General features: G+C 47.5%; 3 protein-coding genes across 3 annotated transcripts; all 3 read right to left on the reverse strand.

Moving 5' to 3' along the window:
• Positions 1-13,073: 13,073 nt before the first annotated feature.
• Positions 13,074-26,994, reverse strand: SERPINA11 (serpin family A member 11). Its single transcript, XM_014832150.3, has 5 exons — positions 26,853-26,994; positions 22,928-23,573; positions 18,391-18,664; positions 15,173-15,320; positions 13,074-13,428 (listed from the first exon to the last, which is right to left on the reverse strand). Exons 2-5 carry the CDS (start codon positions 23,568-23,570, stop codon positions 13,225-13,227), a joined length of 1,269 nt encoding a protein of 422 aa, XP_014687636.3. The 5' UTR covers positions 23,571-23,573; positions 26,853-26,994; the 3' UTR covers positions 13,074-13,224.
• A 3,935-nt stretch (positions 26,995-30,929) lies between these two features.
• LOC106825412 (uteroferrin-associated basic protein 2-like) lies at positions 30,930-38,803 on the reverse strand. Its single transcript, XM_014832149.3, has 4 exons — positions 38,158-38,803; positions 35,021-35,288; positions 33,261-33,408; positions 30,930-31,247 (listed from the first exon to the last, which is right to left on the reverse strand). The coding sequence occupies exons 1-4, from the start codon at positions 38,801-38,803 to the stop codon at positions 31,044-31,046; spliced, it is 1,266 nt and encodes a 421-aa protein (XP_014687635.3). The 3' UTR covers positions 30,930-31,043.
• An 11,606-nt stretch (positions 38,804-50,409) lies between these two features.
• Positions 50,410-58,707, reverse strand: SERPINA9 (serpin family A member 9). Its single transcript, XM_070514546.1, is given in 5 exon segments — positions 50,410-50,613; positions 51,990-52,137; positions 54,166-54,289; positions 54,292-54,429; positions 58,250-58,707. Coding segments are annotated over 5 exon segments (1,020 nt in total). The 5' UTR covers positions 58,656-58,707.
• Positions 58,708-71,076: the final 12,369 nt, after the last annotated feature.

Below are 71,076 nucleotides of genomic sequence, written 5' to 3' on the forward strand. Positions count from 1 at the left end.
AGCTGAGATTTAAGACTATATATATAGATTTTTTTCTTGTGCTATCACTTGACGTTGCCTCTTGTTCTTTGGAGCTAATTGGTGTACTTTTGATAGAAGTTTTGGTTAGAATACAAAGTTTTGAAGGAAGTTAAGAAGGGCAGGTACAAACCTGCCTTTGAGGCTTATGAAAAAATGTGTGACATCAGCTTCAAAGAGGTGGAAGGAGGAGCCAGGCGCACGAAAGATCCACCATAAAGCCTTCTACGGGACTCAAACGGAGGAACAATAAAGCGCTGGAGTTGAAAACACCCCACACCATTGTTTGGGATTGCCATTCGTAACCGGAAACGGAAAAGGTGAAGCAATGTACTTCTTAGAAACGTTAATGGTTTTCAGAATTATTTTTAACTATTTGCCAAATTCTTAGAACTGGAGGAAAAGGCCATTAGAGTTTTTGTTGTTTACACAATTTGCACGATCCACAGGGGTTTTCTCTTTTTCCATTCCAGGATAATGGAAATAATAATTCTCTTTGCAAAGGATTCTCCTGAGCACCTCTGGTCGAGAGTAGAAGGAACATAAAATGAAAAGCAAAATGAATAAGAAGGCTTTGCTATACCATTGAGAACCAACAGGAAACAGCCGATGCAGAGACAATATTTAAAGCATCAGTGGTGCCAGCTCTCCACATCCACCCCTCTGGGCCTTGTTGTCCCCAAGACACTTATTGTGGGCTGAAATCTCACCACTGGTCTTGGGCAGAGCAAGATCTCAGAGGGAGTCATCGAAAGCCTCCTGGTCTTTTCTCTCTGCCCGCTCTGTCTGACACCCCCAGAGCCCACTAAATGAAAGCACATGATGGAGCACACGGGTGGGAACATAGTTAGCTGCCCTGAAACACTCCCTAGGAGAGGCTGGGCAGCACAGTGGGGCACAGATGAGCCTTCCCCATCTGGAGGAGAAGGCGCTTCTCCCAGGCTGAGTCAAGGGGGCGCAGAGGCTGCCAGACTTCATGTGATGGAGAGTAAAAGGGGACTTCTAACCAGGAGCTGTTTTGTGCACAGAGTCCCACCTGTGTACAGATGCAGAGAAGCACGTCCTCTACAGCTGGAGAACTGGAGGCTTTGGGCCAGGAGAGTAAAAATCCAGTTTTAGAACTCCCCTCCCCCCAACCAAGGTTATCTTTTGCTGAGAATAACTGCTAAACTGTGCCCCATCCTGCCTGCACATCCAGATTTCAAGATTCTCCCTTCCATCTCTGGTCCTGAGTGGATTAAATCATTGCAAGGAAACAAAATAATCATTACATAGGGAGGACCTGTGTATGGTGCTGGAAAAGTCAAGGGAAAAAACTTGAAAAGTTATTAGACACAGGTAACGTGTTCAAAATGTTCGTTAAGGTGTCAGTAAAGACGTGAGTCATTAGTTTTCCTGTATATAGTACAAAAGACAGCCAGAAAGTGGAAGAAAAGATCTCATGCATAAGAGCAACAAAACATATCATACTCCCATGAATGAAATTAGCAAGAAAGGTGCAGGAGCTTTAGGAGAAAAAGAAAAAAACTTGGTTAAGGACACATCAGGATGAGAGTAAGAGAAGAGATTTGTTTCGTTCTTAGATGGGAAGACTCCACATTTTATAAGATGTATGTTTCCTCTGAGTTGGTTTATATTCAGTGTAATTCCTACCAACATCCCAACAGAACATTTTTTGGACTCTGACAAAAGGATTCTAAAATTCACCTAAAATAATTATTTTATTTAAAAAAAACCTGGAAAATCTTTTAAAAATAAGAATATGAGGGACTTGTTCCATATATAAAAACTACAGCATTAATATATAAGGTACCACCCACAAAAACACAGAGCATTCACTCTAGCTGAGAGAGAATCAAGAAATAGATCCATTTACTTGACAAAAGATCACAGTTCAAATCAACTCTGGCTACCCAGTTGATTTGATACAAATTTTGGGGAAGACAATCTGGGAAAAAAAGCTTCAATATCCTATAATCTGTATGTCCTTTGAGTGAGCAATTTTAATTCCACAGATACATTCAAAGGATATGCATCTTGGTGTTTTTAAAAATTGGAAACAACTGGAAAGTTCATTAACAGAGAATTTTAAAACTAAAACTTATGGCACAGATAAAATATGGAACATTATACAGTCATTAAAACAATATGTTATTATGTCCAAAAAACATTTAGAAATCAGTACGTATAGTAGGATCTCATTTTGGTAAGTGTGTGTTTGTGTGTGTGTGTATGTGTGTATGTCTCTATTTACGTTAGCAATGTATGTATTCATAAAAGAAAATATGTAACAAAAAGCTGATAGGACTCCCTCTGGATGGTGGGTTTTGGGGGTAACTAAATTTTATTTTTCTTATTGCTTTTTTGGATTTTATGAAGTGTGTATAGTGTCATGTGTGACTCACTTAATGAAACATTAACAAAGGCAGCTCTTGTAAGCAGACTAGAAAGCCCTCAGTGGTGGAGCAGATCTGCCGCATTTGCTAACCCATACAATTGATGAGATCATCCAGCGTCTGACTCATCTAGCCAGGGGACACATTTATCAGAAGGGAGAGCTCCCTCAGGGAGCAGAGGTGTCTTGGCAGACAGTGAAAGAGCTGAACCTCCATTAGTTTCCTAACCTGTCTCGCTTACCTGGAACGTGAGCTTCAAAGTCAGAGCCTAATTGTTCAGGGCGTCGCGTCTAGTTCGTCTAAGTCAAACTTCCATGGTGTAGCCTTGACCTTCTCAGAGCTACTGCAGGCATCAATCATTTGAACAAAACTTCTGTGCCTTTTAAAATCAGAGCAGGAAGAATTGTGCTAATATTAAGACCAACTGGAGCTGGATTCCAGGAAGAAACAAACAAACCATTTTCATGCCCACGAACATCCATGCACTCTCTTGTCAATAACAGCTCCGTAGCTTATATCTTTCCTTTTGTTTCAAAAGCCAAGAACTTATAACTGAATTCAGTGCACAGGTATGGACAATATAAGTGATTGACAACATCTATTTCTGCCTTCTCTCATACTTTAAAAAAAATGGCCTTCTTGTATTTTTTAATCTTGAGTTATATTCTTTCATATTATTTTGTTCTGTCAATAGCCTCAAAACCTTCTGGAAGAAAGTTAGATTGGAACCCCATTCCGGGGATGCTGAGATGACGAAGGAGCTGTGACCTTCAGAGAGATGCGTAGTCAGCTGGCTTTGTAAGCAAGCACAGTGGCAGTTACAAAGCCAGTGCCGGTTACAGAGTCTAGACTCAGCCCCGCAGGAGCAGAGGGCTGCCCTCCCAGCGGCGACCCTGGCAGGTGAAGTGGGTCTGTCTGGTTTTCTCTCACTCACGAGGCCGGAGGGAGCATTCCTGTGCAATCCCAGCTCTGGATATTCAAGTCCCGCCTCCAGGGGGGTTGAACCCGGAGACGGGGAGCCTGTGGTGGATGGGGGCACCTGAGCCAAGTATGGCGTCTCCTCCAGCACCTGGAGGGCCCAGTGGTGGCGGCTGAGGTCCCAGGGGGGGCATTCACCTCCATCGCTCAGTGACAGTGACTCTGTGACTGCAGTCCTGTCCTTCACTCCCAGGCCTCTGGCACCAGGGCCTCCAACCCATCCTCAAGGCCCCAGACACTCATGGCCCATCTGCCAATTCATTCCACCTGTTCTGAGTCCAGAGCCCCTCCTGGCCCTGAGGGGCCAGCCTCCCTCTCCCAGGTGGAGAAGTTCCAGAGGAATGTGCCCAGGGGTCCAGGTGCAGAGGCAAACAGCTGAGTACTTCTGCCCCCGGGGAACTTTCTCTCACTTTTTCATGTTACTTCTCCGTCCACCCACAGGGTATCTCTCACCAGCCTCTCAGCCACCATAACATCTCACCCCAGTGCCCGGCACGTAACGCTTAGCAGTGATGGCTGCTGCTCTGATTTTCTTTCTAACATCGCACAATGCTCTATCCTGGAAGGGCACTTGGTCTCAGGCCAGGTTTGCCCCTAAGGGACTGGGTGAGCTCGGGAAGGACAACTACCTCTTTAGGCCTCAGGTGCTTCTTTAAAAAAAGGGAAAAAAAGAAAAACAGGGGTCAGCCAGGTGGTGCAGTGGTTAAGTTCACAGGTTCTGCTTCAGCGGCCCGGAGTTCACCAGTTCAGATCCCGGGTGTGGACTTGGCACTGCTTGTCAAGCCATGCTGTGGCAGGTGTCCCACATATAAAGTAGAGGAAGATAGGCATAGATGTGAGCTCAGGGCCAGTCTTCCTCAGCAAAAAGAGGAGGATTGGCAGCAGATGTTAGCTCAGGGCTAATCTTCCTCAAAAAAAAAAAAAAAAGAAAGAAAAGAAAAACAAAGAAAGAAGAAAGGACACTACACAACATAATGCTCATAATGCCACAGAGCACTGTTCCTTAAAGTGCGTCACAGAGAACGTGAAATCATAGAATATTAAGAAGTGTTATGAGAAAACAATATTTCTGTGATCAAATGACCTTCATAAATACTGAATTAAATAAAGCAAAGCACATTTCTTCACTACAGGACTTTTCAGTGCCTTCAACATGATTGTGCATTTAAAATCTCCGAGAGGGAAGTATGTCATGCTGTGGCCCCCAAAGTTACTGAAATACTGCATTTTTCATAGGGCCCCTCGAGACTCATGTGTCACACAGTCGCTTTCAGAAACATGACAATGGTGGCCCTGTCTGTTTTGTTCTCCCCACAACCTTGGTGTTCTGAGCACTACTTGGTGTATGGCGGGTGCTCAATGAGCAGTTTTTGAATAAATGAATGAACAAATGAATGAAAACAGTGTCTTGTGCACATTAGGAGCTCAAAACATAGTTTCTAAGTTAAGTTCAATTGATTTGCAGAAGTCCTTCCAAATGTGCAATTCTACTATTAAGGATTTTACAGGGCATCTCCTCGACTACACTCAATCCATAAACCTGATGTCTATTAGGCAGTTTCGCAGGCAGGGCCCCAGGCTTGGTCAGGTAGGTATCCCCGTGGGAAAGTGGGGTTACTGCAGGTGGGGGGAGTCAATCAAGGCACATAAAACAATGGGAAGGATGTCCGGCATCGAGACAGGGCCCAAAGGGGAGAGAAGAGAGAGAGAGGTCACCCTGACTGACGACCCGCCAGTTTCCACTTCTGCAGAAACATTTGTATGGCTTGCAGCGGGTTCTTTGAGATAGCCCTACATCCTTACAATAAAGACCTTCTTCTTGGGCCAGGCTGAGCATTTCTCAGCTCCCTAGATCCAGGTGATCATCAACAAACTCCTAGGCCAGCGCTGAGAATGAGCAGAGCCATTCCTCACCCATCTCTGTCCGAGGGCCGCTCTGCGTCCTTCTGGCATCGGCTCTGTTGACTTCCAAACAACGTCCTCTGCTTCTCCATTTCACCTGTGGCCTCAATAACTGACCCATGTCCTTTCAGCTCTGGTCCCATAGCCCTCTGACCACATTCGCAGCTCCCCAGTTCTGAATTGCCAGGAAAGGCCTTGATTGGCCCAGCTCATCTTTTTGAGCCAGACCACACAACGCATGGGTGGTCGACCAATGGCTGGGTTACCCTTGAATCAAGTTCCATCTCTTGTTCAATTGGCCCTGTTCAAGGGCCTTCAGGGCTGGCAGATTCCCTGGGATGGGGGGACAGAAGCAGATACCTCAAAACCTGGTGCTTCAGCCCTTGGGGAGAGGAGTGGCGGAGGACCTGAGAGGCCTTGGGCACTCAGACACCACACTTTGTCATGCTGTCTTCTCAGTCTGGAATTCCCAAGGTCCATCCCCACACACCCTCTCCTCTTTGTAGCAGTTGCCTATTGCCGTGTAACAAACCGCTTCAGAAGTTAGCTCATGAATCTGCAGGTCAGCTGAGCAGCTCTGCTCTGGGCCAGGGGTGGCTGAGCTTGGCTGGCCTTGCTCAGCATCTGCGGTCAGCTGACAGGTCAGCTGGGCTACTGGCCTAGGATGGCCTCACTCATAGTTTTGCAAGAGCCTGGAGGTCAACCATGGTGATGGGGGCACCTGGGCCATGCATCTCTCATCCTTCAGCAGGCTGCCTGGATTTCCTCACACAGTAGACGTGAGTGTCCAGAGCTGGCTTCCCCTCATAACTCTCTCCTTTGAATCCTCTTTTAACCAAACTCACTGCTCCTTCTACCCTGATGCCTAGGCCAGCCTGCCCTTCAGCTCGATCTAACTTTTTTTTCTGCTAATCCCTTCATGAGTGTTGACCGTATACATCCCTTGCTGGGTTGCCAGATTTAGCAAGTAAAAATACAGGACACCTTGTTAATTTGAATATTATATAAACAACAACCAATTTTTTTCTTAGTATAAGTATGTCCTAAATACTGCATGAGATATGCTTATACCAAAAGATTATTTGTTGAAATTCAAGTTTAACTGGGCATCCTGTATTTTTCTTTTTCTTTTTTTTTTTTGGTGAGGAAGATTGTCCCTGAGCTAACATCCTTTGCCAATCTTTTTTCTGCTTGAGGAAGATGGTCACTGAGCTAACATCTGGGCCAATCTTCCTCTATTTTGTATGTGGGATGCCTGCACAGTATGGCCTCCTGAGCAGTGTATAGGTCCGTGCCTAGGATCTGAACCTGCAAACCCTGGGCTGCTGAAGCAGAGCATATGAACTTAACCACTACACCACCAGGCTGGTCCTAAGGACATCTTGTATTTTATCTGGCAACCCCTCCTCAGCCCAGCCTAAAGGGAGAAGAGGGGTCCTGACCTGCTCCTAGGATGCATCGACGATCCTTTGTAACCAGCAGGGGGCAGGGCTAGCCTTTGCTGATGGGACAGTGGGTGCGGGATCAACATCTTCCTATCACTGCCTCTCTCCATGTAAATGGTGGGTGATAAAATGTAGGCTGAGGGTACCTGTTATTTGAAGCATCCCAATTACTTTGAGAAACATTTCCCCCTCACACATGAAGCCGATCAAGGCATCACCATGCACTCATGTTATTCAGTGCTGCCTCAGTAATCTCGCTCTATTCGGTGCTGAAGGTAACGGACTTGTTGGCCCAGGCTGTGCCGACATCGCTTAAACATTCAATATCCTGAATGTTTTATAGGTAGCTGAGAGATAAGCTAGTATCAGACTAACCCTTCCTCTGGAAAACTATAAATGCCGAATAAAATCAAAATGCAGATGGTTGAAGGTACTGGAGCACAATGAAGGACGCATGGAGAGAAGATTCCAGAGAGAAGGGAAACGCATTGAAGTGAAACTTATACTTGCTGCTGCCTGTTCCTTCTGGGTCTTTTGCTGCTTTACAATCTGGGGCATAGAGATGGACAGAACCCAGTGGCCTGGAGCCGGTAACAGTACCCCCGGGCTGGGGAAACAAAAGTTGGAGTTCAGAACCAACAAGAAATTAGGACTTGAGGGACCAGACCCTGGAGAATATAGAACCCCAAGGAAGTGAACCCAGTGTGGATGGATCCAACCCAACGATGGCCATGCAAGTTCCCTCCAAGGAGTTTTCTGACTCCTAAGTGGTGCGTGTGTGAGGTGCGATCCTGAATAATCATGCAAAAGTCACCTGCTAAAGGAGCAGAGATTTTAGCATCCTCACAGTACTCAGGAGACAAAAATGAGTGTGGGAACATGTGAAGGGGGCGGGGCTCTGGAAAACAGCCCGGGCTTTCAGTTGAGACCTCCTAATGGTCACATTATAGGGGCAAGGCCAAACAAACCAGACCTCAAAAAGATGGGAACCCAGCCTTGACTGGTGAAGGGTATCTTTCTGTACTCTATCTGCCTGAGAGAAGAAAATCAAATCTCCTCTCAGGGGAAGCAAACAGCCAAAGCTACATATTTTTGATACACAATATCCGTCATTCAATAAAAAATGATCAGGTACAACAGATAACAGGAAAAATAGCTGAAAACTAAGAGAAAAAAATAGATAATGTGTACTCACAGGTATCTAGATATTGGAGTTATCAAACACAGACTTTAAAATAGCCATGCTTATTCTGTAAATGAAACAGATGAAAAAATAGAAAATTTCACAGAGAAGTGGAAACCATAAAAACAATCAAATTAAAATTATAGTACCAGAAGTTAAAATAACTGAAATTAATAATTCAATAGTTCATTAACAGTAGGTCAAATATAGCAAAAGGGAGTAGAAGTGGGAGAGAAGCATATAGAAAATGTCCCAATTAAGCCCAGAGGGAAAAAGGAATAGAAAATCCAGAAAAGAGCCTAAGAGACATATGGGACATGATGGAAGCAACTAATATAATTAGAAAAAGAAGAGAGAATTGAACTAGAAGCACTTTTTAAAGAGACAGTGTGTAAGAATTTTCCATAACAGACATCCAATCACATATTCAAGAAGCTATAGGAACCCTAAGCTGAATTAATATACGGAAAACTGCGCTTAGGGACGTCATTTTAAAATGGTTGAAAGACAATACAAAGAGAAAATTTTAAAGCTACCAGAGGGAAAAAATTCATTACTTGCAAATGACAATGTTAAGAATTACAGACAACTTTTCAACCCAAATTGTGAAAGTCAAAATATAAGGGAATAAGATCTTTACAGCACTGAAGGAAACATCGACTTACCTAATATTCTCTACTCAGTAAAAATATCCTTCAAGAATGAAGGAAGAACAAAGATGTTTTCAGATGAATCAGTTTGTTTTCTTATCATGAAAACAGAGGTGCTGCAAGTATTTTCTGTAATAAAGTGTTCTTAGGAACTTCATATAGGAATTGGGGCTTCCGTGAGCATGGGAGGGTTGGTGCCATGAAGATCTGGAAGGCGGGAGCTGGAGGAACAGAGAAAGAGTTGTCAACTATTTTAGCCTGAACTACTGGAGTGAGCAGAATAACAAACAGACATTGAAGGTAAAACGAAGCAAAACAAGCAAATACCTCTAAAAAACGAAGCTGGAGGATTTGACCTCTTATCAAGACTTATTATAAAGAATTAGTTAAAATGGTGTGGTATTGACACAAGAAAAGACATATAGTTCAATAGAACAGTAAATAATCTAGAAACAGACCCACTCATACATGGACAGCTTTCAAGCTCTCAGCTCTGTTCCTGGCTGGAATGAAGGGAGTGGAAATTTTACGCCACTTTTCATGGGCTCTGTGAGACACACGGAAGCTTGAGGTGGGGGGACAGACAAGAGTGGCCCCGATGATCCACAGGGTTCAGTGTGTTCATATAGGCTGTACCTGGCCAGAGGTTTAGTCCAACATCCAAAGCCTACTTTCCTGCAATCCAGGGAGAAAACGAGTGTCCCTGGGACTCTGGGGCGTTGCAGAGATGGTTCCGTATCCACCATAGAGAGCGCCAGAAGATATTTGAAAATGTAAATTTTGGGTAGCTGCTGACTTTCCTCGAAAATGGTCAGGTTCTTCCAGGTGGTTAAAAGGTTGGTTTGCAGTGTGCGCACATCTAGAATTTCCACTGGGGGAGGCTCTTACTTAATGCACAGATGAATGAAAGAGACACCTTAAGAAAGCATGTGCCTCCCGTTTCAGCCCTGGGCCGCTGGCTCCCCCTTAGTGCCACGTTGCCATAGACAGTGCCCCTGCAGCAAGAATGGTCTCACTCGCCAGATGAAGCCTGTAATGCCCAGGCGAAGTCCTCAAAGCTTCTCCATCCACACCCTTGGGTTTTGGAGAAGCGCTACCCCCACGATTTCACTAGGAGAGGTCACATCTGACACCTGGACCAGTGGCCACTTGGGGGAATTTGGACATTCCCCAGAGCTGAGCTATGCTCTACAAGAATAAAGGGCAGCCTTGAAGGCTGGGGCACCCAAAGGGTGAGGTGGAAGAAATAAATGTTCAATGAGCACCTACCGTATACCAAGTGCTTAATGCTCACATTCATGAACTCGTTTGATTTTCACCACAATTCTCTACACTTCATCTCAGCCAAAAGGCTGAGAAGCGATACAACAATTCTCTAAATTGGGTTTATACTTTCTGTTTTGCAGAAAAGACTAAGGTACAGAGAGATGAGTGACATGTCCAGGATTGCCCAACTAGTGGGAGGCTGTAAGAATTCACTAGCGTCCAAAATCTGCCTCAACTGGCCTCCCAAGGAGAGGGGAAGAGAGAAGACCTGAGAGAAAGCGTGCTGTCTGCATGGCTCAGAATGGAGCAGAATTCCTTTCACCAAACCCTCACACAAAACTCTGTGCATGTTTATATCGTGTCCTTCATCAAGCTGTGTTCTTCTCTACCTCTGAGTCTTTGCCTCAAATTTCCACCATGTGTCATAACTGCCCCCTCACAGCGCTGAGCTAGTAAAGGTGTCCAGCTGCCTATTCTGTGCGGTCCCTGTCTCTGGTAATGGCAATAAACAGACGAATGGGCACAGCCCTGTCCTCCAGCCATGCTTCTGGGTCTTTTCCTACAAAGTTTCCCCAAATGCTCCTGCCCATAGGGTTTCTTCCCTCTCTTCCCTCCTCTGACTCTGAGAATCGGGTCTTTGCAGCCAAGGAGGTGTGGCCGGATGACTTTTGAGATGTGCTCATGAAAGGAGCTGTGGCATCGAGGTTAAGCAAGGGCCACGGAGCCGAATGGCCTGGTTCAAATCCCAGCTCTGCCACTGGCTCGCAAATCGTGCCTCAGTTTTCCCACCTGTAGGAAGGAGACACAGCAGAACCACTTCTCATGATTTGGGGGAGAACTAAGTTGGTTGACATCTGTCAACTGCCTATACTGGCGTCTAGTTCATTGTAAGTGCACAGTGAACGCAGGCATGTCTCCTGCCCTCCAGCACAGTGTGTCCTCAATGGGACACTGGACATGGGAGAGTTGAGGGGCTGGTCAATGGTTCTATGGTCACCAGGCCTGGGTCAGAGCAGAGAGTTAATAAATACCTTTAGACCACTGACTACCCTGGTCTCCGTAGAGTCCTCTCTTCCAGAAGTGACGACAGGGATCCAGGTGTAGTTTCCCTTCATAGGAAGGATGAAGGGAGCATATTATAGCCTTTGACTTAAATCCTGTCACCACTGAGTGCTCCACCTGGTCACCATCAGAGGGTCCAGCTGCCCCTTCACGTGCATCATGGGGACTTTGCTGGGTGTATTCTTGTCCAAGGAGAACTTGTCCTCACTGCTCTCTCTATATAGCATGTAATTTCCTTACTTGTTTTGTATAGCGTGTACTTTACTTACTTTGTTTTGTTTTGTCTGTTTCCCCATCTAGAGTGGAATCCCCACGAGGGCCGGGCTTACTGTCTGCTTTGCTCACTGCTCTATTCCAACTGCCTAACTAGCAGGGAATGCACATAGCAGGTGTTGATAAACCTGTGTTGAAGCAGTGAATGCGTGGGTCCCAAAGCCTTGCATGCAGGCCATGTGATGGCTGTCCACCCACTTTAACACAGGTACTTGTTCAACGTCCATCTGCCCTGCAAGTCTTTGAGCCCCAGGAGGATGGGACCCTTGACTCTCAGGTTCCCCACTCCAGGGTCAGAATCTTCCAGAATGCCTGATCCAGTGTAAGATTGCTCAATTCAGGAACCTCTTCCTTTAATATCTCTGTCTTGCATATCCCTGGAAAATCCGTCACTTATTTCTGCAGGAGCGAACGCCACTGTTGGAGAGGATTTGGGCAGATCATCAAGCATTTGAATACAGCTATTACTCACTTTTTAGTTCAAAGCAACAGAAAAGTATCACGCATGACATGGGGCTGCCCAGGACATGGGGTGGACCTTCTGGGGTTCATTCCTTTCTAAGAGAAGTGGTGTCCACTGCCAGGGGGAAGGCAGGGCCAGGTGGGGAGGAGGCGCCAAGGGCCACAGGGTCTGGCTGGGACTTGGGATCGTGTGTGCTAGTGTCTGATAGAGGAGGGATGTAAGACGGGCCAGGACAGGGCACGTGGTGGGGGTGGACCTCACAGTACCTTCCTGACTGGCCCCATCCCTGGCTTCACCCCACTTGGGCCTATCCATGCCCAGTTATCGGATGACTTTCCCAATCACCACTTTGTCCACATCCACATCTGCTCCCAGGCCTACAGCTGCTCCCCACCGTCTATAGGACAAAGTCCACACTCCTTTCCCTGGCATCTAAGGCCTCCAACCTTTTCCTCCAAACACCTCTCCAGCTGTGATCCTGTATGAGCTGATTATTGCTGCAAACCTGGTTTTCTCAGAACGTACCTTTTTCTTTCTTTCCCAGCTGCCCTTGCCCGCAGCGTGTCTCCTCTATCCTCCCCTGACTGTCTTGTCCTTTTCCCCTTTATTTAGGGCTTGCCTGTTTTCAAGATCCAACTTAAGTCTCACCTCCTTAGGATGGCGGTGAGGGTGGGGTCCTACGACTTGCGCTTTTGGGGATGGCTCCTTCCTAGACATGCACCACCTGAAGCCACCCCTGGGTCTTGGCACGGGCTTCATAGTGTGGATGGGCATTGTCACACGCACGGTACAGACAGGGAGCTAGGTTGGCATCCCTCTGTGTTGCTTCCCCACCAGCTTCAGATGAGTGCCTCTTTAAGCCTGGAGGGTCACACTTGTGGGAATGGGACTTCTGACCTCCAAAGATGCCCCATTGCAATCAAATACTGCCCCCAGATCCTTCCACTAACCAAGTTTGTGCCCTATACTCACTGTCCCACAGGCCATGTTGACCCTCCCACTTTCTTTCTTGGGGCTGCCCTTGGGCATTTGACCTCCCTTGCTGGATTGGCCCATCCTTGCACCATCTTCTCCTCATGGAGCGTGGTCGGAGCCCCTGCCTTGGCTCCAATCTCCCCTCAAGGTGAACTGACCCCTGACGTCTGGGCGATGACCGTGCAGGACGACCTCACTTCACTGTATAGCCAAGATCAGCCACTGCGAAGGGAGAAACTTGCTTATTCCTCCTGATGTCCTTGGTGCCTTTCCTGGGACCCTACCCCAAAGGACATCTAGGAAAGATCTGCAGTGGTGGCGGCAGTGGTGGACATCTCCCAGGAGGCCATAGCATGAGGCTGTTCTCATTCTCAGCTTTCTGACCATAGTGGACGCCAGATTTGAGGAGACTGTGGAGTGAACGGCTAACAGTTGGTCTACGCATTGACCCTCCCCTGTGAGCATCGCTCCTCAGCGTTCACAAAACCCAAGGTCAACTTTATTAGCATCTTTGCACACTGGTCCTCACAGCAGCCCGTGATACAGGCTGGTGCTGGCCGTCCTGTTTGTTTGAGGGGGGAGAGACAAGACACCCCCCGGCCTCCCACTGTGGTCACCCTGCGGCCGGGTTGACGACTTTTCCCAGGAAGAGTAAACTCTGAGTGGTCACCTCCCAAAGGAGCACCAGGAAAGGCCTGTTGAAATGGGCGTGTGGGGCCGAGGTTGCATTGAGAGACTGGGGCTGGGCGAGGAGGCCGGAGGCAGCCCCTGCCTCGGTTCCCCGCTCTCTCATGTCAACGGCTGCCTTGTGCGACACCTAGAAGGAGAGAAGAGGAGCAGAGTCAGCATCAGCTCAGGGCGCTTTGAGGGGACAGAGTCCACCTTGTGGGACACTGAGGAGACGGAGGCAAACAGCAACACCCTTCAGGTCGCACAGGCTCCCCCTCCCAAAGAAGCGACTCTAGACTTTATTTCCCTCCTCTCCTCATTTTCTCCCCCTCCGTCAGATCCTGGGGTTCACCCTGACGGTGCTATTGGCTCTTTGATGGGGAGGCAAATGGGCCTGAGCAGGGCCGAGGGCTGTCCGAGCAGGAGCCAGGCTGCAAAGCCCAGCAGCAGCTTCGAGGAGCATTCTCAAGCTCCTAGTGCACACGGCACACATCATTTTCTGCTCCGAGCTGCGCTTCCCTTCTCTACGCCCCAGTTTTCTCATCTGTAAAATGGCTCGCTTAGCCTAAGTCAACAGTTTTCAAAAGGAGCTCAGTGGAACCACTTGCCTAATGTGCCAAGCTCTCTATTGGTCTCTGGGAGAAGAATTCCTTTTTCTTAAACCTCATTTTTCACACAACTCCTTAAGAAGAAAAGATTCCGAGGCTTTAAAAAAAGTTGGAAAACTTTGGGCTTGACAATCTTGTTCAAGTCTAAAAAGCACTATGAAGAGATATACCTAGCATTTAAGGTCACCGTGAAAGGAATTCTTTAAAAGGCTAAATATTTTCTTTTCCTTCTTGTTCACGCTCTTCACTGTGGGCACGTGCACACACAGGCACACACACACACAGGCACACACAGGCACACAAGCATGCATGTGCACACACACGAGACCATGGCCCTATTGCCTTGGTTTCACCTTCCAAATCTCAGCTGGTCTGTTCCAAATAAAAGACAAAACTTTCCTTATGAAGTTCCTAGCAAAGACTGAAATGATAATTAACAACTATTGTAAAACAGAAAGGATAACAGAAAGGCAAACAAGGGACTTTGCGCCTTCTCTCCTGCGGAAAATTGCATTATTATCCTCAAATATTAACTCTCCCTTCCTATTAGAGGGTTCTCGATCCTCACCCATGCCCTGTGACTAGCAATGCCTTCTGCAGTTGGAGAACACAGACCCACCCCATTGATGGTGGTCTTGACTGTGGGACTTGCTTTAGTCAGTGAGACGTGAGTGGCCGTGACCTAGGCCACATGTGAGGAGAAGTGATAAGAGCCATTGCACATTTTATCTTGCTTTTTTCCTTCTGTTGGAGAATGGCATGTCCCAAGGAGGGGCTTCACCTTTAACCTACATCCTGAAAGGAAGAAGACATGTGAAGGAGGTCTGCAGCCAGGCGGTGGTGACACACCTCTGACATGGAACAGGAGCAGGAACTAAACCCCTGTTATGAGAAGGCACTGAGAGTTGGGGTTGCTTGTTACTGCAGCAAGGCTGACGGATACACCTCCTGACCATGCCCACCACTCTCTAGCTGTGACAAAGACAGACAGAGTTTCACTGCTGGCCCCAGGAGGAAGCGTGAGGAATAAAAACAAAGCTGGTCTCACACTGGGGGAAATTCTGGCTCTGTGGATGACCCTAATGTGTGTTACTCTATTCAGGACCCTGTGTCCCTGGTCTGAAGAATAGAGGGTACATGGAAAGGAAGCTGCCCACAAAAAGTCTCCTTAAAGACTGTGGTATTAAAGAACCAGAGCAGGGAGAAGAAAGGGCACCCTGAGTTGCAAATGCACTTTACGTCAAAGGAAAAAAGACTCCCCCACACGTACATGTGACACCTTACCCTGGAGATGGTTTTGTTGAGTTGCCCGGTGATTCCTGATAAGTCAGCTTCTAAGTTGAAAATGTTGGTGAGACCAATGTGGGGAAGTATCTCTTCCAGGTTATATGATCCAGAAATGGAAAACCTTGGCAAATGCAAGTCCAACAGGCTGGAGAGGGAATCAGAGAAGTGGGGCGGTCTCATTATTGAGGTCGCCACTGCCCTGTCTGTGGCAGCCTGAGCTTTGGGAGGGAGAAGTGTTTCCCAGAGTGAGGGGGAATGCGTCTTTCTAAGACACCACCTGCTACGCCAGAACGTTCCATGATCCAGAGCCTCCCTCTCTCCCACTGCACAGAGTATGTCGCGTGTGTGTCTGAGAAGACTCCTAGCACAGCCATATGTCTCCATCTTTACCACGTTCACGGAGGGCTTTCCAGGTGCCAGACACTGGGCTAGATTTTACAAGGCTTAACTGACTGAACCCACATAACGACCACATAATGTAAATATTGTTAACATTTTCCCACCTCCATATTTGATTTATCAGCAAGTTCTGCTGGCTCAACTTAGGGACTATATTCTAAATCCTTCTACTGGCAACCCCCTCATACAAACATGTCATCTGTCACCTGTCTGAGGCTCAACGGCCGTCGTGAGATCTGATGAGACATGGCGTATGTACGGGGTGAGGCACAAGTCAGTGGACTAACGCTCCCTCCTGTTGCTGGCACGCCTTCCGCATCGGATTGCCACATTCCCGGGTTAAGTTCACAAGTTTCTTTGACCCAGAGCAAATCTGTCCTTTTCTCCCTGGGATACTTCTTGATTGTTACTTGACATTTGCCAGGACTGGTAACGGCCAGCTTGGAAACTTCTGCCTCTAATGGATTCGGGTTAGAGACCCTAATTCAGGGCCACAGGTCATCGCCGGTTTAACTCCTGGGCCGGTACAAGGGACCAGCTGCCTCACTGACGTGGGAGGCACTTGGAAGTCAGGGGTTGAACAGTGAAAAGCAGAAAACAGACGCAGAGAACAGAAAACAGGCCCATCTTGGCCTGCTTGACAAAGTTTCCACAGGCAGCGCTGGGGGCAGGCCCCAGCCAGGGAGAGGGGTCGAGTAGAGTCTGGCAGAGGGGTGTCCCGTAGACAGCCCAACACATAGTAGGCCCTCAGGCAATGTTAATAAAGAAATGAACAGTGACCAGGAAGCATGAGGCCCCTGGGCAAGCTAGCCTTCCTCACTGCGGAGTGGAGGGAGACCTGGCAGTCTGAAGTTTGCGTGTCTGAAAGCCCATCACAATGCCCGCTAGGATATTGTCTCTCTGGTGCTAGAAACAGTCATCGGGGACATCTGAGATTTAGAAATGCAACTTGTGTTGGTTTTGATTTTTTTTTTTTTTTTGAGGAAGATTAGCCCTGAGCTAAGATCTGCCACCAATCCTCCTCTTTTTGCCGAGGAAGACTGGCCCTGAGCTAACATCTGTGCCCATCTTCCTCTACTTTATATGTGGGACGCCTGCCACAGCATGGCTTGATGAGCGGTATGTAGGTCTGCACCCAAGATCCGAACTGGCGAAACCCGGGCCGTTGAAGCAGAACGTGCGAACTTAACCACTGCCCCACCAGGGCAGCCCCTGGTTTTGATTTTTGAAGTCAAAGTGAGAACAAGGCGAGAAAGTCAAAATAGACCCTTCCTGAGGGAAAGTCTACTTATCTAGGAGATTCTACGCTACTTCCTCCTGTGATGAGGGAAGGGGCAGGCTGGCCCCAAGGAAGCTTGAGAATATGCAGCTGGAATCAGAAATTGACTAGAGCTCTGTAGCTTCACAGAAAACAGGGACATGCCCTTAAATCCTGGCCTCTGTCCTTGACCTGTTTCTCTTTTATTTACTATGTGAAATTCTGTTCAAAAACACCAGTTCTCTGTCCCTGGTTCCTCGGTGTGGTTGGGGTGCTGAGAAAAGCCTCCTTGGGCATGAGGGTGACCGGTGGTGGGCTAAAGGTGGCCATCAGGAGGTTTGCTCTATGCCCCCCACCCCGAATCTGGGTGGGTTCTGTGACTGCTTTGACCAATTGATTTTGGCAAAGTGACATTGTGCTAATTTCCGAGCCCAAGCCTTAAGAGAGGGGGAGCTTTCACTTCCGGTCTTTTGGAACACTCCTCCTGGAACCCTGAGCTGCCATTGAACACTATCAACTACCGGGAGCTGCTGTGCAGAAGCCAAGCTCGCCTGCATGGAGAGAGAGATGCCTGCCCAGCCCTCGGCTGAGCCAGCCATCCAGCCCAGACACCAAACTTGCAAGTGGAGGAGATTTCATTGCTTCAGCCCCAGCTACCCTCTGATTCCAACGCAAGAGGCTCCCCACAGAGAACCGCTCAGCCCGCCCACAGGAGCAAGAGAGAGAATAGACGGGTTTTTTCAAGCCATTCCATTTTGGGGTGGTTTATCATATAGTAGGAGAGAATTAGAACTCAAGGCCAGATTTCATCCCAGAGTACCCCATAAAGGAAGATATACCCCAAGAAGAGGTTAGATAGTGAACAGAATCTAGGAAAACAGAAAAGGTTGAAACTCCTGTGAAGAAACCACTGGCTAGAAAGGAGTGTGACAGAAGCGGGTAGGAGAGAGATCTCATCAAACTGGCACTTTGATTTTACACGGCTCTTCTTGATATTTAATTTAAGAAATGTTTTAATTAAAAAAAAAAGAGGCACTTTTAAGACATATACACTGTTCTGTGAGAGCCACAATTATTTATTTTATTTATTTATTTTTAATTTACACCCCCTTCACCCATTATGGGAGTCATAATTATGCTTAATAATTGTCCTTGATCTGATTTTTTGCCTATGCTTGACTACCTTCTGGTAGTAAATTATTATTTGGAGAAAAGGAGAAGCAAGAGGAAAGGAAGTTGGCCGGGAAGATGCTGAGAAGGATAAGAATAATTAACGCCTAGTGAGCACTTACCATGCACCAGGGGCCACTTGCCACGCTCTGTACATGTTAACTCGATTAATCCCCCACACAACCCAACCTGGTGGTTGTTATGGCCTGATTTTACATTTGGGGAAATGGGAGGCCCCAAAGGTAAGGAAATCACCCAAGATCACACTTGGTTGAAGGGCAGAGTGGTGAGCCAAAACTAGGAGTTGGGCTCTTGCGACCGGAGTTGATCCAGCCCTGCTGGGGTTCTTGAGCAAGGTCTGCTGGAGTCCTTCTGCTCTGATGCTTACCTGGGCAGGAGCAATTGGCCCCATTTTCTCAGGGTCTCTGGCTGCAGAGCCACCTCCACCTGCTCCATTTTCCCAGGGTCAGGGAGGATCAGCAGTGCCTGGGCGTTTCCACTGTATTCTATCTGGAGGACGGTGCAAGCCACGTCCTGGTCATAGAGGAACCGGTGCATTTCCTTCTGGTGCATCATGGGGATGCGGAGAGAGGTCCTCTCGTCCACAGAGAAGCTCTCTTGCTTCTGGGTCTGGTAGCGATTGAAAGGATGCTTCCACTTAGCTTGGGACAAAAAACCCACAAAACCATGAGAACACACTCTAAGAGAGCAAATCTGGGCAGACATACACCAAGCCACATGGGATTGGTGACTTCCTCTTGGACATCTAAGTATGAGGCAGAGAAGTGGCATGGATACAGAATCAGGGGTGCCATAATTTAGGCCCGGTTCAGCCACTAGAGCAAGTCGCCAGAGTTTGAGCTCTAACGGCCTATGATTTTGTTCCATTTCCGAACAACTGAGCTTTCAAGAGGCCAAAAGGTATTTCTACCAACTCAGCACCTTCCATGTGTGAGGCATCATCTCTTTAAATCTTCATCAAAATTAATATTAAACAAATATTATGATCTCCATGTGAGAGATGAGAAACTGAGTCTCTGTGAATTTATGTGAAATTCTCACTTTGAAGAGCCATCGAGGGGTAGAGCAGGGATTGGGGCCTGCCTCTGGCTCCCCAGCTCAGGTTCTTTGCAAACACTGAGTTGACCCCTCTCTGCCAAGCTGCTCTAGACAGCAGCAACCTTCTACAGAGTAGCCCAAGAGCCACCCTCTACCTCCAAACTCCTGAATATTCAACCAGACAAGGAGAAAGATGTCTGTTAATAAAATGTTAATGCAAAACTCATTAAGACATAGTTAGAAACGCAGAATCTGGTGGTCACAGTCTTGTCCACGTGTGTGGTATCTTTTCTCTTTCTGCTTATAGTCTCCACCCAGGAACCATCTCCTGACTTGGCCTCCTGAAAGCACTGGTCCTGGAGACAGGGAAAGGGCTGGCTCATCCCGTCCCTCATCCCACACCCTGTCAGTGACCGAGTATTACTGATTCTATCTCCAAAGCCATAACTCTATTCGGGTCACCACGATACTAACTTTGGACCACTTCCATGATCTCCTAACTTGGCTCTGCTCTCCCACCCTTCCTCCTCTCCAAACCATTTTCCACACTGCAGCCAGACTTTCTAAAATAGATGTGATCATATCACTCCACTGCTTCAGACTTTTTGGTATTTCTGGGGTCCTCTAGATAAAGTCAACATGCACCTGCTTACCTTTCCATTGCGGCTCCCCCTAGGCGTTCCCCTGTTGTGTTCTGTGTTCTATATTCCATCAAACTAAATTTGTTCCAGTTGCTTGAAAATGCAATGGTATCTCTCTTCCTTGGCCCTTTGCACATGCTGTTCTTTCAACCGGAACCCTCTTCTCTCCACCTCTCCCGCAGCCTCTTTCAGAAGTAAACCCAACTCATTCTTCATGTCTCATCTTAGATGCCTCCTCTTTCTGGAGAGGTGTCTCTTTTAAGAGCTCCATGGCACCCACACCTACTCAAGCAGAGTATCACTTTCCACTGAGTTGTAATTGACCTTTTACTTATTTACAACTCACATGGGAAGGTGAGCCACCCAAGGGCAGGAAAACTCTATCTTCTTCATAAATTTCCCCAAGAGGCTAGATAGCTCCTGTGATGTAGTCAGTACTTAATATATGTTCTTGAATGAATGAATGAATGAATGAAGAGCGTTCCTCAAGGCCTCAAGCACGAGGCAAGTTTAACTCAAAATCACTCATTCAGCAAACATTTAAAACATGCTTGGCCATGTCAAACTGTGGAGAATCAAAGATGATCGAGACTCAGGCCCTTGAGACTTCTGGTCAGCATCACAGACTGAACTAAAGCAGGAAAACCTACTTTTTCTGCTTAAACACTTAGAAAAGATGGATAAAATAGTGAATAACTAAATAAATACCTGAGGTAAAAAATAAGTAGCAAAGCTTTCAGAAACAAGCCAGAAATGCTTATGTCTGATTTGGATCTGAAGTCATCTGGCTGGTGGGTTATCAAATCAGATACAGCTCCTGAGGGTGGTGTTTAATGTCTTCTCAGGGGAAATAAATGAAACCTGGGTCTACACTTGAAGTGAACTCTCTGTACGTAGTCAGGAGCTATGAAAGGCAATCCCTCCTCCATCTGGGAAGCCTGAATGGAAAAACTCTTCCCAGGGTGCAGAGACCAGATAGGACAGGTCATCACATCTCTAGGGACAGAGGAGAAAGAGTCACCTACTCTGTATTCTTTGTTCTCATTACTGATTCAGTGCAGGAACTCCCCAATCTAGAATAGCTCCATGTTCTCATTATTCATTCAGTGTAGAAACTTACTAACCTGGAAATTAATACAAAACCAGTGAAACCAACAGGACTGGACCAAAGGCGAATGGGAAGTTGTCCCCTAGAGACACTTCCACAAGAGGCCATAAGAAACTCATACATACAGAAAATCTCCACTGAAGATGAGCTCAAAGCTGAAAATTTCAATCCTCTGTTGAGAAGGACTCAGCAGGGGTAAGAAAACCAAGAATTCACTGTTCAAGATCTCTAGAGAATAGAATAATCTAAAAGATATTTTTTAAGTGTGTTAAAAAAAAGGGAAGGAATAAAATTCATAAGGAAAGAATAAATCATTATGAGAAAATAACGGGTAGATTTGAGAAAAAATAGGAATTGTTAAAATGAAAATGACAGTGAAATTGAAGACTTGATGGATGGGTTAAACGATTAGACCTGACTTAAGAGAGAATTAGTAAAATGGAAGCTAACACGGAAGAAATCACCCATATGGCAGCACAGAGAGAAAAAGAGACATTTTCCTGGAGGGAGAAAATGTAAAAGATGAGCCTAGTACCCTTGTAGCATGAGAAAGTAAGGAAGTGCTCCTCCTCCCAAAAAGTCAGCAAAGGTGGAGTCATATCAAAGGGACACAGAAACCAACTGGAAGAGCTCCCAATGGCCAACACTGAAACATTATGAGTGAGTGAGAAAATGAAGTAGTATTGGATTATAACCCAAAGTATAAAATAAATATCCGTTAGACCATACTTATATAAATCAGTGATTGAATAAATAAGTGTGGGAGAAGAGGCGAATGTCTCGTGCAGAAGAATTCCGAATAATTTATGTAGACTCTCCTACTCAAAGAGATGGAGCATAACTCCCCACTCCGTAAGTGTGCGGTGTACATATTGGTTTCCTCCCAAAGAGCACAGTATGGAAAGGGGAAAAAGGGGACCTTTACAGGGGAGAAGTCTGGCAAGCATCACCTCAGCCAGGAGATCAAGGTCAACATCAAGAGTGATGTCACGTTGATACTTTGTGTCCTTGACAGGATGTGATGAGAATAGCGCTTTACCTCTGGGTTCTTCCTCCCCAAGTTCCATACTCTCAGTCTTAATCATGGGGAAAATATTAGACAAATCTCTATTGAGGAACATTCTACAAAATGCCCAGCCAATATTCCTCAAAACTGCCAAGGTCATTAAAAGCAGGGAAAGTCTGAGAAACTGTCACAGCCAACAGGAACCTAAATTGGCATGATAACTAAATGTAATATGGATGCTGAATGGGATCCTGGAATAGAAAAAAACGTTAGGTAAAAACTAAGGAAATCTGACTAAAGCATGGACTTGAGTTAAAAAAAAAACATGGAGGAGCGCATTTTCCTAGTAGCACATATAGAAATAAATGAAGCAAATTCAGGAAATAAAGGAAGCAAAAAGAAATGGACCCTAAAAGTGTGAAATGCTCAATGCATTCAAAATAAGCTATCTGTATAAATTAAGACGTGTAATGACACTCAGACACAAGTGCAAAGTAATATATACATTATGATGCCATTTGGGTAAAATTTTAAAACACGTAAACTGTATTCCATACAATTATGGTTACACACTCAATGTGCTAATGGCCTGAACAAATGGATTAGGAGGATCCACGCCAATCTTAGGATAGCAGTTGCCTCTGGGGAGGGGTGGAAGGAGGGAAATGGATCGGGGAGGGATCAAAAAGGAATTGAACTGCAAAAGGATTTGATATCTGCAAAATCATATTTAAAATAAAAATCTGAAGCAAATGGTAAAATGTTAATATTTGTTCAATCTTGGTGGGGGAGTTTACGGTGGTTTTACATTATTCTCTGTATATTTCTGTCTGTTTGAGATAGATAATACAATATTTTTTCTAAAAATAAATTATTAATAGAAAAATGAGATTGACTGCATAACCAAAAAAAATAGAATAAAAAAGAATCAAAAAAACTTGATAAGAGAAACCAAAAATTGATAAATCAACAAGTAGCAGTGTAAGAACACTATATAAGTACACAGCAGTGACCCCAAGAAGGAAGAGCTCTGAGCCTTCCCGGGCGGCGCCTTTTGGGCGGGACTGGAGAGCGAGGAGGGGGCGACAATTCTGCCGGAGCCGGCGCTCACCTTTGAGGAAGACGTAGTTCACAAGAACCATGAGCGTGTCTCGCGTGAACTCCTGGAGGCAGTCCACCACCTGCCCATACGTTTGCTTTCTCACGTAGTCGTTAATCTGCCTCCCGGTTGTGGCAGAATCTGTGAAGTTGGCGGAAAAAGCGAAAGCCCCATATCGCTCCCTGATGGCATCCAGAAAGTGCTGCCGAGGCTTTAGCTGCCTGTCCAGGAACAGGGAGTTGCCTACTTTGAGTTCATGTTTGGGGCTGGGCCGGTTAAGGGTGTGGATGAGGCTCTGGAAACCTCGGTGGATGTCAGCTTCCGGGGTTTCCGTGAGGTTGAAGCCGAGGCCCTCCAGGATCTGAGTCGGAGTGTCCCCTTGGGCCCCAAGAGAGAGCAGGGCCAGGGTGCTAGAGATGCTCACGGGCGAGAAGAAGATGTTTCCCGGGGTTTCTGCTGCCAGCTGCTTATACAATCGCAGAGCAAAGTGGGTGATGGCGGGTGTGACTTTGTGGTAGGCGGGGGCTGGCTCTGAGAGCTGGTCCCTGGGGGCTTGAGGCACCCCGAGACTCTTATCTCCATGGGCGGGAAAGGGCTGACAACAGACAGAGGCCAGGATCCCTGTTTCCAGCAGCCACAGCCACGGCGGCCCCATCCTCTGAAAACAGATGTTGAATGTGTCACTCTTCTCATAAAGAGCTCCATGGTTCCCCATTGCTTACACGACAAACCTCACATCCAAACTGAATACCAGGGAGGAGTCAGGAGGGGCACTGCGGAGGACGAGGTGGTGGCTGAGCAAGCAGGGCTCCAGACTTGTCCCCTGAAAGCTCCAGTCAGAGCTGCAGCCCCTCAGATGAGCTTTACATATTGATACGGCTGTAGAGTCTGTTCAGAAGAGACTCCGGGCTGTAAAACCCTTCCATGGTCTATTCTCCCCGCATCCTTCCCTCCTTTCTTCCTTCCATCTTTCCTGCCCTCCACTCATCCTCCCTCCCTCTCTCTCTCTGCCCTCCCTCCCTCTACTTCTCCTCCCTCCACCTTCCTTTCTTCCTTCCTTCCTTTTCCTTTCCTCTTTCCAGTGATTCCTTCAGTCATTCATTAACTTTGACGGGTTGGATTGACACTCAATACTATGGAGCAAATGTTCAGGACACCGCGACAACAAGTAGTGCTGGGCCTCCCTGGTACCTAGGCAGGGCCACTAACTATCATCTTGCCCATTGGAGGGGATAGGATGACGTGTGCTGCTCCTGGGTCAGGCCCCCATAGAAAGGGGGTGCCCTCTATTCTCTCGGTCTTTCATTATCCGGAGTGTGCATGTGATGATCAGCCATGGAGACCTTATGGATGAGGGCAGCCCCCGAGGGGTGGGAAAGCCACAGGATGGATGCAGCCTAGCAGGGGAGACGAGAGAGAGATCAACTCGGCCTCCATCAAACCTGTTATTTCAAGTACCTCTTGACACAGGCAGCAGCTGAAACCTGTATCTTAATTGATGCAGAGGTTTAGGAAAGATATCTGCAATGGGTTGAATTGTGTCCCCTCCAAATTCATATGCTGACATCCTAACCTCTATGAGTGACTTCATAAGATGAAGTCACTGGTGTGGGCCCCCAATCTAACGTGACCAGTGTCCTTATGGAAAAGGGGAAATTTGGACACACACACACAGGCAGAATGTCACATGAACGTGAAGGCGGAGAGCAGGGTGATGCTTCCACAAGACAAGGAACACCAGGCAAAGAACGCCACCCTCGGGACCCCGGGATTGCCAGCAAACCCCCAGAAACTGGGGCAGCAGCCTGAGGGAGCAGACCCTCCCTCGCAGCCTCGGAGGGAAGCAGCCCTGCCAACAGACACCTTATCTCAGGCCTGCGGGCTCCTGAACTGGGAGACAATACATTTCTGTGGTTTAAGCCATCCAGTCTATGGCACTTTATTACAGCTGCCCTGGGAAACTAATGCCATGTATCTTGTGCTTTAAGTTATAAAATGCACCAGAAGACCCTTCGAGCCACCTCGGGGAGGTCAAAGGGAGGCAGGAGCAGGAGACCCCTTGCTTCAGGGCCAGGAAGGCAGCTCCAACGCGATGTGAGACTGCAGTGTAGACAACGCTCGTCTCTGCTCGCTCTGCCCTGTCTAGTGCCCTCCTTTCCCTTTCCCTTTTCCCTCCACACACACGTCCCCTCGTCCCTGCAGAGTGCACCCCACCATGTAGCCACTCGGACTCCCGGTCTTGATGTCTTCAGGAAGAATATCGTCCCCCTGCTCCCTTCAAAAGTGACCCCTCCATTGTCCCATTCCACAGCGGCTGCCCACTGCTGACCGCCCTGATCCTCGTTGTTTGTCTGTCCTGATAACGCTGTGTTTTAAGCAGCACTTTCAGTACCTTTTGCCCAAACCAGTGGCCTCTGGATCAATTACAGATGCTGTGACAGTGTGGCACAGAGCACATTTCTGGAGATGGTTTACAGCACCTGGTGCCTTAAATGCCTCCCAAACCCCAAAGGCCAGTTGTGGGGGGACAAATGCAGCCTCATTATCGGGTATGTTGAAACACGTTTGCTGGTCAAAGTCCTGCGGGCACTGTCCCCAGGCCGCATCCTCCCTCCCTCCCTCCACCACAGCTCCCTGTAGCTGGCTTCATGACTTTCTCCACTCAGGCTGGATTTTCTTTTGAGGGGAGGTTTGGAAGAAGCAGAACAATTTAAATATTGGTCTACCCTGGGAAAATAAGAGTTACAACTATGACGAAACCATTTCCAGTTTATTCTTTTCACCCAGTGGAACTCACCGCTGTTTTCTACCCTACAGCATCCGAAAGATTCCCAGACTCACAGAAGGATCTATTTCCTGAAAAGGAGTGACTTGTAAGGCGGGGGGCTTGGGTTTGAATCAAGATTCAGCAGCAACTCACTGTGTGACACCACGCAAAAGAAACTCTCTGAATAGGTGGTGTTATTTGCAAAATGCAAATGACCATGCCTGCCTCCTGGGGGTGGGGTCTCTTAAGGAAGACAAGACATACAATGTATAAAGCATCTGACATGTAGCAAGTAAGCAATGTCAATTTTCACCCCTTCTACCAAGGCTGGGTGTAATTACACCCAATTTATTTCTTTCTTCCTTTTCCAGAAGGATCCCAGAGGAAAATTAAGAACCCCTTTAATTAGCTACAATATTTCATTTACTGTGTTTATTTTATGGTGAGGATATTAGATACTTTGTATCATTGGTTCCCAACCAGAGGTGTTTGCTCATGTAGGGGGAGGAACATGTGTGGAGGGGGTGGGGCGGTATTTGGGGTCATCTCAGAGACTGGGGGAGGGGTGCCACTGGCATTTAGGGGGACAGAGTGAGGCGTGAGAAAGCTCTTCAAATGCCAGAATAGTCACACGTGATGATGAGTGGTTCTGCCCGAATGCCCCAGTGCCCCTGTTGAGAAACGCTTGCTTTACTTCATTTAATTGAATCCTTGTGAGAACCTGAACACATAGGTGGTGTTATCTCTGTTGTACATACAGGGAAACTGAGACTCAGGGCCCAGACCAAAACCTGTTAAGTGGAAGGGGCCAGACTCAAATTCCAGGCCAGGGCTCTTAGCACACACCAGTTTCTAGCAAATATGCTACAGCATTGTCATTTTGCTTTGGGGTGTATTGTTCTGATCTCTTATCCAGCTGCTGGGAATACTGGGAGCTCCTCTCTCAACATATTTGAAGGTCAAGTTTTTACGAAAGGTTATTTAAATCCTGACATTCCTACTTCAAGCCTCAGAAGCCGCACATGATTGCGTTGTTCCTTTAAGGGACTCACTTCTCCCATTCCGGCTGCCAAAGCGAGGAGGGGAGAGAGAGAGAGAAAGAGAGAGAGAGGGAAAGAGAGACAAGCAGCTGCCGCCCTGCCTGCATTTCGGTGGGCGCATGGTACTCACAGCAAGGTCCCTGGGCTGGGGCCGTGGGTCTTCAGCACTGCATCGCCTCGTGCCCGCAGGAAAATGGTGTCTGACGATCAGAGCAGCCTGGTCAATATTTGTCAGGTCGATTCCTGGAACTGGTATGAAGACAACAGAAGGGACTTTTTTTCAAAGTATCTGTCCTAGCTTTTTACAAACAAACGAGTGGATTGTGAGTCTGACCTGGCTCGGGTTAAGGCTGTTCTGATAGTGGTCACGACAGCAAGGGGGGTGGTGTGATTGCTGCTGATCCGTTCTTGGTGTCTGGGGTGTTCCAGGCAGTCTTCTTTACGGACCCCTCACAATACAAATGCCAGACAGGCAGGATCATCCCAGCTTTACACACGGCAAACCGAGGCTCTGAGAGGTTAGACAACTTGCTGGCTAAGTGGGTGGTGGGTCCCTAATCAGACGATTACTCCGCAGCTCACGACCACAACCTACCATCCCAGTATTTTCTTGATACTTATTTTGTATTAAATAAACATAATCCATGTAGAGAGAAAAAAAGACTGGAAGGAAATTCAGAAAATATAGCAAAATCTTCTCTCCGTCTATTCTGAAAGCCCCATAAAGTGGGATCATTGACTCCTGTTCATCCAGGTTATCACCTGAGATCTCAAATGAAGCCAGGAGCTAAAGGAGTGTTTGTTTATGAATGAATCTCTCAGTGTTGGAATTGAGGTGACTTTCACACTCTTCTTTTCGTATTCTCCTAATTTCTCACTAAGAGCATGTATCTTATTTACAATAAGAAACAATAAAATGTGTGAAAAAGTAGGATTATTTTACTTTTCATAAAGCAAAACAAAACCTCGTCCAGGTTGGCACAATGGTTTCCAATCGAGAGACACTTTTAAAATGTAAAGGCTCCCGGGAGAGTGAATCTGATTCTCCAGTGGGATGGGGCTGCAGGTGCCCCTGGCCTGGCTGGTGTGTGAGGCAGGAGAAGGCCCCAGGGGGAGAGCCGCAGGTCTCACAGCAGGACTCCATCAGCGCGTGCTGGGAAGGTGGAGGCCGAAGACATTAGGGCCGGGCACCGATGGGGTCTGCTACACCCGCCAGCAGTGAAAGTGTACCCTTGGGTCTAGAGCAGTGCTGAGAAACCTCTGGGTGTTTCCTAAAGACACATTTGTAGTTTGAATAAACAAGAGAATTGAAGTGTATGGCCAGAGTTCTTTGTCACCTAAGAGGAATCCGGTTCACTCTTGGCTTGTACACAGAATCTGTGAATCTTTATAGGAACCTGTCACATGCTAGGGGAAGAGGAAATGACACTGGGAGGCCTGCATTTGGGATCCCATCCCAGACCCTGTCATAGTAGAGCCCACTTCGCAGAGCTGCGGTGGGAACGAAATGTGGTTGGATGTGGTTGGTGTCTACACGGTGCCTGGCCAGGAGCAAGCACCCAGAAATGGTGACCATTAACACTACACTGTCATCACAAGGGCCATCTCATCACCCGCAGTCCACTGCCCACCCTTCAGCAGAAGAGAAAAAGGAGAGTTATAGACAATGAGACGATGTGAGTTCCATGCAACCCAGATTCACCCTCGTGACTGCAACCTGTTGCATTCTTGTGTTAATCAGGGTTCTCCAGAGAAACAGAACCAATAGGATACCACACACACACACACACATTTACATATAGAGAGAGAATTGGTTCATGTGATTATGGAGAATGGCAAGTCCAAAATTTGCAGAGTGGGCCGTCAGACTGGAGACCCAGGAAAAGCGGGTGATGCAATTCGAGTCCTGAGGCTGTCTTCCCATAGAATTCCTTCTTGCTCAGGAGGGGTGAGTCTCTGCTCTACGAAGACCTTCAACTGATTGGATGAGGCCCACCCACATTACAGAGGACAATCTGCTTTACCCAAGGTCCACCAATTTAAATGTTAATTTCATCCAAAAAACACCTTCACAGCAACATCCGGAATAATGTTTGACCACATATCTGGGCACCATGGCCCAGTCAAGTTGACACATCAAATTAACCATCACACATGCCATGTGGGGGTAGGAAAAAGGATGCGCACCACCTCTTTGGGGTGCTTAGCTCTGTCCTTGGAGTGAGCATCTTTGACCTTGACACACAGACACATTTCCTGTACATTCAATCTCGGAGTCAAAGGGCATGCAAATGTGCCCTGACACTTCTAGTGAATAGAAGCCCCTCTCACCTTTAACTCCACCTTGGAATCATGCCAGCTCGTCGCTACAGTCAGGAAGCAGCCTGCCCAGGCCTCCCGTGAAGGCACCGCATGCTATGGCACCGAGCTGGTGAGATGGTGTGGCTCACCGTAACTGCTTGGGCCAATGGGCTTTGCCAAGTCTACAGAGTTGACCTGGGTCCCCGCTGCTTCTCAGCCTTTTTCTTGCACGTGCTGATCATCTTCTTGTTGTGTGTATCACTGCCCACCTCCTTTTAGCCTGTGGGACCCCGGGCCCTAACGTCCTCTGTGTGTACCCTTCAGCATATGAGACATTAGAACTGAACATTATCTGTGAGTGCCCTTTAGCATGAGGGACACCAGACCCTCCTTCTCCTCCGTGATCAGGAGGAGACACGAGGCCCTCAACGTCTTCCATGAGCACCTTCCCTCTCAGCCTTCTCCATCGTCTGCTTGGATAGGAAACACCCGCAAGCATGGATCTCTAGGCCTTCCTCCATGTGGTTATGCTGCTGACACCACGTCCTCCACATTTTCTGGAACAATCCACCTTACTGTTCTTCTCTCAAGTAAGCTCCTTCCTTGAGCTCCTTCTCCAAGCTGCTCGTGTGGCCCATTCTCAGGCCTCACCTCTCTTGGAAGCTGGGTTGTAAGTGGCGATGTAAATGGTTAGCTCTTTTCTTGGGTGTTTGAACATAGTTGTTAAATGAATGAAAGTTCAGGCCTTGAAGTGACTCCTCGGGTAACAAATGAGATTCCTTCAGGGTCACATTCATTCCCAGAAAACACTTGTGTCTTCTCCTAAACCCCACCACAGCTAGACAGTTGGTGGATTCCTTGGGCCCTGTCCTCTCTCATCCAGCCCCTGGCTCCTAGATCTGATGGAGCTTTCTCCAGGTGGCTCCAGCTTGGTCATGTCACTACATGGCTCAGCAGTCTCTCGTGCCCCGTCTTGGGCCTCCAGTCTCAGTCCCAGCCTTGTGTTTTCTGCATTGAGCCTTGGCTCTCCATCAGAGTAGTTCTGTTTCACCTCTGGCCTAGTCTGCCACAGCTTGCTGCACTGAGCTAGCCTACCCAGGCAAGGTCTTGTATCTCAGGTTTCACTCTTGGGTCAGTGTGTTTGGCCAATGTCTTCGCCAGCTATGCCCATGGCCTCTGGGTCTGACCTCCCTTGTCAAATGACTGGCTGCCATCAGACCCCATGATCCCATATGATCCCATATGATCCCATATGTCTAAGGCAAGTCATGGCTAGCCAGGGGGTACCCAAGTCCCAGCCTCCCCTACGCACACACACATACACACACAAACCCCTTCCATGCATGACCATCCTCCTGTCTCTTCCCTTTCATCAGTGTCACTTCCTATCCAGTTGGGGGCAATAATAATTCCCTCATCAGGGGTTGTTGTAAGGATGAAAAGAGGCCAGGGTCTGGGACAGAGGAGGTGCTGCCAACATATTTGGGGCCCCTGCCCTCCTAGGCACCCCACTTCCCCTTGGGGCTGGGTGACCACAGGGAAGCTCACTGAGGGTGCTGACACTTCTTCTTTCCACCCTCCTCTCTGTGGCGGGACTCTGCCTCCTCCTGGGGCTGCCGGGGGAGGTGGTATGGCTCCTGTTGTATAGATGAGGGGACAGGCTCGGGCTCCGACTGCCAGCTGGGCGGGGAGAAAGACTCGTGGGAGAGCCACAGACTGAAGTGGGCCTCCCACACCCTGTTCACAGAATTGCTTCCCTGCATATGGCGAGGCTGTTCTAGGACAGAAGACACCCTAGCCCAATGTCCCTAGCAGGCCGCCCAACCCCTTCTCACCCTGATTCTGGACAGAAGACCAGCAATGAGCCGCCCCAACTCCGTTCTCAGACCACACATCTTAGTATCTTCATTAGCAGTAAATTTTATTCACTTTATTCATGAGCAGCTCAGTTTCAGTTTGGCACCCAGCAGGAACTGGCAGACAGCCCCCCAGCCCTGACCCGTTGACTCAGGCCACATCTCTACTGGAGCGGGTTGAAGACTTGGCCCACAAAGAGCTGTCTTTGATTCAGCTCATCCTCCACGAACAGTAAGAAGGGTCTGTCGAATTTCACGACCGTGGCATCCGCGTGTGGGGCGTGATGGGCCCTCTTCGCGTGCACGTCCTCGGCCGCGGCCTTTATCACGCCCTTCTCGTTCACCTCCAGCCTGGCTTCGTGAATGGCCTGGGGAGAAACGGATCCTGTCGCAGCTCTGCGTGTGAAACTCACCTGGCTGGCCTGAGAACGAGCCAGGGCAGTGTGCCCAGCCCGCCCGACCCGGCCAAGGTCAGAGAGGCAGGCTCCATCCATGACTGCTGACAGCTGGTGCCCCTCCTCAGAAGCCACCCCAAGCTCTCAGCAGTGGGACCCACCACGGAGGGCCAGATGCCTCTGGGAGGAGCTGATGCTACATTTGGTAATTGCTGAGTTCAGACTCTCCCAGCACAGGGCACACGGCTCAAACAGTTTGGGTTTTCAAAAGAGAGGAAAGGGTAATAGAACTCAGAGAAATTCTGGGCAGTCTGAAGGCTCAGAAAAAAAGCCCATCCAATTACTGAGGGATGGTCCTTTCAAAGACTTTCAAGAAGCATGTGGTGAAAAGCAAGATGAGGAAAGAGGAGGCTAGTTTTTCTGGTCTCCAACCAAGCGAGGACAATTCTTCCTCTGTGTGGAAGCCCGAAGATCTGCGTCTGCCCCTGTGATCTGCAGGAGGCCCTGTGGGGGACCATGGTGACACTGCTCGTGTGACTGTGAGGGGCTCAGCATCTCTCAAACCCAGCCTAACGCCCAGCTCTCAGTGTACACTTGCCGAGTGGATTCTGCTGGAAGTGAACACACTGAGGAGGGCCTTCACCCACTGGGCCCCCGAAAGAAAAGTGCATCCCAGCAGGGTCCTGACCCTGGAAGCTCTGTCTGATGTCTGGGAGCTCCCTCATCTCTCAGTTAGAGAACAGATCCTGCCTCCTCCCCCAAGGTCATCCGGAGAATCAGGTCAGAGAAGGCATGGAACAGTGCTTCGTCATCTGTCAGGTGCTGCACCGTGGTGAGGGGGTATGATCGCTACCTGGGCAAAGTGTTACGGGGTGGTAGTCAGCCAGTTAGTGACCTTGGTGGAGGAGGCAGACCCAGGTGCCCACTGGGATAGGTGAAATTATCTCATAAATGCTCTGGATGTCTAACAGGCACCTTGAGCTTGGCAGAGCCGCTCCCTGCCTTCCCACCCAGACCACTCCTCCTCCATCCTTCCTTCTCAGGCCTTGGCGCCATCACTTACCGAGCTCCAGCTACACACCTGGCCTCCTCTCTGACTCTTCCTTCCCTGCACCCCAGGCCCGTCTTCAAAACTCTCGCAGAGCCTCCTCCCCACCACTAACATGCCCTCTAACGCCTATCAAAGCTTGTCACCTCTCAGCTGCGTTATCCACTGATCTTCCTAACTGCTCCGCCCTCTCACTCCAGTGCCTTTGGCCTATCCTCCAGGCCGCAAAAAGCAGTCTTTGTAAAACAGACCTCAACTCATGTCAGCCTCGGCGGTCTCCTGTATCAGTCAGAACAGACCCCAGTTGTATCCAGGACCTGCGAGACCCACGTGACCTGGCCTTGCCTGCTTTCTTTCCTCGCCTCCCACCACTCTCTGTCTCACTCACCCCTCTAGCTGCAGGGGCCTTCTCCGGGTTCCTCAGGATTGTCAAGTTCACAGCCCATCAGGATGCACTTGCCATTCCCTCTGCCTGGAACACGAGTCCCGACATATTTGCTTCCTTGCTCTCTCCTTCCCTTCATTCAGGCCTCTGCATAACGGCCAATCCAGCTTAAGGCCTTTCCTGGCCGGCCCATCTCAAGTCCGCCCACTCCACCCCAGCGTGCTATTCACAATTTCTCTGCTTTCCTTTCCACGCGGATGTATCACCGGTTGAAATAATGCGTATCTATTTGTTAGTGCGTTCATTGTCTGCTTTGTCAAGAGAATGGAAATGGCTACGAGAGTAAGAATTTGTCTGGCTTGCTCACGGCTGTCTCCCCAGGACCTCCAAAAGTGCTTCATGCAATTCCTTTTGAAGGAACGAATGACTCAAGAACCCCAAAAGCCGAAGGGCCAAGGCAGATGAGAGTTATAACGGCTGTTTTTAGAAAATAAATAGTTTTTCAATCAGGACTGTTGTGGATAAAACAGACTCTAGAAATTGCCAGACTCACCTCAAAAATTGTTGGGAAAGTCTCATCTGTGATGCCTGAGAAGTTTGCTCTTCTAGAAAATATATCTTCGATGCCCACCTTGGGAAGCAGCCGGTTTAAATCTATCCTGGAAGAGATCTTGAACTTGGGCAGAATTAAGTGCACCAATCTGTTAAGAATGAAAACCACAAGGAAGCTGTACTATGTCCCTTCGTTAGGCTCCAGGGGACCGTCTTGCTTAGGTTTAATGGCCTCTTCCAAGTGGAAGGAAAAGAAAAGCATTTGCCTCTGGTGCTTGCTGGGAAGAGATGAAAGGGGCTGGAGGATGAGCAGCAATTGTGAATTTTCAAACAAACCATTTGCTCAAAATGCACGTTCCTATTCAAATTATTCCCTTCACAGGCTCTCTATCCAAGAGAAGATGAGGGTCAGACCAGGGGATCCAGCCCTGACTTCCACCAACCCTCCGTTTATAAGGAGGGGTTTAAAATGCCAAATGCCCTCCCTCCCACCCACCATTTGTGATTGCTCACAAACCAATACATTTTAGCCTGTGTCAGTGTGGTGGTAAGCCTCTGACTGGACAGCAACCCATTCAGGTGGGTTCCCCCACTGTTGTGTCCCCTCTGTCCTAGGAACATTGTGGGAGGCATGACCATAGCAGAAGATGGCAGTTCCACTCTGCTGTGGCCCTCAACCATAGCAGATGTTGACTGGCAAGTAGTCTGTGCCACTACAAGGCAGGTGGTAAACATTATTTGGAGATTTCTTCCCAATCTACACATTTACTGTCTGGTGATACACACCCCGAACCCTCACCTCCCGCCCCGCCCAGCACAAGCACAGTGGGCCATTAGAAGCCATGTTTCTGCTATGTAATTTGTCCACATTTGATTGGATCTTCGTGGATACCATACCTAAGCTGGATTGATCCAATTCTCTCTTCCAGGAATATGTAATTAGAACTGAAAGATGTTAGATTTAATCTGGAGTGGAATGGAAGAGAGCCATGTCTGTCTATAGTGGTCTCAGCTTGAAATTTACCTCCTTAGGATTCTTCCCTGACCCTCACATCTAATTAAGATCCCCCTGATTAAGATCCCTAATTAATAAGCCACCACTGAATTCTCTATCACCCTATGTATTCTCTCCATAGCTTTTACTGAATTTGAAACTATATATTTGTTAGTTGACTTTCTGCCTCTCCCACCAGACTGAAAATTCCATGATGGCGGAGATATGTTTGGCTAACAATTATATTCCCAGCACCAAACAGTGTCTGGCATAGAACAGATGCTCAGAAAACATTTGGGTGAGTGAGTCATGTACTGAAGTGGTGAAAGTTGGTTTGCTGAGCTGCAGAGGTTGGGAGCAAGGACTAGTGATATTAAGAGAGATGGAGTTTCTGATGAGGTTGCCGTCCCTTGTTCCAGTCCGTCATGAGAACTGGCTGTGTTTATTCCCTTGGGTTCCATGAAATACCCACGTATCTTTCCAATAAATTCCTTTCTTTACCCCCTTGAGCACATATGAAGTGGATTTCTGATACTGTACGTGTGACCGAAAGAGCCATAATTAAGACAGTTTAAGGGGATTCCAGCTGATAATGGAATCCAGGCCACATTCTTCCTGTTCAGTTTGTTTCGTTTTCTACAAATATGCTAGGAAATAACCAGATGCTCAATTCCCCCCAAATAAGACCTTTGCATAGAGAAAATGAGGTCTGAGAAAAAATTCAACGTGAATGCAGAATGTCCCTCCAGAATAGCATGGCAGCATACCTCGTGTCCCTGGATTGCAGCGGTCTAGCTCGCCTGGCAGCCAACTCTTTTGCAACAAAGTCGAATCGTCCTGCGTCTGGGAGCACGAGGACTAAGGACACGTTTCCAGTGTAAGGCAGTTTGACTATTGTAGCAAACAGGTGCTCCGCTCGGCTATAAATCATTCGCTCTGTCTTCCTCATCATGTGCACCTGCACCGAGGTGTTGTCCTCAAGAAAGAAGTTCTCCTTCTGCGTGAACCTGGCTTGAAAAGCTACTTCCCAAACGCCTAGGAGAATCAGGAAGGAAAAAGCCCAAGAGTGACCTGGTGGAAAAGGCATCTCCATTCACACCTTCGGGGACCCCAGAGGTGATCGACTTGGGAAGGAAACAGTCTCTTTATAGCAATACCTTGACCTTCTAGAACGTTTAAAATTCTAGAGTGATGCAAAGAAAAGAAAGGCAAATGCATGATTTTCAAAAATATTCACCATAGGATTTCTTTAAATCTGTATTTCTCAGATGTCACTAAAAATAGTTGCCTCTGGAACTATAAAACCAAGAAAGGGTTTTGTTGTCAAATAATTTGGGGAACACTGACCCCAATATCCCTTCTTTGAAAATTCTCACTGAGTTTTAGTGTATTAGAGTTCCGTATAGAGTTCTATACATATATCTATATAGAGAGTTCTATATAGAGTCCGATGGCAAAGAAATCTATTTAAAATTGTTTAACTTATTCAAGGAGAGAAACTTTTCATCAGAAGCATACACCCCTGCACACATGTACACACACACACACGCAAACCTGAGTAGAATCCTACTTTAAATCATGTCCTTCCCCAGTGGATTTAAAAGAAGATTCAATGTACACATCAGTTTAAAAAGTGCATCTGTCACCAGAGTGAGGGCCATCTGGTGTGGTCTGGAAAATTCCTACGAATGTTTTCAGGTCTTCGCTTCTGATTCTATAGCCAGGCTCACAGTCCTCTCCGTTCTGTTCTCTTTACTCCTCGCCGTTGAAAGAACGATGTGGACAAAGCTTGTGGAAAGGTTTCAGAGGGAATCACGTGGGACAGTTCCCTGGAGCTTCCAGAGAAATCATTCCTCCCAGATCATTTGTGGAGCACTTTCTACATCCCAGGCACCTAGTTTGGAACTGTGGACCCAAATATGAATAACAGATGGTCCCAGTAGCTTGAGAAAGCATCCTGTGCTGGGAAGCATTGCTTTATGGGAATTTCCCTCCCCTATCAGGCAAAGGACAGCCAATCTTCACGTCCTGGTAGAAACCCTGTCTAAGTCATGATCGGATATCCATTCATTTACTCAATTAACACTTAAAATTTCTTGAGCACTTAAAATATGCCAGGTACTGTACTAAGTACTAAAGTTACAGCAGTGAACAAACAGAGGGAGTCTGTGTTCTCACGGAGTTTATTTTCAAGGGGGCATACAGAGAGAAAAGCTACCCATCAACGTAAACGACTACAAAGTATGATGAGCTTATGCTTTCGTAATGCTCCAGACCTAAGTAAGGAGCTGAGCGCCAGCTGGAAAGGACTTCCTTTGGATGGCCAGGGAGGGCCTCTTTGAGGAGAGGGAGGGGGCATTTAGTCTGAGGCTTAACAGAAGAGGATGCTCCATCTGGCAGAGAATGGGAGGAAGAACATTCCAAAGGAAGGAACACCTTGGGTCGAGACAGAGAAGAACAAGATGCATTTAAGGAAGAAGAGAAAGTCACTGTGCGTGAGGCATGAGGAGCAAGAGGAATAGAGATGGGGTAACACCGGAGGGATGAGTGGGGCTCCAAGTACACACGGCCAGGTAGGACGGGATTGTATTCTGAGTGCAATGGGAAACACGGGAGGGCTTCAGACAGGGGCGTGATGTGACGGGCTTAATGTTTTAAGCAGATTGCTCTGGGCTTTTATTGGAGATGGGACTAGAAGGAGGCGTGGATAGAAACAGAGCAATTAGACAGCTGGGGCAAGTCCTCGAGGCAAGGGAGAGTGGTGGCCCGGTCTAGGAAGGTGGCAGAAGAGATGGTGAGAAGCAAATGCGTTCAAGAGAAACTTTGCAGGCAGCATCCATAGGACTTGCTGTGGGATTGGATATGGAAGCTGAGGGAGAGGTTTGATCTGGAGCAGGGGGGTGGACCACATCGTGATTCTCTGAGACATGGAGGACTGTGAGTGTTGGGAGGGGGCAGGAGTTGAGGGGTCGTGGTGGAAGGTCTGGGAAACATCCAAAAAGAGGTATCTGTAACAGATGAATATTAGAGTCTGGACCTCAGAAGAGGTGGTCCAGGCTGCGTATAGAGACTGGGGAGTTTGAGGTCACGAGCCCAGGAGAGATGGGAGACACTGTTTACAGTCTGAAAAGGAGACAAAAAAGGACTTGAGCTATTGGGACAGAGGAAGGTGGGGGAGTCCTCGAGCAGGGAAGATGGAAGAGGACCCACCCTGAGGGGGGAGGGCGTGAGGGATAAGCACCTCCTCACTGTGACAGGAGGGGCGAAGGGAGGAGTGTAGGGGCGTGGGTGGCTCAGCGCTGGGCCTGCAAAGGGCATCCCGTCTGATCGCTTTCTTGTCCCGATTCAGGTAGGAAAAGCAGCCATTGGCTGAGAGGAGACTGGAACTCTGAGTGGAGGAAGAGAGTATGAAATAGATGCCCAGAAGTGGCAACCATGAGCCTACCTGAAGAAACACGAGCAATGTCAAGATCCGTGACCAGAAATTTAAAGCGACATTTTAGACACCTGGTGTGTGACCCTGAATTCAACACTGGACACAGCTTTGAAAAAACAAATCTCATCTCGCACTCATCTGATCTTACAAAACAGATGAATTAGCTGGTGCTTTTGTCTCTGTAAAAAGATTTCTCTTTCCTTTTTTACCAGCAAGGATCACTGCATTTCACTTTGAAATATCTTAAGTATGGCAAACAATATGGTTGAGAGTCTTGGGAGGCAAAAACCTTAAAAATGCTAGACAACACAGTGAAGTCAAAGTCAATTATAAAGTTCTGGATCTCCTGGTCTATGAGAAAATGGGAGATAATTACCAAAAAATGCATGTTTTCTGACTTACACCTTTTAGAAAACACAGGGGCAAGGGTTACCCAAAATGGGTTTTCATGCACTTCATAAACCTTACCTTTGAAGAAAATGTAGTTTAGGAGAAATAAGAAGGTATGAGGATGCAGAGAGGTGACCACTTCCTCGATTCTGTGAGCTAGTCTTTGAGCCACAAATTGGTTTATTTGCTCCTTGGCTATGCCTCTGTGTCGGAAGTCAGCCACCTGGGCTTCCACTTCATATAACCTCTCTGTCTCCTGCAGAAACTTTGGCTTAATCCTTCTGTTGATGTCGATAAAGAGGAAATCCCTGTGCTTCAGGTGCCTCTGTCTATCCAGCTCGTTCAGTGTCTGAACAAGCCTCTGGAAGCTCGTGTGCACCTCCCACGCTCTGATTCTTTGGAGGTCGAATCCAAGGCCCGCGACGAGGTTGGAGAGCGTCGTGGACCTGGTCCCCAGGGAGAGCATGGCCAAGGCGGTGGAGATGCTCTCAGGGGAGAAGATGAGATTCTTTCTGTGATACTCAACTGACAGAGCCTCGAACAATTTGTAGGCAAAAGCCTCGTGGTCAGTGTCTGCCTCGTGGGAGGGAGGCGACGTTTTCCTTGATGAGACCGGGTGAGGATCCCGTTTGGGGTTTGGTTGCGTTTCACAGAAGATGCTATTCAAGAGTCCACAGAGGGTGAGGACCAGAGAGAGAGCCAGGTGCATTTTCCTGTGGGACATTTCTGCAGCAATCCAGAGAGCTATGATAGGAAGCAAGAGGAATATAGGTGAACATTCCACTGAACATGTTCTCAATATCGAGGGGCTTGAAAAAGGGCTCATTATGACCTGGGTGCTATTTATCTGGGTGGGGCAACATTGGTCCTTGTTTGGAGGACGCTGGCTAGATCCAAGAGAGAGGGCTAAAGGATTTTGGAACATGACTTCAGACAAATTAAAGATAAGAGACGTGATGACAAAGGATCCCATTCTGCTTCTGGCTTGTGCTGCCAGTGGGTCCTTGTGCACGTCCTTTCCTCATCCTGGACCTGGAATTCCTTGTCACTATGCAATCCTATGACACCTCTCCACATTGGGTTTCTTTTTTTTTTTGCTTTACTTTCTTTTTTTTTTTAATACAGCGTCCATGACAAAATCCTGAAAAGTGTGGAAAGGGAAGAACCACAAGGAGAGAGAAAGCAAGGATTGCAGATTCAAATGCCTATGGAGATTCAGCCAGAAACACACACGTGTCGAGCCAGCAAGTGTCATTAAAGAAGGAGCACTGGGGACTACAGTGAAGGGAGCGTCGTGCCCGGGCCGAGGGGGCAGGTCCTGCCCAGCTCCAGCTGTGGTTACCGCGCAGGAGTACTGGGTCAGTGGTGCTAGATGTTTTTATGTTTCTGAAGAAGCTGGAAGTCCAGATTTTTCCGTGAAAGATTCAGTCTTGTCAAAAGCACTTGCTAGCAGCATAAAACCCAGATGCAGGCCAGGTCTGGCTTCAGAGCTGCTAGTGTGGCTTTTGAAATAAAGCCGAGGTGGTGCTCGGTGACCTGGACATCGGCTGCACCAAGGGCCTGGCAAAGGTCGTCTCGGGAAATTCTGGCACCTCACTTACACCCTCTGAGTCCTCGCACCTACTGCTCCTAACCCATCGTCAGGGTGAAAATCCCTCTCTGCCCCCAGATGTGGCCCCATTGATTGACTGAGCCCAGAGGTTAGGCCTTGAATGTGGACGGTGCTCTAATGGTGGGGTTTATGGCACCATCCATGGGCAGGGGGACATGTGAACCACGACTCGAGTTTGCCTTCAAGTCTAACGTCCTCAGGCCAGGGCCAGCTCTTTCTTGTTTCCTACAGTACCTGGCACAGCTCTAGGCACTGAGTCCACTCATCTGCATCCTCACTGCCACCGCTGGCATCCCTTGTCTGAGCCACTGAAACAGCATCTGCTATGGACTGAAGGTTTACGTTGCTCAAAATTCCTATGTTGAAGCCCTAACCCTGAATGTAATGGTCTTTGGAGGGAGCGCCTTTGGGACGTGAGCAGGGTTAGATGAGGTCATGAGCGTCCCATATTTGTGGCCATATATTAGTGCCCATATAAGAAGGGACACAGAGCACTGGTTCTCCCCTGTCTCTGTCCCTGCGTGTGCACCCACAAAGATGAGGTCATATGAGGACACAGTGAGAAGACGTGTCTGCAAGCCAGGAAGAGGGCTCTCAACCACGCTGGCACCCTGATCTTGGATTCCAGCCTCCAGCGGGGTGAGAGAATAAGTTTCGGTTGTTTAGGCCTGCCAGGCTATGGTATTTCGCTCTGACAGCCTGAGCTGACTAAGACAGCATCTCTCAGCCACCAATCTTGCCCCCTATCAACCCTTCCAGCCACCCTGCAGCCAGAGTTGGCTCCCCAAAGTGTAAATCATCATTTCCCCTTCCTGGCTCCCCATGAGCTTCAAGGGGATGAAGTACAAGTTCTTCAGATGCCAGAGAAGCCTTCTCATGCCCTGGTTTCTGCAAACCAGAATGATGGCTCTGAGCAGCCCACCGCAGTCCCTCATTGTGCTCTCCACCCCCAACAATGGCCCCTATCTTCCACTGCCCCCCTCTCAGTGTTCTCCCATCCTCACCCTTCACTGCCTCCTCCGTCCACCTCATCTGAGTGAGGGAAGGGGCAGTGAGGGGTGGAGGGCATTTTGGTTGAGTGGGAGGAGGCCATGAGGTGGGAAGAATAGTGGATGGAGGTGATTCCAGAAATACGCCCCATATTTATGACACTGGATCCTGTCAACTTCCCTAAGGCAGATACCCCCTGAAACGTGACAAAGAGCAATGAAACACCTGCACCTGGGGACCCCACTACTCCCAAGAGGAGAAGATGACTTACCGTCCGGCGGAGCCTGCTGCTGCCTGCAGCTGCTGCTCTTTGCATCTGTCAGAGGATTTTTATGCTGCCACTGGTGTGGTGAAATGGATAAACCTGGGTTAATACTAACTTGGCCGACAGACTGTGTTCAAATATTGTCCAAAGCAGGCAACAACTGAATCATCTCTTACGTTATCTTTTTTCTCATGCATCAATCCCCAGTGAAACAATGAGCAAATTAATGGATTGTGGTACCCTTTGTGCTGTTGTTCATTAAATTACTCATGTGTTGTTTCAACAAACACTTACTTAGCCCCTACCAAGAGCCGTGCTCTAGGCTAGGTGCTGGGGGAAAAAGATGTTTAAGGCGTGACCTTCACCCTTGAGGAGAAACCCTGACCCCAGCTCTTGGTTTAGAGGGAGAAACAAACCTGTAAAAAGACTTTGGGGTGCATTTTGATTAGTTCAAGAAGAGTACACATTATTTGTAGGGAGAAGGGTGAAGTTGATAATCTGGGACAATCAGGAGAGGCTGAGTAACCTTTCATCCAGGTTTTAAAAAATAGGCAGAAGTCTACACATCCTCAGGGAAGCCTGTGGGGGGGATTCTGGATGCTGGGGTGGGGTGGAGGTGCCCTGGCAGGGTGTCAAGGATGTGTGTGCAGGGTTATTCCAAGTGTAGGAGGAATCCACTTCTGGCATGATGGAGTGAAGCGACTGGCAAATCTTCTCCCCAAAAGCAACTAAAGAGCTGGAGCAAATTGTCAGAAACTCTGTTTCAGTGCTCCAGAAAGGCCTAGGTCAGAGAGACGTTCATTCATGAAAAGTACTGAACTTTGGGTAAGAACAGAGTGAGTTTGTGGCATTCGTGTCTGGGGCTGCTTTTACCCCACCTCACCCCAGCTCTGCTGGCGGGTGGTCTAACCAGAGTGGGGCTGCTGCTGCAGGGGCAGACTCACCTGATTTGGAGCATCGTCAGTTAAGGTGACAATCTCAGTGACATGCAAAGTGTCTGTGTGTGTGTGTGTGTGTGTGTGTGTGTGTATCGGGGGCAGTGGTTCTGCTAGCCTGTGGCTGTGCTTGGGGCCATAAATGGACTAGGGGGCTAGCAGAGGATTAAACAGGGCGTCTCAGCAGGTGTGCTAGCTAGAGGGCCTTGATGAGCTCTCTGCATATCCTGAGTTGAATGTAGGTTCTGCACATGTGCAATGAGACTAGAGCAGACCAGAGCTACCCACACCTCCTTGGCCCATGAAGAGGCAAGAGAGAAAAGTGGAAAACAAAATCTGGTGGCACCTGGGAACAAATCTCAGGATTTGGATGGGTTCATCAGCCAACACAGATCCGTCAGCAGAAAGTGGAATCTTTATTGGCTCCAGGTGTTTGAGAACAATTTCTGACCAACACATGGTTGAACAATAAGCTATACAGACATGGGGTGACCTCTAGGTGGCAGGTTTAAAAAGAAAGTAAAGAGAAGAAAAACTGAGAAGAAACATCAGTGGCTGTAAATTGCAGGGAAACACATTTCATAGATTCAGTTCAGGCAAATTACTAAACAAACAAACAAAAACAAAACCCTTAGGGGGTTAAAGTGATAGACTAGATTTTTTTTATTTAATCCAAAAGAAGGCAATGAAGGAGGAAGAGAGAAGCAAAAAAGGGCATGAGGATGGCAAAATGGGAAACATAATTCAAACATGTCAATAAATACATTATACGTAAATGGACTAAACTTGCACTCAAATGAAAGAGACTGTCAGGCTGGATAAAAAGCAAGACCCGTCCATATGCTGTCTACAAGAGACACAGCTTAGATTCAAAGACACAAATAGATTAAAAATAAAATGATGGGGAAAGATGTACACACAAACAGTAACCACAGCAGGCATTGCTATGTTAATATCAGACAAAACAGACTGTAGACAAGATTGTCACTAGAGACAAAGAAGATTGTTTTGTAATGATAACAGGGTCAAACAAAAACAAAACCCTCAGGGGGTTAAAGTGATAGACCAAAATTTTTTATTTAATCCAAAAGACAGCAATGAATGAGGAAGAGAGAAGAAAACAGGAGAGAAGCAAAATTTTATATCAGGAAGACATAACATTTATAAATGTATTGTGCTTAACGACAGAGCTCCAAGATCCAAGAAGCGAAAATGGACAGAACTGAAAGGAGAAATGGGCAAGCCAACAGTAACAGGTGGAAATTTCAATACTTCACTCTCGATAATTGATAGAACAACTAGTCAGAAAAATAACAGGAATATAGGAGGTTTGAACACCACTATCAACCAAGTTGACCTATCTGACATTTACAAAAGGTTCCATCCTCTTCTGCAGCATACACATTCTTTCTGGATCGCATAGGAAACGTTATCCAGGATACACCTTATGCTGGTCCAGAAAACACGTCTGACAATAAATTTAAAAGGATTGAAACCATAAGATGTATGTCGTCTGACTATGACACATCTACAACAGAAAGGAATCTGAGAAAACCATAAAAATTTGGAAAACAAACAACACACAATTCTAAATAACCCATAGTTCATAAAAGATAGTACAGAGGAACCTAAAAATATTTTGAACTGAATAAAATAAAAAGTGCAACATATCAAAGTTTATGAGATACAGCTAAAGCAGAGCTGGAGGGAAATTTATAACTCTAAACACCTATTTCAGAAATGAAGGTGCCAAGGCAATTAAATGGTGGAAAGGACTAGGCTTTTCAACAAGTGGTGCTGGGAAAGCTGAATATCTATGTGCAAAAATAAAACCAAAACACTTGTATCCTTACCTCTCAACATATTCCAAATTCAGCTTAAATGGACTGTAGGCCTAAATTTAAGTGTTAAAACTGTAACATTTCTAGAAGGACACAGAGGAAAAAATCTTCATGACCTTGGTTTAAACAAAGTCTTCTTAGACACAAAAAACATAAACCATACAAGAAAAAAATTGATAAATTCTATTTCATTAAAATTTAAAACTTCAGTGCCTCAAATGACATAATTAAGAAAATGAAATATCAAGCCACAGACTGGGAGGAAATGTTTGCAAAGAATATATCTCATAAGGGACTTGTGTCCTGAATAAGTAAATAACTCGTAATTCAATAGTAAAAAGACAACCCAATTTAAAATGGACAAAAGATTTTAATAGACACTTCACCAAAGAAGACATTTGAATAACTAATAAGCACATGAAAATACACTCAGCATCTTTAGTCAATAGGGACATTAGGAAACTGCAAATTAAACCCATGATAAGATAACATTACACACCGATTAAAACGGCTATCATAAAAAAGAAGATACTAAGTGTTGTCGAGGATACAGAGAAACTGAACCCTCACACATCGCTGCCTGGAACGTAAAATGCTGACATCTGCTACAGCGTGGATGAACTCTGGAAGCATTAGAGTAAGTGAAAGAAGCCAGGCTCAAAAGACTACATATTGTAAGATCCCATTTACATAAGAAATCCAGAAAATGTAAATTTTTAGAGAGAGAAAGGAGATTAGTCATTGCCTAGGCTGAGAACAGGTACTAGGATAGAATGAAAATGGTCTCGAGGAAAGTTTTTGATGTTGGAAAGATTCTAAAACTGGATTGAGGGGACGCTGTAGAATATTATGAATTTACTAAAAATCATTGAATTATACATGGAAAATGGGTGAATTTTATGGTGCGCAAATTATTAGCTCAATAAACTCGGTTAAAAAAAAAAAGAAAGATGAGCAGTGGCAGCAGGCTTTGTTGGGAAGATGGTGGACCTGGAGTCACATGGTCCTGAGGGTGAAAGGCAGTGACCTGGCTGGCGTCTGCGGGAGGACCTTGAGCAAGTTACTCGTCTTTCAGAGCCTTGGCCTCCTCATCTGTGACGGACTAAACAGTATCTATTTTGCAGGTTGTTCTGAGAGGTGAATGAATAGTGCATGTATACATAGACACCCAATGCATGATGCCCTCCTGGCTGACGTCTGACGTTCTATGGGGCTCTGAGTCCCCGGCAGCCAATCAGATTGGAGAACCTGTGATGCCTGGGGATCTCTTTTGCCCTTTGGTACTAGAATCTCCCTGCTGCTCAACCCTCGTCTCCCACTTCCTCGTCAGGCTGCCTGTTGCCTGGCGCAGCTGGGACCTGGCCTCCTGGGCAGAGTTCACTCCTCCCTGCCTCCTGTCAGGCCTCACTCTGCCTGCCTTCTCTCCAGTGCCTCCTCGCTAGGCCTGGCTCCCATTGCCCCTTGTCTCTCAACTACCTCCCTCAGGGCTGCTGTCATCAGCCTCCTTGCCGCCCACTGACTGCAGGCCAGGCACCTCCCACCCACTCTCACTCTGAAATCTGACAGGCCACGTCCCCAACCCCAAAGCCTCAGTGGCCCCTCGCTCCCAGGACCCTCATGACGTGCCTCTGTTGACCTGCCAGCCTCATATCTCACTCGTCCTTCTGCTCTCCAGCCAGACTGAAAAAGTGCTGATTAGCCAACAAGCCAGCTTTTTCCTTTGCATGTGCTGTTCCCTCTGGCTGAAACCCCAGTCCTCCTCCTTCTCAGGCCAGCCCAGCTCCTACCCGCTCTTCAGGATACAGCTCAGATCTCTCCTTGAGAAAGCCTTTCCTGACAGCCACCCCTCTCTCCTTCCACCTAGACTGGCTTACGTTCTGTGAGCTCCCATAATACCCCATTCTCACCCATCTCCTGCCGTGCTGGCTTGTACAATACTTTGGTCTGTTTCCCTCTGCTCCGTGAAATCTTTGTTGGAGTAATCTGTACGTAATTCATGATTATCTCCTTTGTGCAGGCACACAGCAGGTGTACAAAGGTTCAGTAAATGAACAAATGAGCACCTTATATTCCTTTGAGGGACTCTGTCTTCTCTACAGAGAAGCCCACATTCCCTTCCAGGGCCATGCTTCTGCCAGGATGAGGTGGGCTGCCAGAAGTACTTCTTTATTGTTTGGGGAGCAGGGAGGGAGGAGGAGGAGGGAGAAGATGCAGCTTCCTGTCCTGCCTCTGTCTAGACCCCTTTGTAGCGTTGGACAGCCTCAGTGGTTACCCCTGTGTGGACGGGGGCACCCTGGGTTGGGCTCTGGTGCCATATACTTGCTCTGCGGCATCTCCTTTAACCCCCACAACAACCATGCAAGGTAAGCACTATTATTACTGTCCCTATTTCAGAGATGTGGATCCAGGCTCAGAGAGGTTCAGGAACTCGCCCACAGTCACACAGCTGGTGGGGAGCAGAGCTGGGACGCCCACGTTCCTCTTACCTGACACCACAGCCACGCTCCCAACTCCCTGGCCAGTGATCTCTCTTTGGTAATAGATCCTGGATTAAATGGGCAGAGAGCAAACTTTTATGGATAAGGCCTTTTTAAAATTCTTGAAATGCTCCTCTTGTCTTTAGTAATTGCATCATCCATCAAGAAGTGCAACACCAGCATCCTTCCCTAAGCAACTTTAATTTTTTGCGTGCCCTGGCACAGAGAGGTTTTACTTTGGGCCTTCAATAGTGAATATGCCCTGCGGCGTTTTATTTTAAAGCTGGGCCTCTGAACACGTCTTGCGTGGGATGGGGTGAGCTGCTCGGGTGTTTGGTACCAGAGGTCAGCCACACGCCGTGGAACAAAAGGGGAGCGCCCCGCTCGTGGACAGTTCTGGGTTCTGAGTGGGACAGAGGATGTTGTCCCACAGCGTGCGGGATGCTCTGGGGCACCGAGGAGGTGGAAGTCATCATTCTGCACAAATGGCTGCCTTTTCTTCTCCACTGCTAGCTGGGAAACGAGCTAGACAAAACATCTTTGTTTCAAAACGCTCCTGATATGAATAACAATGAGAACAATGACATTAACGAGAAGCACTCACTGGGCCTGACAACTTGCAAGGCATTGTCCTAAGCACTTTCTGTGTATTTGCTTACAGGACAACCCAGTGACGCAGGACGGCGGAAAGTGAGCAGAGACTCCATAAAGTGCTGAGGGCCACAGGGGTAGCCACAGCGGCGAGCTGGGTTTCCAACCCTGGCTGGGAGCTGGAAGTGGAGGCCTTCTTGAAATCCTCTTTCCTGAGCTCCATCCCTTTTGGAACTTGCCTCCGCGCTGTGGCACTGTCTTGCATGTGAGGTCCCCGATGCCGCCTCCCCAGGAGCAGCTTCTGCCTGCCTTGGGACATGGGTGGTCTCTGTTTGGGGTGAGGGGGCAGGGATATCAGTTGGGGCGACTGCACTGCACTTGGGGGCACTTTCTCAGTGCTTGTGCTCGAGCGAGTGCTTGCGATCCGCGTCAATAGCTGCAGTTTCTTGTGCTGAAATCCAGTGAAGGGCCACGTGGTAGACCCATCACACTTGCAACATCTCCCTCCCCTCCTCTCTGGACGGTAAACTCCACGAGGCGGGACCAGTCCTTCACTGTACCTCCAGCTTCAGCGCTGTGTCTGGTCAATTCACTTAAGTGTCCACACACGGGGACTGGGCAGGTGACGGGATAGGTAACTGGTCAGGTGGAGAAGCCACACTCACCTAGAAAATCGAGATGCCTGGGTGTCCCAGGTGGTCTGCCGACATATTGTCTATGGTGCACGTTAAAATTCTTCAGCGCAAACACGAAGGAGGTGGTAATTTCTTTTCTTTACATTCTACGGCCAGTTGGTTAACAACCGAGGGACTGAATTAGCTATAGACACTGCAGGAGTCTATTGCTAGACTCCTGGCAGTTTGAAAGATTAATATTTGAAATATTCTAATCCGAAGCCTACACTCCAGAGGTGACTGCTCCAAGCTCTGGTAACTAGAGTCAACACCAGCTTGATCTCGAACATTGGAGCAAGAGTCAATACTAATAAAGGCTAACGCGGGGGTTTAAAAAAAGTGATTTTCCAGTGTAAGATATACTGATTGACCAGAAACAGCGTACTGGTGTCTCTGTCCCGTGTGAACAGCCCACGGCATGGTGCCCTTGACTCCTGATTCCGAAGGCGTGTTTGTTTGTTTAGCTGTCCTGAGGAGGTCTTGTCCTCTGGCTCTGATTAGAAAGTTAGCTGAATCTGCCTTTAGAATATTATCACTTCTGCCTTGAGTGAAACTTTCATGTAATTCTATAATAATCATTCTTGATGTTCTGTAACTGATGATTTGGCATCTTGAAATCATGGGCAAAACTAACAAAGTTGTTTCCACCTACACCATGGCTATGTTTACACGGGCACACAAAAGTCCTATTTCCAACCCTCCAACCACAAGCCTCAACATCTGTGTTTCCCTTCCACCTAACTACTTCCCACCATGACAGTAACAGAGGCTCTCGCCCACGCTTTCCCCTCGCTGCTTCCACCTCCTGATCAACCCTGGCACTTCCCCATGTGGCCCTGCCTGGTGTGACATGCCCTCTCCTCTCAGGAGCTGTAAGTAATAAAGTTCTTTCAAAGGCACTTGTCTCTGTGTCTGTCATCCTACCATACCCGGTTAAAACAAATCCTGGGCATGTTTCAGAACGAATGCAAAGATGGGCATCGGAAAGATCAGAGAGCTGAGATCTCCCCAAGCTGACAGCCTATGTTGTGGCTACTTGCTGATATAGGTCTGAATGGGTGCTGCAATGCCCGCTGAGGCTGGCTTTCGTTGTATGTGCCACCTGGAGTGAGGTTGTGGGGAAGGAGGCTGACAGCCCTCACCCACCCCTGACTACGGGGGACTCCCCATAACTACCAGGAAGTACCATTAGTTGTGAACAGCAAACACAGCTTTGCCAGTTCTTCGTGTCTGCCATTTTCCGTGTGCTATTGTAGAACGTCCTGCCTACTCTTGGCACACTGTGTGTGCGTGGAGCCAGGTCTCACCAGTGTGCTCCTTAGAGAAAGGATGACTGGTTTCTGCACTGTGATTTTTACGGCATGCCCGAGGGCAGAGCATTGTACGTAAAGTGAAGTTTGGTACAGGCAGCTATAAAGGCTCAGAGCTGGAGCCCCCAATTTCTGGGCTTTGGTTTTCATTCTGCCCAGGGTGTCCCTGTGGCCTGGGTTAGTTGTTTTCGCTCTTTGAGTTTCTGTTCTCCTATTTGTAAAATAAGGTGGGACTATGGGGACAGGGGATGCCCCTGAAGCTTTTCCAGCTCTGTAGTGTAACTCCTTCTGTTTTTTTTCTTTCTGCGCAAAAGAGCTTGGAAAAGCCAACATGAGACCCCGGCACATCCAAGGTGGTGTGGGGCACTGGGACCCCCAGAAAAGGAGCATCTGGATCTGATGGGAGTAGGAGCTCCACTGGAGGCTTCAGGAGGTACCCTCAGTAACGAAAGGTGAAGTGGAAGGAGCCAGAACATCCCACCCAGCAGAGACGAGGAAGAAGGATGGTGGAGGTGCCTTTGCCTGTGGTCCACGGGACCACATGTGGTTCTGAGGAATCAGGGCAAGGGAGCCAAGCTGCTGTCACTATGACCCAGCAGGCAGGAGGCTGAGCACACAGATGACGTCAGAGCCAGGGAGGCTGCCAGTCCTGACGACGTCCCGATGGAGAACCATTGCACGCCCTCAGAGGTCTTCACAACCCACATGTTAGCTGCTCGTCTTCTTATTTGAGAAACTCAGCTGGTTTAATGGCACCCCAGCAAGCCCAGACTCCTTTCTTTGGCCAACACCCTACCTGATCTGCCCTCCTTGTACCTCTCTGAACTTGGTTCTACCGTTCCAGCCACAAAGGCCTCCTTCTGTCCCTCCACCACGTCTGCTCATTCCTGACTCAGAACTGTGCTCACAGAAACACACCCTCACAGTCCCATTACCCTCTTTCCAGCCATCCCATCCAATGCTTTCACAGCGCTTAATCAGAACCTGCAACAACCATGTGTATTTAAGGTTTGGTTAAACTTTGTGGGGTCTGTCACCTCCATCTAGGCCGAGTAGGCTGGGGACCTTGTCGATCTGATCCATTCCTAGCACATATTAGGCACCCCATAAGTTTTTGTTGAATGAATGGATGAATGAATTCATGCAGCCTCTGACATGTCACATAGTGATGACCTGGCTACTGTGAGTTAGCTGATAAACCATTTTCAAATTAGAACCCTGGAGGCAGGTGGGAGCACTATTGCTGGCCAAATTCACGTTTTAGGTTTACCGAATTTATTACCGTAATTCTGCAATAAAGGGGACTGACCTCTATGTTACCATTCCCAGGGGCTCTGAGGAATGAAAGTATGCCAACCTAGAAATGTTCCATAGCGCTAATTACCTGGGAGCATTCACAGAAAAGAGCCCTGCCTGGAGAAATGGGCTTTGGTTTGTGACTGGGATCTCCGCTCACTGTTGATGACTGAACCTCAAAAGTGGCAGCCCCAGCAGCGAGGCAGCTCTGCTGGGGTCAGGTGACCCCTCAGAGCAGGAGGAGACACATCCTAATGTCATACCAGGAGCATAGTGCCATGTGCTTTGTTATTTCCTGCGCATTGTCAATGTGTAATCAGCCAACAGGCCTTTTCCCACCTAGAACTCAGTGGGATTTCCCACTTTCCCTAGGAAGAGAGTGGTCTCTGTGGATCTCTATATAATCTGCATCAGGAAGGGCCTGTTAAAACGGATGATGGAGTGGGATGGGCCATCCTTCTACCAGAGCATGAGCTTGGTGGCTGTGGCTGCTGTGGCCTCGGTGTCCTCCTCTCTGATGTCCAGCACAGGCTTGTGGGTGGCCTGCCAAGGGAAAAACAGACATCAGCAGCCCCTACGGAGATACCTGTACTTGACTGAGCTCCGGTGTTTTGCCTGGGAGTAGGGACGCCCCCTCAGGAGGCTTCAAGATTATACACGCCACACGCCTGGCCTTAGGTTTGCTCTGCCCATTGCTGCTCTCGTTGCTACTGGTCACTTGGCCCTTCCACGTGGAGTTGAATGGTCACAAACACAGACCAGAATGACCTGAGTTCGAGTCCTGGTCCTGCGACTTAATTATTGCAAAGTTATTTGGGGCCACGTGCTTCACTTTCCAAACCTACAAAAGGGTGACGACAATTGCACATATCCCCCGAGGTTATTTGGTCAGTTAAAGGAGATCATACAAAGCACGTATGCAGTAGTAGCTACAATTGTTGCACAGGAGACATAGATCAGGTATTATTAAATTATTAAATGATTATTAAACATTGGATCCCTTCTTGGTCTTCCAGGGAAGAGATTCTTAACCTGGGGTATATGTCCTCCTAAGCTTCCGGGGGCCCAAGAACTCCTCACAACTACAGCCATTATTTATGCACTTAAGCACATAAGAGGAGAGGTCCCTTATGCTCATCCTCTTCCAGTGGGACCTCTCTGCATTGCTTCCCTGGACACAATGACAAGGTCCCCTTCAGTGGCCCAGGACCACTTCTGACTATTATAATCTGTTATCAAAACTAAGTTTTACATCCAGGATCAGAAACCCATGTGCAGACAGGGGCTAGACGCCAAGACCTCTTGTAAGAGTACAGGGACCTGGAGGGCACCCTCTCGCTGAAAGGGGTGCTCCTGGCTCAGCTCTGGCTGACGGCTGCAGTGTAGAGGTTTGGGCTCACATTTGCCATGTGGAAACTGGGCTCAGTGATTTATTTAGAGAATGAGAAATTAGACTTTTACGTCCAATATCCTATGTTTTAGAAATCAGCTTTCTCTTTTTCTTCTTCTTTTTGTTTTTTAACACTGCAGGCCAAACACAACAGATCTACAGAGTACCAATGGCCCATGGCAGCTATGTCGTGACCTCAGTGTGAGCCCCTAGGTGTCAGGGAGGTGAGGTCGAATGCCAGGTGGGCACCTGCTTGTCTGCAGCAGGTGTTGGGGCCTAATTCTCAAAGAACTGTAGTTGGACCTGAGGAACATTTGTCTGAAGAGGGATCAAAGATGCCTGTGTATCAGAGGCACGATGGCTGTAAAGCCACAGGCCTGGTAGCCATGAGATCCGGACCTACTTCTGCCACAAAGAAGTCACTTCGCCTCGCAGGACCTCTGTTTCCTTATCAATGAGATGAGAGTGCTCAATTAGCCAATCGCTATAAGCCCTTCCAGTCTGGGCAATATTTCATGGACCAACTCACTTTGGAAACCCACAGAAAGTCTTTCTTAGTGATTCCAGAAAAATCAGCATTTTTGTCAAAGGCATGCTGGATGCCCATCTTTGGGAGGATGGTTTCTAGATCATAGGAGGCAGAAATGGAAAATTTTGGAATCAACACCTCTATCCACCTGTGGAGAAGGAGAAAGAAAGAGGAGAGGTCACAACACCCTGGGTCTCCACCTCTGCTTCGAGGTGGCATTTCAGGAGACTCTGTTCCTCCTCTAGGCTGGTTGTGCTAAAGAAATCAACACATCCCTGACAACCAACCCAAGTTGCACTGGACATAAGCCTCCTGGATGAGCAAGTCCAGCTCTGAAGAGATATGAGGTGAGAAATGGGTCCCCTAATGAAGTAGGGGACAGAGCAGAGATGGGGCCTCAGCAAGGGAGCCTATGGCAGAGACCAATGGGAGGCACTGGGCAGTGATGGAAGCGCATCTACCACCCCTGGCCCAGAGTCCCCCCCACCAGCCCTTCCTGAGACAAACCGTAGTAATCCCTGAGAGCAGCAAAGTCCAATAGAACTTCCTGCAAAGCCAGAAATACTCTGTACCTGTGCTGTCCAACATGGCAGCCACTAGCCACATGTGGTTATTGAGCAGCTTAGATGTGGTTAGTGCCAACGAGGAACTCAATTTTTAATTTTACTTGATTTTAATTAATTAAAATTTAAATAATCACATGTGGCCACAATATTGGACAGCACGGCCCTAGAGTTTGGCACAATTTTTTCTTCCTCTGCAATGGTTTCCCTGAATCAAGAGTGAACAGCCCACGTTTGTTGAGCATTTACTACGTGCCAGGTATTGTCCCAGGCACACTCATGAACATTATCTCCATGTTAAAGATGGTAAAGCTTAGTTTTGGTTGTTTGCCCAAGGTCATGTACTTAGTGAGTCAAAGAAATGAAAGCACAAAAGTGATGGATGGACACTTCAGTCCTCACTGATGGACTTCTTGTAACATCTAGCACAATGGACAGCTCTCTCTTCCCTATCACGGTCTCCTGTGCTGGCTTGGCCATCTCCATCTTCTCTCTGCTCTGTCTGCTGCTCTCTACAGCCACTCCTCCCCTCCTCTGTGCTGCCTCCTCCTCCTCTATCCAGCCCTGGTTGCAGTCTGAGATGAGAAGAAATCTCTGAAACATCCTATAATGTCTCTTGAACTCCAACTTAGCATCTTTGCTGGTGCTGTTTCCTTTACCAAAAATGCCCTTCCCAAGCTTCTATGTCCTATCCATACCTTCATGACCTAGCCACACCTTCATGTCCTAGCCACACCTTCATGTCCTAGGCATACCTTCATGTCCTAGCCATACTTGTGGCTCAGATGCACCACCTCCTTGAAGCCTTCCTTCAATCCCAGCTGGAAGTGATCTCTCTTTGCTCAGAAGTTCCTCAGCACTCTGCCTACCTCCCCTGGGGCATTAATCTTTGTCTTTCTTGAAATACAGTTATCCCTAATCCTGCCTTCTCTCTTCTCCTAGACTATAAATGCCTGGGAATGATGCTGACAACGCCAAAAAAAATATTGCTAAGAGACTGTACCTAAGACTTTGACATTCCTTTTTATCTTATGGTTAGCATCCTTTGATACTCTCCATAATAATTACAGAAATAACAATAATATTACTATTAGTTAAACATTTACTGAACACTTACTATCTCCCTGGCATTCTTCTGAGCACTTTATAAATAGTAACTTATTTTATCTTTTGAACAACCTATGAGATCAGTAATATTATTATCCTCATTTTATAGGTGAGCACTAATGGTTTTGTTGCTTGTCTATTTTTATGGAATCATTTTGTGGAATTCAATATCGAATGGGCAGGCAGAGAGAATAGCAACAGTGACATAATAGTGTTGTAGGAACATATTAGCTACGTGACCTTGGGCAATTCACTTCCCCTCTTGGAGCCTCTAGTTCCTTATCTGTGAATGGGGGTGATAAGGTGATAATAATTCTCATCTGTCAGGTGATTGTGAAGTTCAAGTGAGACCATGTATGCACAGCACCAAGCTCACTGTCCAGCATGCAGATGCTGCTCAATTTGCAGGAGTGACTATTCAATAGCAACTATCCTGGTCTTTTCCCCATCCTTGGATGTGCACCATCACCTGCCTCAGGCCCCAGCAAATTGACACAGGTGCCCACCTCTTCTGGAGTGAGTGGCTCCACTTCCTCAGTGTCCTGGCTGACAAGGCCTGTTCCAGCTGCCTCATGTTGCCCTGGCCAGGGAGGACAAAGAAGGCCATGATTTCTCCACTGTAGTCCTTCTGCAGTTCAGCTCCAGATCCACCCCAAAAGCAAATTGCTCTACCTGGTGCATCATCAGGACCTGCACAGTGGTTCCTTTGCCCACCAGGAATGGAAAGCTTTTACTTGCATCTTCAAGGTTAAAGGGCTTCTCCCACTTGGCTAGCACAAAGAGAGAAGAGAGGTCTTTATGTCAAAGTGCAATTAATGAGGTAAGGATAGCAAAAATGGTAAAGTAAGGTACTCTGAAAACTCCCTCCTCCATAAAAGCAATGAGAAAACTGCCAACAACGGTCAGAACTTACTTTTTTAGAAATCTGGAAATTAACCAAATGCTTTCAGCAAACTGGGAACAATTTATTAAGAAAAACAGGTAATTTTGGTAAGAACAGTGAGCTCTGTGGCATTTTAACCTGCTCTAGTTCCATTCTCCACTCCCCAGCTCTCTAGTAGCCTTGAAAAATAATAGCCTGCATTTGCAGTGAAATCCAGCAGGCTGGCAGCCACTGAAGGGAAAAAATAGGGCTCGAACCCTTTCAAAGACTCATTCCCAAAGAATTGCCATCATATGACCGGTCTTGTGCTTCCCTGGAAGGCATCACTTGCAAAGCTGTCTGTATTTGATCTGATTTGGAGCTCAGACAATACAAAAAGCCTTGTCCTCAGGGGAAATTAGTCAAAAACAGTTACAGGCAGTGATAAGTTTTGCAGTTGCCTGAGGCAGTGGGTAACAGTTGAGGCAAACAATAGACTAGCCAAAAAGCTTAATAAGACAGGCTGGGGGTAGAGGTGGCATCAGCAAAAATGACAGAGTAAAGACCTCTGCATATTCACCCTTCCATAAAGGTAACAGGAAAAACTGGCAAAAATAGTCCGAATCAACTTTTTCAGAACTCTGGACATTAGCCAAAGGCTTGCAGCTACCTGGGGAGAGTTTATTCAAGACAAATGGCTGAATCTCAATGAGAACAGACAACTTTGCGGCATTTTATCTTCCACTAGTTCCATCCTCTACTCTCCAGCTCAGCAATAACCTTGAAAAATAGCAGCCTGAATTCCCAATACCAGATGGAGAGGAACAGAGCTGGAGCTCTTTCAAAGTCTCATTTCCAAAGAATTAGCATTTTTTGACCTGTCCAACAATCCCTGGGAGATCCCACTTACAAGGCTGATTGGAGCTCACTCAGTGCTAAAAGCTGGCTCACGGGGGGTCAGGGAATATTTGTTAGAAACAATTACAGACAAGTGTTTAGCTTCACGGCTGCCTGGGCAAGGATAACGGATGGGACAAACAATAGACTAATCAAAAACTTTAAAAAAGGAAAAGCTGAGGAATAAGATGCCCATAATGGCAACGATATAGAACTGACACTACTAAGCGATTACAGCAAGCTTGCAGGATACAAGGTATACATACAAAAATCTATCATTTTTCTATATACCGGCAATGAACAAGTGGAATTTGATATTAAAAACACAAAACCATTTACATTAGCATCTAAAAAAATGAAATACTTAGGTATAAATCTAACAAAATATGTACAAGATCTATATGAAGAAAACTACAAAACTCTGATGAATGAAATCAAAGAACTAAATAAATGGAAAGATATTCCATATTCATGGATAGGAAGACTCAATATTGATAAGATGTCAGTTCTTCCCAACCTAATCTATAGATTCAAAGCAATCCCAAACAAAATCCTTGCAAGTTATATTGTAGAGATCAACAAACTGATTTTAAAGTTTATATCAAGATGCAAAAGACCCAGAATAGTCAACACAATATTAGAGGAGAAGAACAAAGTTGGAGGACTGACACTATCTGGCTTCAAGACTTACTATAAAGCTACAGGATTCAAGACAGCGTGGTATTGGTGAAAGAGTAGACAGATAGATCAGTGGAACAGGATAGAGAGCCCAGAATTAGACCCACATAAAAATAGTCAGCTGGTCTTTGACAAAGGAGCAAAGGCAATACAATGGAGCAAAGATAGTCTTTTTAACAAACGGTGCTGGAATAACTGGCATTCACATGCAAAAAAAAGAAAATGAATCTACACAAACACCTTACACATTTCACAAAAATTAACTCAAAATGGATCACAAATGTAAAATACAAAACTATAGAACACCTAGAAGATAACATAGAATAAAACCTCGATGACCTTGGGTACAGCAATAAATTTTAGATACAACACCAAAGTCACAATACATGAAAGAAATACTTGATAAGCTGGACTTAATTAAAATTCAAAACTTCTGTTCTGTGAAAGACAGTGTCAAGAGAATGAGAAGACAAGTCATAGACTGGGGAAAAAATATTTGCAAAAGAAACATCTGCTAATGAACTGTTACCCAAAATATGCAAAGAACTCTTAAAACTTAACAATAAGAAAACAAACAAATGGATTAAAAAATGGGCCCAAGACCTGGACAAGTACCTCATCAAGGAAGATATACAGATGGGAAATAAACATAGGAAAAGATGCTCCACATCATATGTCATCAGAGAAATGCAAATTAAAACAATAATGGGATATCACGACAAACCTATCCAAATGGCCAAAATCTGGAACACTGACACCACCAAATGCTGGCAAGGACGTGGAGCAACAGGAATTCTCATACATTTCTGCAGGGAACGCAAACTGGTCCAGCCACTTTGGAAGACAGTGGTGGTTTCTTTCAAAACCAAACACACTTTTGCCATGCAATGCCACAATCATGCTCCTTAGTATAGGAATTTAAAACTTATGTCCACATAAAAACCTGCACATATTATATGATTCTATTTATATGAAAGGTACAGAATACAAAAAACTGTAGAGACAGGAAGTAGATTATTTGTTGCTGGGGGGAAGAGCAGGAATGTGAAGTGACTGCTAATGGATAAGGGGTTTCTTTTTGAGACGATGAAAATGTTCTGGCATTACATAGTGGAGGTGTTTCTACAACCTTTGGATATACTAAAATCCAGTTACCACTGAAGCGTATGCTTTAAAATTATGAACTTTATGATAAGAGATTAAAATTTCAATAAAAAATAAAATAAAGTTAAACAGAACAACATATATAGAGTACAGGAAACTTAGTAGAGACTCGAAGCATATTCTTTCTTTTCCCTTCTCCTCCCTCCTTGCAGAATGGCTGGATAGATGGGTGAAAGATAGGTGAATGAGTGGATAGAGGGACAAATGGATAGATAAATGGGTGGATGGATGAATGGAAGGAAGGAGAAAAGAAGGGGAGGAGAGGGAGGGAGAGAAGGTACAATAGCATCCATGACAACTCTGCCTGGAGAGTCCAGGCACTTCACCCAGAAGCACAACCCTGTGAAGTTGGCTTTATCATCCACCCATCCAGTCAGCATAGAGGCCGGCATACATCAGCCATTCATTACATGGTAATCTTTTAAATCAATACGCCCAGCATCATGGAACAAGTAAGGGACAGAGGTGGAATTCAAACCCAGGGCTGTTCATTTAAAGCCAGTGCTCATTCTACTGCAACACAGTGTCTTTGTCAATTGTAAAGCTCTTGACAGACGTCCAGGGGACGTGAGTGACAGTTATACTGGCCTGTCTGCACTTCCACACCTATGAAAGTGTTCTCACCTTTGGATTTGCTTCTTAAACTGGGTTATCAGAGAGCTCGGTGTCCTTCCTGAAAAACTGTACAGAACAGTGGGGCAGCTGCTGGTCGCAAGAATTGAGGTCCTTTTCCCTAAGCTAACTTCCAGGAGATTTTTCCCATGGGCTGCCCACTGAGCTCAATGTCAGCCCCTCAGGACACATAATCAGGCTACCCAAATATCGAGTTATCTTAGAGCTCAATGAGTCCCCACTGGAACTGATACTAAAACTAGTTGGAACTCGGGTCTTCCATTACTCCACCCTGCTGTTTAGGGTTTGCTTATTTGACTAGCGGACAAAAAAAGCAACAGAATGTTAAAATCAAAATCAACCTCTTAGAGCTTTACCCTTAAAGAAAATGTGGTTCTCCAGGACCATGGCTGTCAGAAGTTCAAGGCATTGGATTAAGTCCACAACCTTTCCTTTGGTCTCCTTCTCCACGTAGCTGTCGATCCTCTCCCGGGCAGTGGAGGTGGTGGAGAAATCTGTAGAGAGGACTTCTGACTCATACAGCCTCTCGACATTGTCCTAGAAATTTTTCTGCAGCTCCTTTTTGATGAAGAGGACACTCTCCATCTTCAAGTCCAGGTCTTTGCTGGGGACACTGAGTGCGTGGACCAGGAGCTGGCAGCCCTGGTGGATGGCAGGCTCTGACGTGTGTGTGAGGTTGGAGCCGAGGCTCTGGAGGATCTGGGTCTTGGTGGCTGAGCGGGCCCCTAGTGAGAGCATAACCAGGGAAGCAGAGACAGTCATCGGGGAGAAGATGTTCTTACTTGGGGTCTTCAGCACCAGCTTCCAGTATAGTCGGAAGGCGAAGTTGGTGTTGCTGGAAGACATTTGAAAGGCGGGGCTGCTCTTTGTGGAGGAAGGAAGGGGGACCCCTCTGCTGGAGGGACCGGATGGGGGCGCACAATAGATGGGAGCACAGAGGCTGACTACTAAGACAACTCGATAAAAGGAAGATGCCGTTTTGGAACGAAATAAGTCTGCAAGAGAGGAAAGAACCGTTAAGGGGAAGTAAGCTGAGGGTCCATCCCTGAATCAGAGACCTTGCAACATCCCACACCGTTAGTGATAGAATGGGGACCAACAGGACAGTTAACAGAGCTGTTCTCTTATGTAACCTCATTTGATTCTCGTGATAACCCCACAATGTACATAGTATTATTGTCTTCACTTTACAAATGAGTGAACAGCCCCCAGAGAGGTTGTGTAAGTTACCCGAGGTCATACAGCTAGTCTGTGTTCTAGCTAGGCTTCAAAGTCAGGTCTCAAATCCCACATCCCACGCTCTTTGCCATTTCTGCTTTAAGGGCTTATTTTTCAAGAAGAGAGATGACGAAAGCAGATTGCAAAGTCCCAGTCTTAGCAGCCAGAATGATCTCTTACCTCCCAGAGAGCCCTCCAAACACTCTTTATCCGTTTGTATAGATCTGATCATTTTCTAGCCATGGCTGGCCCTCCCCAGCCACAGGCATTTACTGCCATGTTGAGGTCCCTCAAAAAGTGGAAACGCAGAGCCGAAGGCTGTCCTGGAAGTTTGGTCTTCCAGGGACCTCGAGTGAGGCTGGCCAGTTGCGGGGAGCCGCTGGTTCCAGTCAGAACTGCCTGCTCCCCCCCAGGCCTAGCCCAGCAAGGCTTTGGCACCAGGAGGATTTCAAACTAAAGGACCCAATCGGAAACTAGTCCTTTTGGAGTAGGACAGGGCTGGGCTTGCGTGCATCAACTCTGATGTTCGTGGCGGGCAGTTTTTTACCTCTCTGAATGTCAGTTTTCCTATTCTGCGCTGTAACAGAGGGACGATTATCTGCACCTTACAGAGTCATCCAGAGGATTCATGCAATATCTCTTGTCTATGTCAGGCCAGTCCTAACGTGATAGCCACGTTCCCAACCAGCTCTTTGTGGAAACTGAATGTGTGTCAATCGAATACCATTTTCTCGTACTAGATGAGACTAAATTAGAAGGAAGTATGTGAAGAATCTCTGGCTGAATGAGCAGTTCCTTTGGGAAACTGTAAAGTTCTCTCCGTTTCCGTTGATCTGATTCATCGATTTTTGTTTTGTAGTTTTGTGTCTGTTGTTTGACTCTCTAAGTGACAAATTGAAATGGCAAGCAATAGGATATATTGGAGTATATGAGGAAGCCATTTGGTATAAACCTAATTCGACCTGACCTTGTCTTTCCAAAAGGGCCTGACCGAGGCCGTTGAGCACGCATTGTATATCTGCTTTAGAGATTCCCTATGGCAAGAACAAAGGCCCTTGAGATAAAGGTGCAACTTCCCTCCCCCTCCCAACGTTGGCGTCTCCTTAAAGATTAAGCATGTTTCTTTAGGCTGGGAACCGATTGCAGTGCTCATCTGTGACCCCCCAGCCCGAGGCAACACACCTGCCACCCCGCGGCGTTCACTGAGACCTATCTGCCGTTTCCATCAATTGCTGTGCTGACAGAGCAGCCTCGCGACTATTGTAAAAGGGACATTTCAATCATATGCGAAACATACTCTTTGAGGGTATATAACCACCCTGTATACCCCCACTTCTTTGGAGTGCTCTGTTCCTTTGTGGAAAGACTCTCCCGGGTTATAATCCTCAGATTTAAGCTCAGAATAAACTCACCCAAATTTTCATTTATAGATTGGTTATGGATTATTTTCGTCAACAGCTCTAAGCTACACTCACATATATTCACCCACCTACTGGATTCTTCATCCACATGTTCTAAACTGACCTCCAAGCTACCCCCACCCTGAGCTTGCTCCTTCTTTCTCCTTCTCCAGGTGGTCACGTCACCCATGCCGTCATCCAAGACAGAAAACTGACCATCACTCTGCACTCCTGAGCCATCCAGGGAAGGGTCAACTGTTCTACCTTCTTGAGACATCGCGAGCCCCACCTTCTGTCCATCTCCTTGCCCTGCCCTTGGTCCAGACTCTCCTCATCTCTTCCGTGGACAGTCCTGAAGGCATCTACACTCATCTTCCTCCCTCTGGACATGTTCCCTCAAATCAATTTTTCTCAGGGTTGCCAGAGTGAACTCCACCAGCCTGACTCTGGGCAAAGACCGTCTCTTGGGGGATGGAGGTGAAACCCTCTATAGGGCACATGCCCTCTGAGAGTTGCCCCCTTCCCCTCTCTTTGACCCCACTGCCCACCAGTACACCCATCTTCAGTCCTCCTGCACACTAAAGCAACAGCCAACTGCCCATGAGCTCCCTCCCCACGGCCCGTCTTCCCTCCCCCAACCCCACTCCCTACTACCAAGCTTCTATGCCTCGGCTGGCTAAGCCTGATTCCTCTCCTGGGACGCCCCCTCCCCTTGCCCATGGAAAAGCCCTTCTTTCTTACTCTTGAAAACTCTACTTGGCCATGACCTTCTTGAGAGGCCCTTTCCAACCTTCCTGCCTGTTGTAACTTCATCGCTCTCTCCCTTCTCTCCTCCCCTACTTCTGAAACCTGATTCTACTTCCATCACTGCGTGGATTATCATTGACTACGTGCAGGTCTTTCTAGTAATCTGTAGGTTCTTTGGGGACAGGGATCATTTATTTCTTGCATTCAATACCTTGAGGTGGACATGTCAACTCATACGGGCTCTATAGGAGGCGTTGGGGCTACCGTGGAGGACAGGGAAACAGAGTCCTTTCCCTTAAAGATCTTATTGGGGGATGGACAATTGGCAAATACCACCAGGTGTGAGAAGAGAATGTGATGGGTAAGTACAAGCTTTGGGAACACCTATCTCACAGTAAGGACAGCTTTACCGGAAGTGACAGCTCATTAAGACTTGAAAAATGTTAGGATGGGAAAGGGGACGAGAGGAGAAGAGAGGTTTAGGCCAAGAGAACTGCCTGTGCAAGGTCGATGTGAAGAGCAGAAGAGAGTCCGTGAAATGCAATCTCAATACTAGAGGGGCTGGTGGGAAAGAGGACGACGGGCGTTGAGGGACAGGCTGCCGACATGAAAGGCCATGTGCAGGGATGTACAGACTGGACTCAGGGCCTTGGGGTCCACAATGGGGACTGATGCAGAGGACTGCCTCAATCAGAAGGAAGTTTCAAGGACTATTCTGGCAGCTAGATGTGTCCTTCATTGCTCTACCCACCCCCGGCACACAGCAGTGTGCAATGTAGGGCCTCAACAGACACTTGGTGCACCCACCTGCGTCGGAAGAGCGTTTACACCAGTGTCAGAACCAGGGTGGAACGGAACGAAGGAGAGACGAAAGTAGGCCTAAAACCCTGAGTTTCTCCTATTCAATGAGCTCTGTGTCAGGCTGGGGGTCTTCAGGAAGCCATGTGAGAATGTGGGGTCTGCAGGACCACTGGCCTCAGTGATTGAGTAGCGGCATTTGATCCTGACAGCCAACCAGAAGTCAGAGCCTAAGCAAGACCAGTGATTTCCTCCCAACCTCAGAGCAATAGATTACGTTTAAAGAAGGGCAGCCTTGTGCAAGCACCTGTGCATTGCGTCATGTCCCTGAGTCTTGCGCTCCCCTGTCTGTGAAAGATGGTGGCTCTTAGGAGAAGGTGAGACAGTCTGTATAGCGCCCAGCATGGCGTCTGACCCACAGCAGGCATGAGATCAAAGCTGCTTCTCCGTCGTGCCTCTTCTGATTTTACTTTCTTCCCTTGGAAGTGAGGTGAAGGGACAGGTTTGTCCCTGGATATTTGTGACTGTGAGAGAGGGTGGGGTTGAAGGAAGAGAGGGTCAGCTGTGCCCAGGGGGGAAGGAGCCACTGCCAGGCACAAGAATGAGGCGCCGCAGATTCCCAGGCCGTCCCACCAAGGCATGTGCCCTTCTCTGGGGAGGCTTTCTGGGCGTGGGGGCTGTCAGGGGCACCTGCTAACACCCAGAGGGTCCACATGCCCATCAGCAGACATGGTCTTGATAAAGACATATGACTCCGTGTCCCAAATGCTGCTGAATGGGGATCTGGGCTGGGCAGGGAGACCCACCTGAACTGGTAGTCACTCAGGGAGTCGGCTAGTAAGTGTTCCGGCCCCGCCATGGCCCTGGCCTGCATGTGACCCTGGGCCAGTCACTGCTTCTCTCCAGGCCTCAGGGGAAGGTGGCCTCAACAGGCTCCCTGCCTTGACAGTCTGGGCTCTCTGGCCACGGGCCTCAAGGGGCAGGTCTTCAGGCTCTCGGTGGAAAGCTCCGTGAAAAGCTCCTTCAGTCAGCTCTTCACATCCAACCTCTTTCCGCGCCTGGCCTCGCCCCATCCCAGACTCCCGTCCACCCTCGGTGCCCTTCTCTCTCCCAGCCCCCCGAAGGCCTCCGCCCCTTTCTCTGCTGCAGCATGACTATGGCCTGGGGCTGTGTGAGCATGGGGCGACAGGCTCTGGGTTACAGGGACAGTGTCTTCTCAGGGCCTGGCCCTGCCTGGGCCCCTCCCTCCCAGCTGCCCCTGCCTTCATTCCACCTTCCATTGTCTCTCACTTGCTCAATTCTTCACTCGTCTCCCAGCTCCAGCCACTCACCCGCACTGCAGAAAGGGTGAGCTTGCTAGATGCAAATCTCATGTGTCACTCATCTACTCAGATTCCTCAATTGACCTTGGGAGGAACACCCAAGTGCCTGGCATTCAAGGTCCTTCTCCACTGAGCCCCAGCTTACCTCCTCAGCTTCATCCTCGAGCTCACAGCTCTTCCAGTTTCCTGGAAAGGTTGCATCTCCCTCAGGCCACCCACCCAACCCTGATTTCATTTGCCTTCTTATCCAGCTTGAGTGTCGAAGGGTTCATTTCATCCCCAAACCTTACATTCCCTGGCGCCTTTGTCTTTGTGACACACACTGTCGGCCAGGCTCCAAACTTGGAATAACCCACCTCTCGGGTCCTTCTTTGCCAAGCGCTGGGGGGAAGGTGGCTCAGGAGGCAGTTTGGTCCACACCAAATTCCCAATCACCGATCTTTATTTGCCTGGCAAATAAAGCACCCATCAACTCACTCTCCCACTGACGGTAGGGGATATCTCAATCTTTCCCATTTCCTCAGGATGGACTCCTCACTCTGCCACATGTGCACACACACTCATACACATCACGCCACATTGCCTCCTATCTCACATAAAAGGGAGACCCTCAGAAAAGCAACTACCTCAACCTCCTCCACCAGACACAGCCCCACCTGCCCCAGCTCTCCTCCCCTCCCCCTCTCCTTTTGAGGTCACTCTCCCTCCCTGATATTTAGATATCCTTTGTCTCCATCTCAGGACCCCTACACCTCTCTCTTCTGTGTGTACACACTCCCTCTCAACTGGATGCTTGCCTTTGATTTTTTGTTGTTGTTGTTTTAAGATTGGCACCTGAGCTAACAACTGTTGCCAATTTTTTTTTCTGCTTTATCTCCCCAAACCCCCCCCGCTACATAGTTGTATATCTTAGTTGCAGGTCCTTCCAGTTGTGGCATGTGGGACGCCACCTCAACGTGGCCTCACGAGCAGTGCCATGTCCGCGCCCAGGATCCGAACCTGCCAAACCCTGGCCCGCCGCAGCGGAGCGGGCGAACTTAACCACTCGGCCACAGGGCCAGCCCCTTGCCTTTGACTTTTAAAGATGTTTGAGTCTTGCTCATTAAGACAAACAAACCACCACCAGCAACACAATAAAAATCCTCCTTTCACCCCCTCATTCCCTTCAAGCTGCAGCCCTATCCCCATCCTCCCCATCACGGCCCAAATCCTCAACAGCTGTGTATTCATGGCCCCGTGGCCTCACCTCCTGCTCTTTCTCTGGCCCACTCCAGTCTGGCTTCTGGGTCTACAGAATCACAATCAGCCTGGGAACCTGTCTAGGTTCTCGTCTTAACTGACTTCCCAGTAGCATCTGGCACTGGAGACCACATCTGGCTTCTTATCCAGTCCCTCCCTTTGGCTCTGTGACACCATGTTCTCCAGGATATCTCCCATCTCTCTGCTCCTCCTCCTTAGGCATCTTTGCGGGTTGCTCCTCTCCTCCCAGCCCTTATGCATTGGCAGCCTCAACACTGGTTACTTGCTTGTAGCGCTCTCCTCACTCTAACCTCTCCTCTCTCTCCAGCTGATCTCATTGCACCCTCAGCTTCATTACTAAGAGATGCACATCACTTATTATTTTTAATCTCCAGGCCAGACCTTTCCTCTGAGCTTATATATCTAACTGCCTACTTGGTATCTCCTCCTGATGAACCTTCAGCTCAGTATGACCCAAATTGAACTCAGACTCTTCCTGAACACAGTTTCCCAACAAAAGTTACAACCCAAATCTTCTTTCAACATCTTCGTTCATGGCACCCCCATTCACATAATTATTCAAGCCTAGGACCCATCCTTGCCTCTCCTGCTTCTTCATTCCCCAGGCTAATACATCACCTACCATTTTCAAAGTGTTCTGATAGCCTCCCATTTCCCAGAGTGGGCAGTGAAATCCTTAGTCCAAGCTGCATAGCCTGGGCTCCACTTCCTCCAACTGCACCACACATCTCAAAGCCTCTCGCTCCAGACTGTATGTCTAGCCTTCTGCCAATTTTTATGATTCCCACACGTGATATTTGTTGTTCCCTACTTCTGGAGTGTTCTCCTCACTCCTCTCACCAAACTTTTTCTCCTAATTAATTCCTATTCATTGTTTAGGTCCTGGCTCATGCCACTTTCTCAAGGAAGCTCTCTTGGACCACCCAGCTAAGGAAAATTCCTCCTATAAAATGTGTTTATAGTGCCATCAACTTCTTGGTGAAACATTCATCACAGAATTTCACATTTATTTGTGTGATTGAAATTTAATGAATCCGGGAACTTTCCTATCTTATTCACTGCTGTTTGGCCAATACTAAGGCCTTAGTAAGTGTTTGCTGAATGAATGAATGAATAAATGAATGAATGAACGGAAATAAAATAAAATGAGCAATTTACTTCTAAGGGGTGATACTGACTGGAAATGAGCAAAAGAAACTCTTTCAGGGTCTCATTTAGGGTGATAATTATACAGGCATGTACGTATATAAAATTTGAGTTGACTTACACTTCTGACCAAGACAAAGTCACTGATACTGGACTTGTAAACGGTTGTAAACAGTAGAAAACGTGACAAAAATGTATGAAACAATCAAGACACTAAAAAAATATATGAAGCAATTGAGACAGTGGACAACAGGCAGAGAAGGGAAACAGGTGAGGTAAGCCCGATGACTGTCTCGATTTTCTGCCTAAAGGCACTTTTCGACACAGAAAGAGAAACCCAAGGAAAGCACGACAAGCTTGCTGAGCTTAGAGACAGACATCAGAGTCTGGCAAAGCCGAGGAAGCTACAATTTGTGCAGCAAAAATGTGCATTAGCTTAAGTCCCCAGCTAAATGGTAAGATCTGCATGCGTACAGAGAAATTGCACAAGGCTGGTCCAACAAAAACAAAATCAAAACACTGCTGTGAAGATGCAAGCAGAGGAATTTCCAGAGTTCACACAGCATGGGAAGATACCTAGGCAATGACCAGCCAGAGTGAAGAGACCTCACGGAACACCTGGCACATTCAGTAGGGACCCTGGAAGTACCACATCTTGACATTAGGGCTAAACTAACTTTGGTTTGGAGCTACTGTACACACCCTAACAAAGCTTGAAAACATGCCTCGACAGGATAAAGCAGTTCTGCAAATAATTTAGTTGGTTGTCAAAACAAGTGTCAACATATGATAAACGAAGACAACAAAAAACAGAAATTGTAATGTCACCATGGCCAGCATCCAATCAAAAATTGCTAGACTTTCTAAGAAATAGGAAAATGTGACCCATGACCAGAAGAAAAAAAATAAGTCAATAGGAAGAGATCCAGACATAACTGAGGTTATGGAATTAACAGACAAGGACTATAAAACAGCTACTTAAAATATGCTTAAATAAGGGAAACATTAACATAATGTGAAAAAAACAATGTGTAAAAAAGTATCAAATTGAATTTTTGGAGATGAAAAATTCAATATCCCAAATGAAAAATTCACTGGCTAGGCTTAAGAGAAAATTTAATTGTAGAAGAAAAGATCAGAAGGCTTGAAAACATAGCAACAGGAATTATCCAAACTGAAGAAAGCGAACCGGGGAAAAATAACAACAGAACCCCAGTGGCCCGTGGGACAAAATGAAGTGGTCTAACACATGTGTAGTTGGAGTCCTAGGCAAAAAGGGAGTCAGGGGGGAGCAGAAAAATTTTGAAGTAATAATGGCCAGAAATATTTGTGCAATTTCCTTGATGTAAATGATACCTAAATAAAAAAGATTAAATCCAATAAAATGAAACGAACACAGCCCTGTCATTTCTTTCCCTATTCTGTATGATTGTACCTGATTCTCCGTCTGCCTGGACTGCCCTCCCCACCCTCCCCTCCTTTCTGTCCTGCCAGCTCCAGTTCCAGATCACCCACCCCACAGAGTCTTCCTATATCCCACAGAAAGTGCCCCTCCCTTTGTAAGTGCCTGGAGCAAACCACAGCAATTGACCGTCTCATGTGTCTACCTCCCTGATTAGACAGGCTGGACCTCGTGTGACTTCCTCCAGGCAGCGACCGTGATCAGCAAGTGGTGGGCAGAGAGGGAGAAGAATGAGGGGAAGATAAAGATGGAGGAGGGAGTGGAAGGCAGCAGGAAGAACGTTGGGAAGCCCAAGGGCCAGGCTCTGTTAATTCACCCACGACCAGGAACTTTTGTAAAGGCTACCATTGGTGAAACAGGTTGGCAGCCTGAAGAAGAATGGGGTTTCCCAAGCTTGCTTAATTGTCAAGAGAACCTGTCTTCTCATTAAAAGGCAGATCCTCCCTCTACGACTTTTGCCCTTGACCCAGAAAGAAGCTCTCCAAGACCACCTCCAGCTCCGAGCCCCTCAGTTCCTGGGGCCTTAGGGCCTCCTGGGAAAGCAAAGGCATGTTTTTCCCCAAATTCATAAGACCAATCCTGCTGGAGAAGCGACAAAGCAGGAGCAGATCCCCTTGGGCCCATCCAAGGTCCCATCAAGATGGAGCTTGATCCCAAGTCCAGCCTCCTGCACGGAGCCTCTCCTGCCACGTCCAGGCATCTCTAGACTCTTCCTCTCCTGGCCACAGGATCTCTTCCCTACCTCACACATCTTTATCCTTCTGTACCATTTCTGGTTTATGGAGATCTTCATATCATTGTTTTAATCCGGCTACATCTTTATACTTTTCTTTTTTAATATATACTTTTTAAATCTCACCTATTCTTGCTGTTAACTGTGGAGCAGATTGGGTGCCTCCGTATTGGACTTACAACGTCATCTTAACTAGAAGTTACCCTTCAGAAGCTTTCCAAGAGGGACCCAACACTACCCACTGTGGGTGTGCGCACCTGTCTCATGGGACGTGCTCCCCAGAGTTCCCTGCAATCTCCTTTCCTAGCCTGCCCAGTGTGGTCACCTGAGTTTTAGGAGTCTAAGCCAAAGTGAGAGTGGAGATGGGGAAGGGGCTAGATCCAGACAGGCCCCCAGGTCCTGAGGAGTTTTTTCCGACTGTTCATTTGTTTCTGGTTGGTTCTTGGCAAGGGGTCACTATTTCACCCTTGTAGGACATGTGGGCTTCCTGCTCTAGAAGGGATCTTTATCCTGGAGTGTCCCTTTCCCCCAGCCCAGTCCAGGGATCCATGATTCCTCTGTTCACATCACCCCGAGAGGTAGCCCAATGTTGCCTGTGCTGGAAGGACAAGCAGCTGTCAAGGAGGCCCACCCACAGACTCCCCTCCTCACTCTGGATGCCTTTAACAGGCATCGCTAATGTGGATGGGTGCCTACCGGGTGCGAAGTAGGGTCACACGCGTTACATCATTTAATTACCCCAAATGCCCTGTGAGATGGAGCTGATGACCCCACTTCACAGAGCAGAGAAACTAAGGACTGGGTGCACTTTGGGGCCTCGCCTATGTCACAAACCATATACACGGCAGAGCTGGGTTTGAACATTAGCCTGTCAGACTTCAGGGCCTCCTGCCAAGGGCCTTAGAATGAAAGGCCACTAAAGGCAACATGGTATCTTGGGTTTGAGCCTGGAACAGACAAAAGGATATTAGTGAGAAAAACTGTTGAAATCAAAGAAAGTTCAGTTAATCGTAATGGATCATCACATTTGTTCCCTAGCTGTGACAGATGTCTCACGGTTGTGTAAGATGTTAACTTTGGAGAAACTGGGCGAAGGGGATGCAGAAACTCTGTGCAATCTTCACAACTTTTCTGTAAATCTAAAATTATTCCAAAATTTTAAAATTTATTCAAAATTAGAAGAAGAAAGAAAGGCCAGTCGTCAGGCATTATGAATCACGCACACAGTCCAAGCTTGGGCTAAGACTCCGGGGATCAGGGAGGTGGCTTCTGTGAGCTCACAGACTAGACAACCTCAGGAGCTTTCGGCTACATCCTGCCTCCTCAGGTTCTCTTTCCTGACCCTCAAGGAAAAAGTCTCGGCTTGGTGCCTGAACATCTTTACAGCCATCTTACACCTGCCAACTCGCCTTTGTAACAAAGCAGAGCAGCCTCAGGCTCGAGGGCTGCAGCTGCCAACTGTCTTGGTCGAAGGTAACCATCAGATTGGCTTCACTGTGTGTATTTCTACAGCTAATTTCTATTTGTGGCAAGTTTTCTGGTTTTCTATATATGGTTTTGATATTAATTTTTCTACTTAAACAAATTTCTTTTTTTAAAAAAAAAATCCATGAATTGATTTAAAGATTTTGAGTAAATAATCATATAAAAGAGATGAGGATTCAGCCACAATCGGGAACCTGGTTCAGGAATGAATGAAACTTGGGAAACTGAGCAGAAATGGAGAGATGTTTCCCAAAGAGAAAGGGTGCCTTCGCCTTGTGTGACTCCTATTGTCACACTTGAGCACTAAAATGGTGACCCAGAAGAGTGGGAAACGCTCTGCCGGCTAGACAGACAGGAAACCAGCCTCCTGGCACCCTGCGCCAGCGTGAAAAGCCATCTGCTCGGAAGCTGCACAAAGGCATCCAGTATCACGTGAAAAGTCAAGCTGGACCACGTCAGAGGGGCCTTGGAAGCCTGGGTTTCCGACGTTGGGCGCTTCCATTCCTGGTTGGGGCTCACCCCTCTCCTATCATCAGTTAACCCAGGTGCGGGCATCTCCTGGGCCAGAAGGCTCCAGAGGCCGGTTGTTCAACAGAGACCATGGAGAGGAGAATCCCCATATCTACTGTCTCAGCGCTGAGTGTCGCTGGCTCAGTGAGGCCGACCTGAGCACCACCAGCACTGTCAGCACCTCCCTCTCCCTTCCCTGCTCTGCTCAACCTTCTGGGCATATGTATTACCCCTACCGCTTACTGTTGCCTCTGTCTTCCAGCCTGGAACCTCCACAAGGGCAAGGAGCTTTGTGTACTTTGTTCGCTGATGTGTTTCCAACCCCTAGAACAGTTCCTGGCACAGAGTGGACGCTCAGCAAATATTTGTTGGATGGATGGATGGGAGGACAGATGTCCCAAGGAGTCTGAGCTCTGTGGCTCTCTAGCTGTGGGACCTTGGGCAAATTACGTGATCTTGTTGAGCCTCCGATTTTCTCATCAGCAAAACGGACTGGTCACACACACTCGAGGGGTGGCGGGTCAGTGGTTCTGGGAGGCACCCATGCAGCCCCAGCTTTCGAGAGCCATTTGCTAAGTGTGGGTCACCACAAAGTCAGAACCCATTCATTCGCTCACGAGGTCAGCCAGTCCACAAACACATGGCTTGGGAAGGCTTCTTAGAAGAAGGAGTGGATCTTTCCTGGAAGGATGAGTAACACTCTGAAACGAACTGGTGGGAGTGGGAGAGAATCGGGAACGAGGAAGATATGGGGCCGGCTGGGATGGCGTGAGCAGATGGACAGAGGTGGTGAGGCAGCGGGTGTGTTCTGCAGACCCACGTGACAAGCAGGCATGGCCACATCCCAGTGGGCAGGGCTGCCAGGCTAAGGCGTGTGGCCCTCCCTCCCAGAGGAGAAGAGAGCTTAGAGCCGGCTGGCTGTGTCTGGAACATGGGTGATTGCTGTGGCAGTCTCTATTTTCAGCAAACACACACTGATCACATTCTCTGTGACACGCACTGGCCTGGGTGCTGGGGACATGGGGACACCCAGTCTGCAGCCAGAGGGACACTTAACATGAGTTTGCCTAGGTCACCCTCTAATTAAACACCTGCAATGACT

The sequence above is a fragment of the Equus asinus genome, chromosome 7, assembly GCF_041296235.1.
Source record: "Equus asinus isolate D_3611 breed Donkey chromosome 7, EquAss-T2T_v2, whole genome shotgun sequence".
NCBI lineage: Eukaryota > Metazoa > Chordata > Mammalia > Perissodactyla > Equidae > Equus > Equus asinus.

Bases quoted from the DNA above. Each gene is read 5' to 3' on its own strand.
- SERPINA11 (XM_014832150.3), bottom strand. From the start codon at position 23,570: ATGGGGCCGCCGTGGCTGTGGCTGCTGGAAACAGGGATCCTGGCCTCT. The intron at 18,665-22,927 runs GTGAGCGCCGGC...TTTTGTCCCAAG, and splicing joins GAACTACGTCTTCCTCAAAG to CTAAGTGGAAGCATCCTTTC. The intron at 15,321-18,390 runs GTAAGCATCAGA...TTCCCTCTCCAG, and splicing joins GGCCAATTGCTCCTGCCCAG to CCTGTTGGACTTGCATTTGC.
- LOC106825412 (XM_014832149.3), bottom strand. From the start codon at position 38,803: ATGTCCCACAGGAAAATGCACCTGGCTCTCTCTCTGGTCCTCACCCTC. The intron at 33,409-35,020 runs GTATGCTGCCAT...CATTCTTAACAG, and splicing joins CTGCAATCCAGGGACACGAG to ATTGGTGCACTTAATTCTGC. The intron at 31,248-33,260 runs GTGAGTCTGGCA...GTTTCTCCCCAG, and splicing joins CTTTCCCAACAATTTTTGAG to GCCATTCACGAAGCCAGGCT.